At 42.5% G+C, this 66,631-nt stretch overlaps 2 long non-coding RNA genes across 2 annotated transcripts; one reads left to right on the forward strand and one right to left on the reverse strand.

Moving 5' to 3' along the window:
* Positions 1-5,388: 5,388 nt before the first annotated feature.
* On the reverse strand, positions 5,389-6,191 carry LOC127326991 (uncharacterized). The gene is made up of 3 exons (XR_007868310.2): positions 6,052-6,191; positions 5,644-5,725; positions 5,389-5,497 (listed from the first exon to the last, which is right to left on the reverse strand). It is a non-coding gene; the product is annotated as an uncharacterized lncRNA (long non-coding RNA).
* A 30,914-nt stretch (positions 6,192-37,105) lies between these two features.
* On the forward strand, positions 37,106-37,699 carry LOC127326987 (uncharacterized). Its single transcript, XR_007868303.2, has 2 exons — positions 37,106-37,388; positions 37,469-37,699. It is a non-coding gene; the product is annotated as an uncharacterized lncRNA (long non-coding RNA).
* The last annotated feature ends 28,932 nt before the right edge of the window (positions 37,700-66,631 follow it).

Below are 66,631 nucleotides of genomic sequence, written 5' to 3' on the forward strand. Positions count from 1 at the left end.
AAGAGCGGGCGGCGTGGAAAATGAGAGTCCACCATGAGCGCGGGTGCTTTGAGGTCCACCGTCGTGGATGCCTCCGTCATCAGCCCGGCCATCATCAACTCAACCAGCATCGGCTATGTCGTCGAGGAACCAACAGATCTAGCAGCGATTGACTCGGCTATAGTAGGAGGCGAAGGGGATGCGGGAGCATCCAACATCGCCAACATCTCCGTTGGCTTACATACCCATTTATTTGTTTTGGATTAGTCCGGCTTATTTTCTTCCCCTCCCCCACGATCTTACTCAAACCAAAACAAAAATGTCCCCGAAGATGTTCTCAAAACAGAAACAAAGATATGTTACTGAAGCCGTGCACATATTGTTGACAGTCACCATGGTGCATTCACTATATGATGCATAGCTTGTGCATTACACTCGACTTCAACTCTTCCATCTCGATATCCACTGCCTTCAAAGCATCACTCAAAGCTGCCATCTTTGCCTTAGGGACTTTCATCTCCTCCGCAGATGGTCCTTCTCGAGCTTGACCTCTTCGTACCCCTCACGTTCCACCGACGGTTTACCAGCAGTGATGCCATCAGATTCTACAATACCTAGATCTGGGGATCCCATGTCTTTGGTGGTAACTCATGTATCCTCCTTGGACCTGACATCATCTTCAGTGGTTGTGGACTCATTCTCCATCTTCAGTGTTTGTGGACTTGACATACACTAAGTTTTGGTGTTCCATCTTAGCCAAAACTGCAAAAAAGAAAAGGTAGAACTACACATTATTGGTTGTCAACATATTTGTATCGAGAAGGTAGCACCATTTTTTTTCATCAATGAAGGTTTAGTTTGCATAGCTACAGTTGTATCTACTTTTTTTAGTAAATGTAGTTTGCTAAGGTATGAAAATATGACATGCTTTGTGATCATGTGTTTAGTTGCCAAGGAATTAGTAGGTTAGACACACATTATCTTGTTTAATCAGTAAGATCGCATGATAAAATGCTGGAATCTCAACGCTGTAAACATATAGGAAAATGACTTAAAAGAGAAATTAGTGTGTGTTTTTGTTATTTATGGTTTCCAGCCTCGAATACTATGAGGATAAAAATGTTGTCCAATCGAAATATAAAATCGTCATAACACAATAGTACATAGTATAGTTCATAAAGATGGTGAAAACAGCTCGCAGTTGCATAAGCTGGTGCCACTAAGCCCAAAAGGAAATCAAAACACTTAGAAACATAGATCCAGCTGGTATCAAAGCTCGTAACATCTAAAGCTGCCTCAACGGTCCATGCTCTCAGTCTTGATTTCCCTTCAAGAAGTTTTTTTACTCCCCATGATAACTGACTTCATATCGCCTGCTTATATGATACGTTAGCAGCTGGGAAAAATTCAAGTAAACAACATACTTCTGCTGGAGAGGAGGCCACTGAGCCTGCTGTAAAAAGGGCTCTCCTCCCGTCTGTTTTGCACAGCGCATGGCGCTTATCATACATGGTCTTATACCATGGATAGTATAGAAACAGTGGCAGAAATTTTTTATTAAGAAGAACGAACTGCAGTTACTTTTAGGTAGAAACAAGAACTTAGTAGGCTGGTCACGTTCCCTCATTTTCAAAATGGAGCAAGTACATTTAAAACATTTGATGGATTGCATCAAATACACCAGTGCAAGCAACATATGGGAGAAGTGAAAACAAAAGGAGAAGATCACCCGAAAGGCCAATAGAGACCAAACGTAGGTAGTCCTGAGAGCCTACATATTACGCTTATCGCTGGGGCACCCCAGGGAGAGGAGAGGAAGTCAAATAGGCTAACTTTGCAAGTATATACTAAGTAAATCAACCAGATTATAAAAGAACAATTATGTACTTCGTCTATATTTCAAGCAACTGTTATAACCTATCTGCCTTAACAAATAATACATGTATAATGCAGCAACACCATGTAGTGCACCTAACATCAAGCATGACAGTCACAATGATCATTCCCAACTGCTAATCTTCAGCGCCCTGTTCTAAATAAACAATAGTTATTAAGATCAGTCGCGAGAGTCTGAGTATTGAGAAAAGAAAAGCATTCTCTTAGTAAAATTTTCACATTCTGAAAGAACAATTGACATAACATAGAGGATCAAATTAGCAAGCTCCTTAATGGCTTTCTTGACTGGTTCTTCATGAACACGTGCTGACAGAGCATCCTTCCCTGGGGAACATAACATCAAGAGGAGTTAAAGACTCCACCACAAGGAAAAATATGGATAGTACACAACTACATGACAAACCAAGAGCGGGGTACTGTAACTAAATAATTCAGTCAATGAGAAGTTGAGAATCCAAGTTTATCCATGAATGTATGCACTAAATAATGGTACTGTATTGGGATTGAGAATGTCTGCAATTAAGTGATGGATTGTCTTACCATAGAAGCAAAAGCTTCAAGTGTGGGAGATCGAAGGTGATAATCTGAAAATAATCTTCCAGAATTTATATATATGCATGCCTCCACGTAAAAGTTCAAGCCAGTTTTCAGAAGAACGACTTTCTATGATCAAAAAATTCCTCCTGCAAATGGTCATATAAAATAACAATAATTATGCCTAGTTAGAATAGATATCTAACAAAGTCACCAGAGAAAGTTTATGCTACCATTTTTAAATGGAGAGATAAACTAAAATATAAAATATAGATGGCGACAAAATAGGCTAGCAGTTTCCAATGCTGACATAAACAAAATGCAAAAAATAGAATGACAAATTCACTCAAAGTAGAAAATGAATCTTAGTCTGAGAAGGCAATACATATTGCAGACCAAGATTAATTTATCAATAGACATAAAGAGAGGTGAGATGGGGATAAGTGAGTAAACCTGTACTACTACACCCAGAATTAGCAAAGGAAATGACATCCTAAGAAAAAAAAAGAACAAAACCACAAAGCACGAGTATGAATCTGTAGTTCTTGACGAACAAAAAATCACGATATTTCACATGAAGGATAAAAATGGAAAGAGGAGCATCTGTACTATATATACTGTATATTCAAAACCGCACATATTCACATTAATAAGTTATGTTCACGCTTGACGGCTTGAGTAAAACTATGAAAGACAAGAGTCAAGAACCTCTGTATTATATGCTTACTTTTTGAAGATGTCCAGAAACTGAAATTCAGGGAAGAGAAAATGACTGAAGGTGGACCCTGTAGCTTTCGATGTATAAAGACATCATATGCACACATTTAACTTCCACTAAGGGTTACCTGACGAATCATGCAAACTATGTAGTTATTAAACAATCTTCTGTTTAATTGGATGGAGTCCCATTAAAACAAGTTTAGGTTAATATATAGTTAGAATCAACCACATTTTGATGGAGGAACAATTAGTTTTTTCATGGAGAGAACAAATCAAAGCTGGCAAAGAATTAAAAGAACGATAAAGTACCAGCCTATGCAAAAGTATGCATTTGCGTTTTGTATAAACATTAAGCAGGTATCATCCATTCTCTAAAATTGAAAAAAAAAACTTCCATGGTATAAAATGTATCATGCCACTATAAATTATAACAAAATGTATCTTATCTGGTCTGGAACATGCTCGAAAAATACAAAAAATAACTTAAATTCCAGCGAAACCTAAGAGTCACATTGTCAAGAAAACATACTTCAGACTACATTTTTCAGTGAATGGGAACTTTAGTACACCATCTGTCTATGATAATAAGTTTGAAGGATGCCATTAAAATGGTTTGTTTTTAAAATACCAATATCCCTTGTACGGAGAAAACATACTCAATGTGCAAGAATAGTATTAAGATAACAGTGCATCTTGACTCATAGAATCTTCGCGATGAAAAATACATTAATAATTTATATATGGAATATCCAATGTGACCAAAGGGAACATTCATAAAAGAACCTTGTAGTAACCAGAAAACAATGTGCAAGTAACCGATGTTGCACACAACATGTGTGACCTGACATATTTTCACTCTCAAACTTTGTAAATTCACTCCTTCGTTATTCAAATTCTCTACGGAAAGCAAGTTATTAACGTTTAGGTATACTACTGGACACCATAAAATAGAAAATAAACTGATTGTACAGGCAGTAGGCTGTAGGCATGAAGATCCGTCACAAGAAATGATAAAGAAATAGAACAATAGAGCACACTCATTGGAGATTCATTTGGCAGATAACGGAAATCAGTATAATAACAAATCGCAAACAAGAAAATGAACAACCTCTGACAGATTATGTGAGGAAATCAATGAAGTGGGCCAAAAAAGAATTAATTTCACCAGATGACGCAGGTTCTTAGAAAGGCATACTTGTTATAAATAAAAAATAGTGGCTAGACTTAATTTGGATGAACAACATGACTCACTGTTACCCATCTTCCCCCGGATAGGGGGCAACAAACAAAGTACAGAAGCAAACATGTCAACGGCTCTCCACGCGGTAATATTCGGTCATACCTATAATGCATAACAAATGCTTTGTTTACAAAAACTATCACCATAAACGCAACTCAATGTTCAAAGGCTAAGATAAGTCACGAAAGCATACATATACATGATTCGTTGTCATTTACCATCTCATTATGATAGTAACGGTTAGATGTAGAGAAAATCCTCACAGGAAACCCTTGTGGGAAGCATTATTATTTCAGAAAAGTGCATTGAAAACATGGAGGATGGTGTTTATCAAACCAACTGCATGTTATTTTTGGAGGGGAAAAATACATGACCGTAAATAGATGAACAAGATGAAAGTGCTTTTCCCTGGATCATTTGCCAAAATTGGAGTGAAGCTACAAGCTGTTTCCAACACAGAAATGATATAATCCAAGGATCCAAAATTTCTATAACAAGAAAACAAAGCTACTTCTTCAAACCACAGAGGGGTCACCATCCGTATTAGAAACACTATACACCCCTCTACTCATCCATTCAGCAAACACAAATGTATCCACATTTATATTGTCAAAACACTAAAAAAATCATTTTGTAAGAATGTATTTAAGAGAACTGTACATTCTTGGACATAATATCAACAAAACCCTCATCTATAGAAGAATTGCAATTCTGTTTCTAAACAGGGAGTGGAACATAATGTTTGAACCAGTTTAGAGATGCAATCAGTCATTATAGAGTTGCAAAAGCCCTGAATAAAATGTGTGGTGAAAGATAAGCACCAAACAAGACTTTTGGACAATCACACGAAACACATGTCATATATTAGTAAATATAAAACACATAAAAAGTTCCAGGACAAAAGTAAACTCCATCTTAACTCTCACCGCTGTGGGGTATCAATCCGCAAATGGTACTAACAAGAACTATCCATAAATTAAACGATTGTTAATTTTTTGTGCTACGGGTTCGCTGAATTACCTGGAAGAACACTGACGTTGTGGAGGTCCAAGGGTTGCATATGCTCTTGTCATTTTCTCAAGGGATTGGCAACCACTGCCACCAGCGATTGTATCGGTGCATGCTCCTCTGCCCATCGTACATGATACATAGATGCAGATTTCCAACTTAAAAGATTTATACACCAGTGCACCATTCGCTTCTTCAGGTATTCAATTATATTCAGAAAAAAAGCAAAGCATTTGTTCAAATAGTTATTGCAAAAAGGTTCTCACCTCATGGCAACGGAACATGTAGAGATCCTTATGTGATGGTGTTGCAAAAGCACCAATCTGCTTTTTCAGAACTATAGCTAACCTGTAATGGACCAAAAACGAACAAACTATCAGTAAACTTGCCACACTAACATGCAGGTACTCAGAAACAACAAGAAGAGAGTACTGGCCATGGCATGGTAATATATTTTTGACTCCATAGTAATATATTTTGGACTCCATGCATTAAATAAAACATATACGAGGAGTGATAAAATGAATTGCAATACAAAACCTAATGGATCTTGACAAGAAGCAAGGAATCAAAGGACTAGAAAATCTTTAGAATGATTACATAACAGGAGTGAACCATAATTTACGGCACACCAGGGAACATGTGTAATTATGAAGAACCAACAATTAGTGTACCATTTTTCAGTGCCGAACTAAAGTAAATACAAAATTATTATATGGATAATTCGCCCTCCTCCAACACAACAGTTTTGCCAAGTACTGGTAACCTCCTTCTTCCAAATCACCTTACTGAGACTCTTTTTCTCAAATCGATGACGAAGCTGCAAAAGCAAGGCAAATCATCTTAAACATCAACAGTTATAATGAGCTGAGTAATATTTACAACAACATTATTACGGCAGCGTTGGTAATCATTATTTAGTGGAACTTACGCCATTGCAGGCATCCTTTTCATGATGCCAGGACAAACTGGAGGCTCCAAATAAGCTTGCCTCAAGAACCAACGCCTTGCAAACCGACAAGCAACAAGCCCTGGAAGCTCTTCACCATTAGACCAACATACTCAACACAGAAGCAAAAGTTAAACCTCAAAATCATTAGTTGGTGGTTGCAAGATTTACATCTGGTAAGTTTTGGTATCATGGTATGCCTTATTAGCATGTAACCAAATCAAATAATTACAAAGAAATTCACATAAATAAAGGCCAAATGCATGTATGATGGTGATCTTTGCAGCAGGAAAAAAGGTGAACCTGGCCTTTCTCTTATAGGAACCTGTAAAAATATAGGCAAAGAGGGACATGAATGGCAAAAGTAAAACCCAAAAAATAATATGCAACATATAGTAAAACAATATCAACCTAGCAGTTATCGGTTTCTATGAAAAAGAATAAGAGATGAACCACTAACCTAGTAAGCAACCAAGCAAGAACTAAAGCGAATCTGATGGTACCGGTCTCTTGTCGTAAAGGCCAGTGTGCTCGACCTAGCGCTGCGTGCTACTGCATTCACGCTGCAAGGCTCGAGTAAGTCCTGACCACAACAAGTCTAGTGCATTCACAACATTTCTTTATCCAGTTTGCAAAAATATATAATAAATTAATTACATAAAAATGCAGGAACAAAGAGATCACCTTGTTCTCACAACATTCCCCTTGTGACAGAGAGATCACCTTGTTCTTCTTCCACTTAAGGTATGATCTCTCGCTTTCTCCTCATACTCATCATTCGCATCTACAACATTATCATCCTGAATCCTAACAAAGCACACACATCAATAAAGAAATTAAAATGTGACATTGGGGGAAAACATCCAAACAGTTACAACAAATTAAAACTCTATCCTCTGAAATTCCCTGGACCTAGAAGGATGCAAAAACTCCCACCTTGCTGTGTCTGTAAAATGGGTTTCCTACATATGGATAGGAAGAAAATCATAACATACTTGGCATGGCGATGAAACACAATATTGATTGACCATGGTATAACTCTTCCTAATACTTACAATAAAGGGGAGAGCATATTAACCTAACCAAGATAATATACCTTCCTAATCCTGGAGATCTTCCATCTGAACTAAAACCAGTAAACCTGCAAAGTAATAAACAACACAAAAGGTAGTTTATCAGCAAATCCAACAATAAAGAACATAAGAGGCTATTGAAATATATATAATCGCCACTTCGGTAAACATAGGACAACTTCGATTGTTGTTCAATCCTTTTGAAACTTTTATCGTTAAATACTAATACTAATAAATCAAAAATATACAGATCTGCAGAACAAAATAATTTCAGTTGATTCGTGCTTGCCACAAATACTAATAAACCAGCAACGCACAATGATACTAAAAACATGTCTAACCAGCAGCTCACACATCTAGCAGCACAGTACCAGCAATAAAATCCAGGGTCGAAGGATGCAGGAGTTCCACCTCGTCATTGCCATTCTTCAAGCAGATCCCTGGCCATGCCCATCACTGTCAGATCGAGAAATACATGAGCTAGTGTTAGGATTTTACCCGGTACATGTTGGGATGTGGCGCTTCTTGTCGAGGGAGCAGTGGCCGTGGTGGTGGGGGAAGGTTTGGATCCGCTCCCTCCTCCATGCGCGCTCTGCAGCCGCCTCCTCCGGCCGCCCCGTTGGAGGTGGAGTTCTCCTGCGCCCGCCCCTTGCCGGAGCCAGACCTCGCCGCGCCTGCCCCTTGCCGGAGCAGGAGCTCGCCGCGCCCACCCAGGCCAGCCCCCTGCCCAAGCTCACGTCGGCCTGCCCTTGCCGGAGCTGGCCGCGTCGTGGACATTGCTGGGGCCGGGCGGCCTTCGTCCGTGCATCGCTCGATCCGCCAGATCTCGAACCCCTGCCGGCAGTGGACGACCTTCTCGAGCTTGAGGCGCCGCGCCGCCACCACTCTCTGTGTTGAGGCCACCCTCCTCCTCCAGGCCACCACCGCTGCCGTCCCCATCCGGCGCCGCGCCCCCATGGTCATCCCCGCCGGTCCGCCGGCTCGCCGCCACCCTCCTCTGAGATGCCGTCCTCCAGCACCTGCTCGTGTTCTCCACAACAGCGACGCACGAAGAGGAGAAGCGGAGATTGGAGGGAAGAGGAGAGACGGGATTGGGGGAAAGAGAGGAGACGCGGGGATTGGGCGCCCCCGCTATCTAGGTTTTCACTGTCACACGCGTGTAGAAAAGGAAGGCGACCTAGGTGAGCTGTGGATTGCTGTGACCGCCGGATCCCGCACTCAGCCGGTCCCATGCGTCATGGACTCTTTCGGAAGCTGAACGAGTGAGAAAATTTTCACTAAATCCAACGGCTGAGGTAGAAAGTGGGATCCGAAATTTACTGTACAAGGTAAAACGTGGGGTGCAGATCGATTTGCCCCCTTCAGATGCCTCCAATGGACGGGTACTCTTGCAATATTTATAGGAGTAATTAAGATGGGCTCAGCAGTTTTGATGATGCACTCGCAAGAAATAGTATTTGAAGCAAAAGAGAGCATCAAGAGGCAAATCCAAAACTCATTTAAGTCTAACATGCTTCCTATGCATAGGAATCTTGTAAACAAATAAATTCATGAAGAACAAAGTGACAAGCATAAGAAGATAAAACAAGAGTATCCTCAAAATTTTCAGCGTATAGAGAGGTGTTTTAGTACCATGCAAATTTCTACCACCATGTTTTCCTCTCTCATAATAATTTTAAGTAGCTTCATGAACAAACTCAACAATATAACTATCACATGCAGCATACTTTTCATGACCCACAAACATATAATTTTTATCAAGCTCAAATATAGTAGGATCAAAACTTCCAAACTCACTTTTATCAATAATATAACAAGGTGATCGATCAATCTCAAGAGATATGGGACTCCTAAATAAAGTCAATACTTCTCCAATCCCACTTTCATTAGTAGTACAATTAATATTATCAAGTAACATAGGACCATCATCTAGAGCTTTATCATAAACATTTGCTAAGCAAAATTCTTTAGTACCATGCATTTCGACATCAGGCACAAACAAAGCATTATCATAAGATTTATCAAAGTAGCATGGATTATCATAAATAACAGTGGCATAATCATTCTCACAAGTATTACTCATAGGTACTATTTCAAGAGAATCCACAGGAACATAACACTCAACTTCTTCCGGTAAGCATGGAGGACAATCAAATAGTGTAAGAGATAAAGAGTTACTCTCATTAGAAGGTTGGCATGGGTAGCTAATCCATTCTTCCTCCTTTTGTTCGTCGCTCTCCTCTTCTTTTTCATCCAATGAGCTTTCAGGTTCATCAATTTCCTCCTCTTTTTCATCCAATGCACTTTCAGGTTCATCAATTTCTTCTTCCACCGGTTCCTGCAAATTGTGAGTGCATTCTTGTGCATTAATGTGTCTCTCTTTATAATCAAGGATATAAGGATTCCTACTGTAGCATTCTATGCAAGAATTAAGGATAGTAGAGACATAATCTTTAAGGTCCTTACAAATAGCGCAAGTTTCATAATTCTCAACCATGAAGGATTCTATCTCGGAGGCTCCCATAAATAAGACAAATTGTTCTACCTCTTCGAACCCATAATGAATATAGCAATTCCGATTATAGCTCTTAATAAAATATTCCTCACTAAAGCCACATTGAAATTTAAGATGTTTAGTATCCTGTTGAGAGCAACAGTTTATATCATGGCGTCTAAGCAAGATTCTAGCAATTGTATTCAATTTTTCTAACATAGCACTCATTATTTTACCAGTTCTTGATTCTCTATAACAATTATAACATTCCATAAGCTCCAAGTAGGTTGTAGGTTCTCCCATAACAGCAGTTTTTAATTTTTTGGTTTTTCAATTTTTTATGGATTTTTGGGTATATGAGACAAATAAAACAAGACAAAAAATAAACTAAGCAAAAGTAAACTACGCAAAATAATACTAGACAATAGTAAACTAAGAAAAACAAAATAAAATAAAACAGAGAGAGAGGTAGAGTGTACTCCCCAGGTGAACTTATGAGTAGAGCTATGCCTCCCCGGCAACGGCGCCAGAAAATAGTCTTGATGACCCACAAGTATAGGGGATCGCAACAGTCTTCGAGGGAAGTAAACCCAAATTTATTGATTCGACACAAGGGGAGGTAAAGAATACTTATAAGCCTTAACAACTGAGTTGTCAATTCAGCTGCACCTGGAAAAGCACTAGTAACAGGGGTGATGTGAAAGTAACAGTGATATGAGAGCAATAGTAACGAATACAAAGCAGCGGTAACAAGAATACGTAGGCAATGGCACCAGAAAATAGTTGATACTACTTCCAATGACATATAGAACGAGTATATGATGATGAGAGATGGACCGGGGTTCCCAGCGATCTACACTAGTGGTAACTCTCCAATAACAAGTGACAAGTGTTGGGTAAACAAATTACAGTTGGGCAATTGATAGGAATCAAAGCATTAAGCTAGAACATCCAGATTATTAATTATGTAGGCATGTTTTCCAATTATAGTCGTACGTGCTCGCAATGAGAAACTTGCACAACATCTTTTGTCCTACCGGTGGCGGCCGCCTCAAGGGAAACTACTGGATATTAAGGTACTCCTTTTAATAGAGCACCGGAGCAAAGCATTAACACTCCGTGAAAACATGTGTCCCTCACATCACTGCCATCCCCTCCGGTTGTCCCGATTTCTGTCACTTCGGGGCCTTTGGTTCCGGACAGTGACATGTGCATACAACTTGTAGATACAATCTAAGCAATTCATATAGAGCTTAAATCTAAGATCATGCCACTCGGGCCCTAGTGACAAGCATTAAGCATAACAAGATTGCAGCAACAATAACTTCACAAACTTTATAGATAGACTAATCATAATGTATCATCCATCGGATCCCAACAAACACAACACCGATTACATCAGATGGATCTCAATCATGTAAGGCAGCTCATGAGATCATTGTATTGAAGTACATGGAGGAGAGAATACCAACTAGCTACTGCTAGAACCCGTAGTCCATGGGGGAACTACTCACGGAGCATGATGGAGGCGGTGGCGTCGATGGAGATGGCTTCCGGGGGCACTTCCCCGTCCCGGCAGGGTGCCGGAACAGAGACTTCTGTCCCCCGAATTGGAGTTTCGCGATGGCGGCGGCGCCCCTGGAGTATTTTTGGAGTTTCGTCAATTGGTACGGTGTTTTTAGGTCGAAAGGGATTTTATAGGCGAAGAGGCGGCGCAGGGGGGCACCTGGGGGCGCCTCACCCTAGGCTGGCGCGGCCTGTGCTTGGCCGCGCCGCCATAGGGTGTGGTGGCCCTCTGGCCCCTCTCCGACTCTTCTTCGGTGTTCTGGAGCCTTCCGGGAGAAATAGGAGGTTTGGCGTTGATTTCGTCCAATTCCGAGAATATTGCCCGAACAGCCTTTCTGGAACCAAAAACAGCAGAAAACAGGAACTGGCACTGTGGCATCTCGTTAATAGGTTAGTTCCGGAAAATGCATGAAATCATCATAAAGTGCAAGCAAAACATGTAAGTATTGTCATAAAACAAGCATGGAACGACAGAAATTATGGATACGTCGGAGACGTATCACGCCTCTTCGCCTATATAAAGGTCCCAGACCTAAAACCTCGATACGGAAAAGCCACGGTACGAGAAACCTTCCAGAGCCGCCGCCATCGCGAAGCCAAGATCTGGGGGACAAGACTCTCTGTTCCGGCACGCCGCCGGGACGGGGAAGTGCCCCCGGAAGGCTTCTCCATCGACACCACCGCCATCTTCATCAACGCTGCTGTCTCCCATGAGGAGGGAGTAGTTCTCCATCGAGGCTCGAGGCTGTACCGGTAGCTATGTGGTTAATCTCTCTCCCTATGTACTTCAATACAATAATCTCATGAGCTGCTTTACATGATTGAGATTCATATGATGATGCTTGTAATCTAGATGTCATTATGCTAGTCAAGTGGATTTTACTTATGTGATCTCCAGAGACTCCTTGTCCCACGTGTGTAAAGGTGACAGTGTGTGCACCGTGTGGGTCTCTTAGGCTATATTTCACAGAATATTTATTCACTGTTATGAATGGCATAGTGAAGTGCTTATTTATATCTCTTTATGATTGCAATGTGTTTTGTATCACAATTTATCTGTGTGCTACTCTAGCGATGTTATTAAAGTAGTTTATTCCTCCTGCACGGTGTAATGGTGACAGTGTGTGCATCGTGTTAGTACTTGGCGTAGGCTATGATTGTGATCTCTTGTAGATTATGAAGTTAACTATTGCTATGATAGTATTGATGTGATCTATGCCTACTTTCGTAGCGTGAAGGTGACAGTGTGCATGCTATGTTAGTACTTGGTTTGGTTATGTTGATCTGTCATGCACTCTAAGGTAATTTAAATATGAACATTGAATATTGTGGAGCTTGTTAACTCCGGCATTGAGGGTTCGTGTAATCCTACACAGTTAGTGGTGTTCATCATCCAACAAGAGGGTGTAGAGTCTAGCATCTATCTATTCTGTTATGTGATCAATGGTGAGAGTGTCCACTAGTGAAAGTACGATCCCTAGGCCTTGTTCCTAAATACTGCTATCGCTGCTTGTTTACTGTTTTACTGCATCTCTACTGCCTGCAATATTACCACCATCAACCACACGCCAGCAAGCACTTTTCTGGCGCTGTTGCTACTGCTCATATATATTCATACCACCTGTATTTCACTATCTCTTCGCCGAACTAGTGCACCTATTAGGTGTGTTGGGGACACAAGAGACTTCTTGCTTTGTGGTTGCAGGGTTGCATGAGAGGGATATCTTTGACCTCTTCCTCCCTGAGATCGATAAACCTTGGGTGATCCACTTAAGGGAAACTTGCTGCTGTTCTACAAACCTCTGCTCTTGGAGGCCCAACACTGTCTACAAGAATAGAAGCTCCCGTAGACATCAAGCACTTTTCTGGCGCCGTTGCCGGGGAGGAAAGGTAAAAGGCACTCATAGTTTGGTTCCAGGTAACAGTACTTTTCTGGCGCCATTGTGTGTGTGCTCGAAGCTATTTCCTTTAGATCCTGCAATTGCATCTTTTTGTTTCTTGTTTACACTAGTTAGGCATAATGGAAAACAACAAAAATATGAGAGATCTTTATGAACTTTATCTTGAATTAGGACATGATGTGTTTGAAGAGAGAATTAAAAAACCCATGGAACTTTATATGCATGCTAATGGGAATGTTATTAATATGAATGCTTTGAACACTATTGTTGCTAATGCTATGGAAAATTCTAAGCTTGGGGAAGCTGGTTTTGATGAGCATGATCTTTTTAGTCCCCCAAGCATTAAGAAGGAAATTTTCTTTGATGATACTTTGCCTCCTATTTATGATGATTATAATGATAGTAGTCTTTTAGTGCCACCTGTTATGGAGGATAAATTTGATTATGATTACAATATGCCTCCTATATTTGATGATGAGAATAATAATGATAGCTACTTTGTTGAATTTGCTCCCACTACAACTAATAAAATTGACTTTGCTTATGTGGAGAGTAATAATTTTATGCATGAGACTCATGATAAGAATGCTTTATGTGATAGTTATATTGTTGAGTTTGCTCATGATACTACTGAAAGTTATTATGAGAGAGGAAAATATGGTTGTAGAAATTTTCATGTTACTAAAACACCTCTCTATATGCTTAAAATCTTGAAGTTGAGCTTGTCTAGTTTTCTTATGCTTATTGCATTATGCCTACATAACTTGTTTATTTACAAGATTCCTTTTCATAGGAAGCATGTTAGGCTTAAATATGTTTTGAATTTGCCTCTTGATGCTCTCTTTTGCTTCAAATACTATTTCTTGCGAGTGCATCATTAAAACTGCTGAGCCCATCTTAATGGCTATAAAGAAAGAACTCCTTGGGAGATAACCCATGTGTTATTTTGCTACAGTACTTTGTTTTATATTTGTGTCTTGGAAGTTGTTTACTACTGTAGCAACCTCTCCTTATCTTAGTTTTGTGTTTTGTTGTGTCAAGTAAAGTCTTTGATAGCAAGGTTGATACTAGATTTGGATTACTGCACAGAAACAGATTTCTTGCTGTCACGAATCTGGGTTGAATTCTCTGTAGGTAACTCAGAAAATTATGCCAATTTACGTGAGTGATCCTCAGATATGTACGCAACTTTCATTCAATTTGAGTATTTTCATTTGAGCAAGTCTGGTGCCTCAATAAAATTCGTCTTTACGGACTGTTCTGTTTTGACAGATTCTGCCTTTTATTTCGCATTGCTTCTTTTGCTATGTGGGATGGATTTCTTTGTTCCATTGACTTCCAGTAGCTTTGAGCAATGTCCAGAAGTGTTAAGAATGATTGTGTCACCTCTGAACATGTGAATTTTGATTATGCACTAACCCTCTAATGAGTTTGTTTTGAGTTTGGTGTGGAGGAAGTTTTCAAGGGTCAAGAGAGGAGGATGATACAATATGATCAAGAAGAGTGAAAGCTCTAAGCTTGGGGATGCACCGGTGGTTCATCCCTGCATATTTCAAGAAGACTCAAGCATCTAAGCTTGGGGATGCCCAAGGCATCCCCTTCTTCATCGACAACATTATCAGGTTCCTCCCCTGAAACTATATTTTTATTCCGTCACATCTTATGTGCTTTGCTTGGAGCGTCGGTTTGATTTTGTTTTTTGTTTTGTTTGAATAAAATGGATCCTAGCATTCTTTGTGTGGGAGAGAGACACGCTCCGCTGTAGCATATGGACAAGTATGTCCTTAGGCTTTACTCATAATATTCATGGCGAAGTTTCTTCTTCGTTAAATTGTTATATGGTTGGAATTGGAAAATGATACATGTAGTAATTGCTAAAATGTCTTGGATAATGTGATACTTGGCAATTGTTGTGCTCATGTTTAAGCTCTTGCATCATATACTTTGCACCCATTAATGAAGAAATACATAGAGCATGCTAAAATTTGGTTTGCATAATTGGTCTCTCTAAGGTCTAGATAATTTCTAGTAAAGAGTTTGAACAACAAGGAAGACGGTGTAGAGTCTTATAATGTTTACAATATGTCTTTTATGTGAGTTTTGCTGCACCGGTTCATCCTTGTGTTTGTTTCAAATAGCCTTGCTAGCCTAAACCTTGTATCGAGAGGGAATACTTCTCATGCATCCAAAACCCTTGAGCCAACCACTATGCCATTTGTGTCCACCATACCTACCTACTACATGGTATTTCTCCGCCATTCCAAAGTAAATTGCTTGAGTGCTACCTTTAAAATTTATATTCCTCTACCTTTACAATATATAGCTCATGGGAAAAATAGCCTAAAAACTATTGTGGTATTGAATATGTACTTATGCACTTTATCTCTTATTAAGTTGCTTGTTGTGCGATAACCATGTTCCTGGGGACGCCATCAACTACTCTTTGTTGAATATCATGTGAGTTGCTATGCATGTTCGTCTTGTCTGAAGTAAGGGAGATTTACCACCTTTAATGGTTAGAGCATGCATATTGTTAGAGAAGAACATTGGGCCGCTAACTAAAGCCATGAATCATGGTGGAAGTTTCAGTTTTGGACATATATCCTCAATCTCATATGAGAAAATTAATTGTTGCTACATGCTTATGCATAAAAGAGGAGTCCATTATCTGTTGTCTATGTTGTCCCGGTATGGATGTCTAAGTTGAGAATAATCAATAGCGAGAAATCCAATGCGAGCTTTCTCCTTAGACCTTTGTACAGGCGGCATAGAGGTACCCCTTTGTGACACTTGGTTAAAACATGTGCATTGCGATAATCCCGGTAATCCAAGCTAATTAGGACAAGGTGCGGGCACTATTAGTATACTATGCATGAGGCTTGCAACTTGTAGGATATAATTTACATAACACATATGCTTTATTACTACCGTTGACAAAATTGTTTCTTGTTTTCAAAATCAAAGCTCTAGCACAAATATAGCAATCGATGCTTTCCTCTTTGAAGGACCTTTCTTTTACTTTTATTGTTGAGTCAGTTCACCTATTTCTCTCCATCTCAAGAAGCAAACACTTGTGTGAACTGTGCATTGATTCCTACATACTTGCATATTGCACTTGTTATATTACTCTATGTTGACAACTATCCATGAGATATACATGTTATAAGTTGAAAGCAACCGCTGAAACTTAATCTTCCTTTGTGTTGCTTCAATGCCTTTACTTTGAATTATTGCTTTATGAGTTAACTCTTATGCAAGACTTATTGATGCTTGTCTTGAAGTAGTATTCATGAAAAGTCTTTGCTATATGATTCATTTGTTTACTCATGTCATTTACCATCGTTTGGATCGTTGCATTCATTACATATGTTTACAATAGTATGATCAAGGTTATGATGGCATGTCACTCCAGAAATTATCTTTGTTATCGTTTACCTGCTCGGGACGAGCAGAAACTAAGCTTGGGGATGCTGATACGTCTCCGACGTATCGATAATTTCTTATGTTCCATGCCACATTATTGATGATATCTACATGTTTTATGCACACTTTATGTCATATTTATGCGTTTTCCGGAACTAACCTATTGACGAGATGCCGAAGGCCAATTCCTATTTTCTGCTGTTTTTGGTTTCAGAAATCCTAGTAAGGAAATATTCTCGGAATCGGACGATCAACGCCCAGCATCCTATTTTTCCACGAAGCTTCCAGAACACCCGGGAAGGACCAGAGTTGGGCCACAGGGGCCCCAGGAGGGTGGCCGGCACGGCCTGGGGGTGGCCCGCGCCCCCCTATCTCCTCGCCGCCTCTTCGACCCTCCGACTCCGCCTCTTCGCCTATATAAAGGTCCCAGACCTAAAACCTCGATACGGAAAAGCCACGGTACGAGAAACCTTCCAGAGCCGCCGCCATCGCGAAGCCAAGATCTGGGGGACAGGACTCTCTGTTCCGGCACGCCGCCGGGACGGGGAAGTGCCCCCGGAAGGCTTCTCCATCGACACCACCGCCATCTTCATCAACGCTGCTGTCTCCCATGAGGAGGGAGTAGTTCTCCATCGAGGCTCGGGGCTGTACCGGTAGCTATGTGGTTAATCTCTCTCCCTATGTACTTCAATACAATAATCTCATGAGCTGCTTTACATGATTGAGATTCATATGATGATGCTTGTAATCTAGATGTCATTATGCTAGTCAAGTGGATTTTACTTATGTGATCTCCGGAGACTCCTTGTCCCACGTGTGTAAAGGTGACAGTGTGTGCACCGTGTGGGTCTCTTAGGCTATATTTCACAGAATACTTATTCACTGTTATGAATGGCATAGTGAAGTGCTTATTTATATCTCTTTATGATTGCAATGTGTTTTGTATCACAATTTATCTGTGTGCTACTCTAGCGATGTTATTAAAGTAGTTTATTCCTCCTGCACGGTGTAATGGTGACAGTGTGTGCATCGTGTTAGTACTTGATGTAGGCTATGATTGTGATCTCTTGTAGATTATGAAGTTAACTATTGCTATGATAGTATTGATGTGATCTATGCCTCCTTTCGTAGCGTGAAGGTGACAGTGTGCATGCTATGTTAGTACTTGGTTTGGTTATGTTGATCTGTCATGCACTCTAAGGTTATTTAAATATGAACATCGAATATTGTGGAGCTTGTTAACTCCGGCATTGAGGGTTCGTGTAATCCTACACAGTTAGTGGTGTTCATCATCCAACAAGAGGGTGTAGAGTCTAGCATCTATCTATTCTGTTATGTGATCAATGGTGAGAGTGTCCACTAGTGAAAGTACGATCCCTGGGCCTTGTTCCTAAATACTGCTATCGCTGCTTATTTACTGTTTTACTGCATCTCTACTGCCTGCAATATTACCACCATCAACCACACGCCAGCAAGTACTTTTCTGGCGCTGTTGCTACTGCTCATATATATTCATACCACCTGTATTTCACTATCTCTTCGCCGAACTAGTGCACCTATTAGGTGTGTTGGGGACACAAGAGACTTCTTGCTTTGTGGTTGCAGGGTTGCATGAGAGGGATATCTTTGACCTCTTCCTCCCTGAGATCGATAAACCTTGGGTGATCCACTTAAGGGAAACTTGCTGCTGTTCTACAAACCTCTGCTCTTGGAGGCCCAACACTGTCTACAAGAATAGAAGCTCCCGTAGACATCAATGATCAGTATGTATAGTAACTTTTGAATCAACAATATAAGATCTAAACTTATCACAAGCAAAGACTACAGCTAACAATTCTTTTTCAGTAGTAGCATAATTTCTTTGAGCAGCATCAAGGGTTTTACTAGCATAATGAATAACATTCAATTTTTTATTTACTCGCTGTCCAAGAACAGCGCCTACAGCAAAATCACCAGCATCACACATAATTTCAAAAGGTAAGTTCCAATCAGGAGGTTCAACTATAGGAGCAGTTGTTAAGGCTTTCTTTAGAGTTTCAAAAGCTTCCTTACAATCATCATCAAAAACAAAAGGTACATCTTTTTGAAGAAGATTAGTAAGAGGCTTTGAAATCTTGGAGAAGTCTTCAATAAACCTCCTATAAAACCCAGCATGACCAAGAACACTACGAATACCTTTAACATCCCTATGGTAGGGCATCTTCTCAATTGCTTCAACTTTAGCTCTATCAACTTCAATACCTCTCTCGGAAATTTTATGTCCCAATACAATTCCTTCATTAACCATAAAGTGGCATTTCTCCCAATTAAGAACAAGGTTAGTTTCTTCACATCTCTGCAAAACTTTATCAAGGTTCCGCAAGCAATTATCAAAAGAATTCCCATAGACAGAAAAATCATCCATGAATACCTCTACAATACTCTCGCAAAAACCATGAAAAATAGCAGACATGCATCTTTGAAAAGTAGCAGGGGCATTACATAAACCAAAAGGCATACGTCTATAAGCATAAGTTCCATAGGGGCAAGTGAAAGTGGTTTTATCTTGATCCTTAGTTTTAACAGCAATTTGTGAAAACCCAGAATAACCATCAAGAAAGCAAAAGTGAGTATTCTTAGACAACCTTTCTAACATTTGATCAATAAAAGGCAAAGGGTAATGATCTTTCTTAGTAACCTTATTAACTTTTCGATAATCAATGCACATTCTATACCCTACAACTACTCTTTGAGGTATGAGCTCATCATTATCATTAGGCACAACAGTCATTCCTCCTTTCTTAGGAACACAATGCACAGGACTAACCCATCTACTATCAGCAATAGGATATATAATACCAGCTTCAAGAAGTCTTAATACCTCATTTCTTACCACATCCTTCATCTTAGGAATTAGACGACGCTGAGGTTCAACAACAGGCTTCGCATCATCTTCCATATTAATGGCATTTTGGCAAATAGAGGGAGAAATCCCCTTCAAGTCATCAAGAGTGTAGCCAATAGCTCCTCGGTGTTTCTTCAATATTTCCAATAACCTTTCTTCTTAAAACTCTGTAAGCTTAGAACTAATAATAATAGGATATATTTTCTTATCATCAATATGAGCATATTTAAGATTATCAGGCAATGGTTTTAAATCAAAGACAGGATCTTCCTTTGGTGACGGTGTTGTACCCAGATCTTCTACCGGTAAATCATGCTTAAGAATAGGTTGACGAAGGAAAATTTCATCAAGCTCATCTCTTTCTTCCCTAAAAACTTCACTCTCACTATTCTCCAAATGTTGCTGCAAAGGGTTATTAGGAGCAAGAGCAATAGATGCACACTGTTCAACTCTAAAATCATTATTAGGCAAATCAGCTTTATAAGGAGTTTTGGTAAATTTAGAGAAGTTAAACTCATAAGATTCACCAGCAAATTTAGTCAAAATTTTCTCTTTCTTGCAATCTATAATAGCTCCACAAGTATTTAGAAAAGGTCTACCAAAAATGATAGGACAATATTTACTAGCAGCAGAACCAAGTACCAAAAAGTCAGTAGGATATTTAATCTTACCGCATAGAACTTCCACATCTCAAACAATACCAATTGGAGAGATAGTTTCTCTATTAGCCAGCCGAATAACCACATCAATATCTTCAAGTTCACAAGAACCAGTTTCGTGCATAATCTCCGTGTAAAGCTCATAAGGAATAGCACTAATACTTGCACCAATATCACATAAACCATAATAACAATGATCTCCAATTCTAACAGATAACATAGGAACACTAGCTTTCTTAGACTTATTAGGATGTGAAACAATATTAGAAGCATCTTCACAGAAAATAATATGACCATCCTCCACATTTTCAGTCACAAGATCTTTAACTATTGCAACAACAGGTTCAACTTTTATTTGTTCTTCAGGTTCTATAGGTTTCTTTTCACTTTTATGAACCGCACTATTTATAACAGAGTACTCCTTCATTTTAGCAGGGAAAGGAGTTTTTTCAATATAAGCTTCAGGAATAACATGATCAACAGTTTCAACTACAACACATTTATTAATAGATGAATCAATTTTATCTTTATACGGTTCATGATACTTATCAAAGTTCTTCTTAGGCAATTCATAATGAGAGGCAAAAGCTTTATAAAGATTTGCAGCAACTTGAGAATCAAGACCATAAGTAGCACTCATATTACAAAATTTATCAGTATCCATAAAAGCTTCAATGCATTTGTAATCATAATTTATACCTGATTCTCTATCTTTGTCGTTCTCCCATCCTTCAGTATTCTCCTGGATGCGATTAAGAAGGTCCCTTTTAAACTCTTCTTTGTTGCGTGTAAATGATCCAGAACAAGAAGTATCCAGCAAGGTCTTGTCTTAAAAAGAAAGTCTTGCATAGAAATTATCAATAATAACATTACCAGGAAGCTCATGAATGGGGCATTTGAGCATTAAAGACTTCAATCTCCCCCACGCTTGGGCAATACTCTCTCCATCATGAGGCCAAAAATTATATATGTGGTTCCGATCTTTGTGAATTTCACTTGGAGGATAGAACTTAGAATAAAACCGGGGCACAATATCATTCCATTCAAGAGAATCCCCATTATCCAGTAATTTATACCAATGCGCCGCTTTACCAGACAGCGATATAGAGAATAGTTTCTTCCTCACTTCATCCATAGCAATACCTGCACACTTGAATAAACCGCATAATTCATGTAAGAACAGTAAATGATCTCCAGGGTGGACAGTTCCATCCCCTGTATAACGGTTATCCACTACACGTTCAATAATTTTCATAGGTATTTTGTATGGTATCTCTTCCTCACCTGGCGCCTCATCCACTACCTTTGTAGTAGTAGTAGATTTTCCAAATAAAAACTCAAGAGAAGATCTCTCCATAATGAATTATGGCAGCAGGCAGAAATAAAATCAGCACAAACAGTAGAAATTTCCCTTACCAATTCCACTTACCAATAGCGCTTCACTCCCTGCAACGGCTCCGTAAAAATAGTCTTGATGACCCACAAGTATAGGGGGTGTATCGTAGTATCTTCGATAAGTAAGAATGTCGATCCCAACGAGGAGCAGAAGGTGTTGACAAGCAGTTTCGATGTAGGATTCACTGTAAATGCTCACAGACAAGTATTCAGGGGGGTTTTGATGTAGCAGATGAATTAAGTACGAGTAAGTAAAGTGCGAGAATAATAATTGCAGCGAGTGGCCCAATCCTTTTTAGCACAAAGGACAAGCCGGTTTGTTTACTTATAATGACCAAACGTTCTCGAGGACACACGGGATTTTAGTCTAGTGCTTTCGCTACATACGGCTAATTAATCTTCATTGTTTTGATAAGTGTTGTGTGGGTGAACCTATGCTAATGTACCGCCCTTCCTAGGACTAATACATACTTGTGATTATACCCCTTGCAAGCATCCGCAACTACAAGAAAGTAATTAAGATAAATCTAACCACAGCCTTAAACTCTGAGATCCTGCTATCCCTCCTGCATCGATATACCAACGGGGGTTCAGGTTTCTGTCACTCCGGCAACCCCGCAATTGGCAAACGAGTACAAGATGCATTCCCCTAGGCCCATAAAGGTGAAGTGTCGTGTAGTCGACGTTCACACGACACCACTAGAAGAATAACACCACAACTTAAATATCATAACATTGAATATTACTCAACCATACTTCACTACTAACATTTAGACTTCACCCATGTCCTCAAGAACTAAACGAACTACTCACGAGACATCATATGGAACATGATCAGAGGTGATATGATGATGAATAACAATCTGAACATAAACCTTGGTCCAACGGTTTCACTCATTAGCATCAATAACAAGTAGAAATCAACACCAGGAGAGTTTCCCCTATCAAACAATCAAGATCAAACCCAAATTGTTACAGCGGTGACGATGTGCAGCGGTGGAGACGGCGGTGATGATGATGGAGATGATGGTGATGGTGATGGTGATGGAGATGATGTCGAACTCGATAACGGTGACGATGGCGTCGATTTCCCCCTCCGGGACGTAATTTCCCCGGCGGATCTCAGCCTGCCGGAGAGCTCTTTTCTCTCTGGTGTTCTCCGCCCCGCAGAGGCGGCTGTGTCTCTTCGCGACCTATCCTCCAGAGCTTAGGTCCTCGGGACGAAGAAATACGCGAAGAAAAGGAGGCGAGAGGGGCTATGGGCCCCCTCCTCACAGGGCGGCGCGGCCAGGCCTTGGGCCGCGCCGGCCTATGAGGTGGGCCCACCTCGGGTCCCCTCGGCTCCCCCTTCTGGCTCCCTTCGTCTTCTGGAAAAATAGGATTTTTCATATAATTTCCGTCAACTGCTGATCTTCCGAAATATTGCATTCTGATGACGCTTTTTCCAGCAGAATCCTGACTCCGGTGCGCGATCCTCCAATAATCATGAAACACGCAAAATAGATGAAATAACATAAATATTATCTCCAAATATGAAATATATCAATGAATAACAGCAAATTATGATATAAAACAGTGATGCAAATTGGACGTATCAGCCGCGCGGCCCTAGCGTGTGGGCCCCTCGTGGCGCCCCCTGACCTACCCTTCCGCCTACATAAGGCTTCGTCGATAATAACTCCAGTACCGAGAGCCACGATACGGAAAACCTTCCAGAGACGCCGCCGCCGCCAATCCCATCTCGGGGGATTCAGTAGATCGCCTCCGGCACCCTGCCGGAGAGGGGAATCATCTCCCGGAGGACTCTTCACCACCATGGTTGCCTCCGGAGTGATGTGTGAGTAGTTCATCCCTGGACTATGGGTCCATAGCAGTAGCTAGATGGTCATCTTCTCCTAATTGTGCTATCATTTTTGGATCTTGTGAGCTGCCTAACATGATCAAGATCATCTATCTGTAATGCTACATGTTGCGTTTGTTGGGATCCGATGAATAATGAATGCTATGTTATGTTGATTATCAATCTATCATCTATGTGTTGTTTATGATCTTGCATGCTCTCCGTTGCTAGTAGAGGCTCTGGCCAAGTTTTTACTTGTAACTCCAAGAGGGAGTATTTATGCTCGATAGTGGGTTCATGCCTCCATTAAATCTGGGACAATGACAGAAAGTTCTAAGGTTGTGGATGTGCTGTTGCCACTAGGGATAAAACATCAATACTATGTCTAAGGATGTATTTGTTGATTACATTACGCACCATACTTAATGCAATTGTCTGTTGTTTGCAACTTAATACTGGAGGGGGTTCGGATGATAACCTGAAGGTGGACTTTTTAGGCATAGATGCATGCTGGACAGCGGTCTATGTACTTTGTCGTAATGCCCAATTAAATCTCACACTACTCATCATAACATGTATGTGCATTGTCATGCCATCTTTATTTGTCAATTGCCCAACTGTAATTTGTTCACCCAACATGCTATTTATCTTATGGGAGAGACACCACTAGTGAACTGTTGACCCCGGTCCATTCTTTACATCGAATACAATCTACTGCAATACTCGTTCTACTGTTCTCTGCAAACATCATCATCCACACTATACATCTAATCCTTTGTTACAGCAAGCCGGTGAGATTGACAACCTCACTGTCATGTTGGGGCAAAGTAATTTGGTTGTGTTGTGCAGGTTCCACGTTGGCACCGGAATCCCTGGTGTTGCGCCGCACTACACTCCGCTGCCATCAACCTTCAACGTGCTTCTTGGCTCCTACTGGTTCGATAAACCTTGGTTTCTTACTGAGGGAAACTTGTCGTTGTACGCATCACACCTTCCTCTTGGGGTTCCTAACGGACGCGTGCTGTACGCGTAACAAGCATCAAAATTTCGGGCGCCGTTGCCGGGGAGATCAAGACACGCTGCAAGGGGAGTCTCCACTTCCAATCTCTTTACTTTGTTTTTGTCTTGCTTTATTTTATTTACTACTTTGTTTGCTGCATTATATCAAAACACAAAAAATTAGTTGCTAGCTTTACTTTATTTACTGTCTTGTTTGCGTTCTCCATATTAAAAACACAAAAAAATTAGTTACTTGCATTTACTTTATCTAGTTTACTTTATTTACTATTACTAAAATGGGTACTCCTGAAAATACTAAGTTGTGTGACTTCACAAACACAAATAATAATGATTTCTTATGCACACCTATTGCTCCACCTGCTACTGCAGCAGAATTCTTTGAAATTAAACCTGCTTTACTAAATCTTGTTATGAGAGAGCAATTTTCTGGTGTTAGTTCTGATGATGCTGCTGCCCATCTTAATAATTTTGTTGAACTATGTGAACTGCCGGTGAGTGCACCCCGGCACTGCCAGCGATTCTGGCCCGGCACTGCCGGTCTTCCCGTCGACCTGAAGATTCAGAAAGAGGACGGCACTGCCGGCGTCTCAAGGCCGACACTGTCGGTGATTCTCCTCCAACGGGCAGAATAGTTGGTGGGGTATAAATACCCCCCTTCTCCTACCTTGGAAAGTTGCTCAAACCCTAAGATCTTCATCCACCATTGCTGAGCCACCAAGAACACCAAAATAGCAAGATCTCCTCCCTCAACCACCCAAATCCTTTGTGCTTTGGAGAATCGAAGGAGAAGACCCTGATCTACATCCTCACCGAAGCGTTTTTCATTTCCCCCTCATATGCTTGAGGGCCCTCTTGCTAGTGTTCCTCTTTGGATCCCTAGTTGTTTGTTGTTGATATATTGTTGTTGATTGTTGTGTTGTTACAGATTTGGGAGCCTCCAATTTGGTTGTGGATGTGTGCCCCAAGAACCTTGTAAAGGCCCGGTTTCCGCCTCGAGGAAATCCCTTAGTGGAAGTGGGCTAGGCCTTCGTGGCGTTGCTCATAGGAGATCTGAGTGAAGCCTTCGTGGCTGTTGGTTTGGCTTTTGTAGCAACCACACTCCTCCAAACGTAGACGTACCTTCTTGCAAAGGAAGGGAACTACGAGAATCATCTCCGTGTCATCGCGTGCTCCACTCTCGGTTACCTCTATCCTATTCTATCTCCTATATATTACGTAGCTATATCTTGCTTAGTTGGTAACCTTGTCATATAGGTAAATTCACTTAGTAGCATATCTAGAGAATTTACCTTTGTGTCAAGCTTAAATTGAAAAAGAACTAAAAATTGGTTAGCACCTATTCACCCCCCTCTAGGTGTGGCATACAATCCTTTCAATTGGTATCAGAGCCTCGGCTCTTATTTCGGGCTTAACCGCCTAAGAGTATGCCAGACAAAGAGCCTGCGGAAGGGGCCGCTAATATGGTCTCCATGGATGATTTCAATTCGTTGAGGTCCTCCATGGAAGCTCAAATGGAAAGCATGAGAAAAATGATTTCCGAGCTTTTGACTCCGGCCCCTCCCATGGCTCCCACCGTAGAGGTAAAGGACACGGGTGGGTTAGAAGAGGGAGATGGTTCGGCATTACCCTCCTCTACCAAACCCGTGGATGGTGATAACTTAAACACTATCAAATCTCCCATTGCATCTCCTAGGGGAACTAGTGGAGGTGAGAGCTACAATCGAGTGGCTCCGCCTTTCCTATCTCCCGATATACCGGTTCCCCATCCTCATATAAACATTCGGGGCGACCCTCCTAAGTTTTCCGTTAATGATTTCGATACTTGGCAATTTGAGTTCAGCTCTCATGTTCGCAGTGCCTCCAATGAACTTTGGAGAATCATCGTGCTTCAAGCCCTACAACCCCGACAAGTTGACTAGAAGAGAAGCGGTTGATAGTCAACTCAATAACACTACCTTGCACATGATTCAAACTAGTGTGGGGACAAAGGATTTGTCTCGTATTCGGAATTTCACCACCGCCAAGGAAGCTTGGGATGGTTTGGCCACTAGTTGCATTGGAAGTGATAGCATGAGAAGGAACAAGTATAATGCTCTTCGGAATAAAGCCGAATGTTTCTTGAGGCTACCGGATGAAGATCATGAAGCCATGTATGGAAGGCTTCTCACCGTTGCCGATGCTTTCCGGAATGTGGGTGCCACCCACATCAATGACTCTTGGATCAAGGATAAGTACATCGATTGCATGATGCTGTTTGAACCCATTGATGTCAAGACTCTTGTCGGGGAGAATGCTTTCCCTCTCTCACCTCTCAACAAGCTGTGCACGAGATGCAAGCTCTCAAGGTTCTTGAGCGAAACTCTCATGATTCTCGCAACCGTGCTCTTGGGATGATAAAAGGGACCAACCTTGCCTTGACGGTCAACTCCGTAGAAGAAGTGATCCCTCAAGATCAATATAGGGCTTCTTGGAGTATGTCCTATCCGGAAGACTTGGAACTCCACTACAATGATCACATGTCCTTCCATGCAAAATCTTTTTGGGTTGATCCTTCCAAGGCCAAGGAAGACAACATCAAGAGAAACCACAAAAGTGGGTTCACTAGCATGGGTCCAAGAACAAGATCATGCTACAACTGTGATGACAAAAAGTGAAATACGAAATGCTAGAGTTTGATGATTTCATTCTTAACTTACAAGGTAACACTAAAAAGCATGTTTCAAATCTCATGGTTCGTATAGCTCAACTAAATGATACTCTTGAGAAAAAATGTCAAATAGAGAGAGAAGACTCTCTTGAAATACATGCTCTTAAAAATGCTCTTGAGGAATGTCAAGAAACCACAGCGTCTCTTGAAGAGAGGCTAGAAAATCTTGAAGAGCCTCAAGATAAAATTAACAAGCTCACTAAAGCTAGAGATCTTGCTAGAGCTAAGACTAAAGTGCTTATAAAGGAAAAGGCCAAATTTGGTGTTGATCATGAGAAACTTGTGAAGGATCTAGATGAACTAGACAAGGCTCACAAAGCCTTGAAGAGTGAATACTCTCTCCTCTCCAAGTCTAATGAGAAACTTCAAATTAGGCTTGCTTCATATGACATACCTAGTACCTCTACTCCTTCATGTGATCATGTAAATATTATTGAGGAAAATGCTAGGTTGAAGGATGAACTTGCTAAGGCCTCCTCTCCCCAAAGTAAACTTTCCTTGGATGATCTTTTGAGTAAGCAAAGGTTAAACAATGGGAAGGAGGGACTTGGTTTTAATGCCAAGGCTAAAAAGGCAAACAAGAAAAAGGCCAAGCCCGCACAAGAGAAAAAGAAAGCCACCACTAATGGTGAAGCTCCTAAGGGCAAAACCATTAATGATGATAATGCAGGAATTGATAACCCTCACTATGTTCTATTTAAAGATTATTATGGTGATGTTTATGCTAAATATGTTGGCCCATATGATGGTTATGTTGCTTGGTCTATTTGGGTCCCAAAGACCCTTGTTGCTAACAAAAGAGGACCCATTGAGAAATGGGTACCTAAATCCAAGAATTGATCCCATGTAGGACTATGCCGTCGGAGGTTCAAAATGGGTACTTGACAGTGGATGTACAAGTCATATGACCGGCGGCAAGAACCTCGTCAAGGAGTTGAGGCCCAATATAAATAATATCACCGTCTCCTTTGGCGATAATTCTACATCCGAGGTATTGGGTTTTGGCAAGGTTGTGGTTGCACACAACATTACTCTTGTGGATGTCATGCTTGTCAAAACCCTTGGTTACAATTTGCTTTCCGTTTCCGCCCTTGGCAAGATGGGTTTCGCCGTCTTTATTGATAATGATATTGTGGTCCTCTTGTGGAGGAAGACTCTAAAAGTCGCTTTCATTGGGAATCGCGAACACAACTTGTATGTGGTGGACTTTTCGGGGACCACCACGACAAGTGCGATGTGCCTATTCGGAAAGGCGGATGTGGGTTGGTTGTGGCATCGCCGCTTAGCCCATGTCAACATGAGAACTTTGCAAAGTCTTCACAAGGGGAACCATGATACGTCTCAAACGTATCTATAATTTCTTATGTCACTACAAGAGATATGATATACTATGACGAAAATCCTCGTGACAGTGGTCTGTAATGTCATGGAATGTGGTAATATGTGACGTTTCGTACCTAGCGTCATGGATTCTCAATAATCCGTGACGTTGCACATTCACCGTCACTCAATGACATATTCCGTGACAGTTTGGATAGATTCCATGACAAACGGTGCCTCGTCACAGAAGAATTCAATAGTAGACTCGTATCCTGAATCAAACTTGCAACCTTGACAAACACATGCAATGTCTTAGAGTAGCAATTTTTTACTGATTTATACAACACTCAAATACTTTTGTAGCATTACACAGGAGACCTACTAACTTAGTATAATTATATTCAATATATTCCCTCCATCAATACAAATATACCGTAGATGTATCTTAATTTGCATGTATCTATACACTAAAAGGATTCTAGATATATCTTAATTTAAACAAACTCACGACATTCTTTTATGGACGGAGGTAGTATAACACATATGTCCCATAAATTTACCTCGAATCTTGAGAACTTTTGAGAGAATTATGGCTACATGGTACATATAAGTTTGCATGTCAACAGAAATTTATTGACATTTTAGTAATTTTTTTGTTTTGGTGTATTATCTCATAAAAACATTATTTGTAATTTCAACTTTTGAGATAACATTGAAACAATATGTACAGAAAAATTGAACTAGCTCTAAAATGTCCGGGGCAAGGATTACACGGTCCCATTTACAACCACACTGGCAACAAACTTTTTTTTTGAAACAAAAGCATTATATAAATAAGACAAGCAAGTCGCCTCATTAAAAACCTTCCAGTCCCCTTCGGTACCCTGGTAAGGAAAAGAGTGCGTAAGAAACTTGCTGTCTGAGTTACATGATCGTTACATCATTTGCCAGCACACTAAAAATAAAATCAGGGGGGTCATCGAGCCAAACAATAGACTCTGATCCCTCTGCTGATCTAGCTAACGTATGTGCTGCCATGTTGGCTTCTCTAGGACAATGAGAAAACACCACCTCTACAAAGCTATAGCAAATCATCGAACACTCCTCATAAATTGCTGCAGCTGGGCCAAAAGAATTCCCGCCTTGATTCATAACTTCGATCACATCCATGCAGTCAGAATTCACCTCAATCCTGTTGCACCCTATCTGACCAGCAAGAATTAAGCCATCCCGAAGAGCTCTAGCTTCGGCAGAGGATGGATCAGATATAAAGGGTATGCCACAACAGCTCGCCGCCAGAAAGCCCCCATTATCGTCGCGGAGGATTGCTCCAGTACTTCCGGTTCCAATATCAGCATTAAACCCTGCATCAACGTTTAGTTTCACAAAGTTTTCCCTTGGCTTTTCCCACCCATGTCTGTCAATTCCTGTCTTCCTCTTCTTTGCTCTAGAGAAATTCAGGGTGAGTGTAGATATTGACTGTGCAGTACGAGCCGGAGATTGAACAGCTTCACCGTGGGTGGCTTTTCTCCTCTCCCACCAAATATACCAAACCGCTACTGCTATCAAGTCATTCCGATCCACTTCCGGAGTCATCGGAGCCGCAGCCAGTTTATCCCGGAGCAAGGCTTCCAAAACAGCTCCGCCATTTGGTTCAGCACAGGTCACATGCAATATCAAGTCTCTCATACCGAGAAGGCTCCAAATTTCCAACACCCGCGGGCAGCAGAAAAAAGCATGGCGGATACTCTCACAATCAGTTTGGCAGAGTGAGCATTGCGAGCTCGTGATCATATGCCTATTGGCTAACACCCCATTACAGGGAATAGCCCCCAGGAGCGATCTCCATAAATGAATTTTCACCTTGGCTGGAACATTCAGGGACCATATTGTTTTCCAAACAGGCAGGTTTGAAGATGTACCATAGCCTGATGTTCGTCTTAATTTGACACCGTGTTGATGATCCCACTCTGCATGATAGCATGAACGAACCGAAAATATACCCGTCTTTGTAAAGTGCCAAGAAACAAAGTCCTGCATAAGCCCACTCGCTAGAGGAATGTTCAGAATCCGCTGTACATCAACAGGCCAAAAAATGTCGTTTAAAATTTCTTCATCCCACTTCTCAGTTTCAGGATCTATCAGATCAGAAACTCTAGACAGAACAATATTGCCTCTTCTGGTGGTGATCATACGATTTGGACTTCCAGGAACCCACGGATCCGTCCAAATATTTATTTTAGAACCATCCCCAACACGCCACATATGTCCTCTTTTGAAAGTGTTAATACTAGCCCAAATGCTTTGCCATGTATAAGAACTCCCTTTTTTCAACTGGCAATTCAGAATGTCCCCGGATGGATAATATTTCGCTCTCAGAACTGTAGCACAAAGAGACTCTGGTACAGAGATCAATCTCCAAACCTGCTTTGCCAACATAGATAGGTTAAAACAGTGAAGATCACGGAAACCCATACCTCCCTGTTTCTTCGGCACACACATTTTCCACCAAGCAAACCAGTGCATATGTTTTTGCTGATCATCATCTCCCCACCAGAATTGGGATATTACAGTTATTATCCCTTTAATAATCTGTTTGGGTAGTTTAAAAACAGACATCGCATATGCAGGTATGGCCTAAATAACGGCTTTAATGAGCGCCTCCTTCCCGCCAAAAGACATATTCTTCTCCTTCCATCCACTAAGGATTTTGCAGATTCTATCAATCAGGTGCTGGAAACAATCCGACCTATCCACCCCTACCAACGGAGGAAGGCCTAAATACTTATCAGTAATCGCTTCTGTTAATATATTCAGTATACTGCAAACTTCAGCTTTCATCTCAGTCTCAGTACAAGGGCTAAAGAAAATACTTGATTTTGCCTCGCTCACCAATTGACCCGAAGCCGCACAGTAATCATTCAAAACATTACGGAGACAAGTAGCATTGGCATGATCAGCCCTCATGAGTATAAGTGAATCATCCGCAAAGAGGAGATGCGACACTGCAGGTGCGTTTCTACAAACCTTGACTCCGATTAAATTCCCCTCATTCTCCTCAAATTTGAGCAGGCTAGATAGTCCTTCCGCACAGAGAAGAAACAGGTAAGGTGAAAGAGGATCCCCTTGGCGGAGTCCCCTTGACGGATAGATATAATCAGACAAATCATTGTTCAGGCGAACCTGGTACCTTACTGATGCAACGCACGCCATAATGAGCTCAACCCAAGTAGGATCAAACCCTAGACGTATCAGAATTCTCCTCAGAAAAGACCACTCCACTCTATCATAAGCTTTGTGCATGTCCAACTTCACAGCACAAATACCAAACTTACCCAGCTTCTTATTTTTGATAGTATGGTAGCTCTCATACGCCACCAGTACATTGTCAGTTATGAGTCTGCCCGGGACAAAGGCACTCTGCGTGGTAGAAATAATCTCTGGTAAAATATATTTGAGTCTATGAGCAATCAGTTTAGCAATCACCTTGTACACGACATTACATAGGCTAATAGGCCTGAATTGTGTTATCAGATCCGGGTTTTCCACCTTCGGAATGAGCACCACCGTGGTATTATTCCAGCCTTCTGGTATAACCCTGGAATTCGCTGCTTGTAGAACCTCGTCAGTAAGGTCCTCCCCAATAATATGCCAAAAACGTTTATAGAAAACAGCATGAAGCCCGTCAGGACCTGGGGCCTTTAGATCACCAATATTAAACAGAGCCTTTTTGACCTCATCTCTCGAATAAGGTGCAAGCAGTTTTTCATTCATCTCAGGAGTAACAGAGGGAAGGACTTTGTTTAAAACATTAGGATCAGGATCCTGTACCTCTGCAGTGAACAAAGTCTGGAAATAATCTCTAGCTATACCCATAACTTGATCATGATCTTCAATAATGTCACCATCTTCATTCTTCAAATATTTAATAAAGTTCCGTTTTCGACGCCCTGTTGCAAACCGGTGAAAGAAAGCCGTATTTTGGTCTCCATGCTTGAGCCAATTAACCCTTCCACGCTGGACCCAATACAGTTCTTCTTGTTCCAATAGATTTTCCATCTTGAGTTGTATATCTCTCTGTTTAGAAATTGCCTCATCCGAAAGAGGACCAGACATAACTTGGTTCAACTCCGATTGAAGCTCTCTCAGCCTTTTCCTTGGTCCTTTTAATACATGTTTGTCCCAACTATGGAGCGCCTCATGCACCTCTGCCGTGTGATCACTAAGGGAGGCCTCTGCATGGATCAGTTTGGCTCTGTCCCATGCCGTTTGGATGATAGATTCAACCGAATTCTCGCACAGCCAACGAGCCTCAAACCGGAGGGGTGATACCGCATGCTGCACCTAAATTCCATTTAGCCGTTCAGTGTCAACAAGGATAGGCCGATGGTCTGATTTGCCAAAATCCTCATTAACCACTCCTACATTAGGGAACATATCTGTCCATCTAGAATTACAAACCGCTCTGTCCAACCTTTCCCTGATCTTCCCTCTTCACCAGGTGAAAATATCCCCCTCAAAGCCCATATCTTCCAACTCACATTCATTAAGCACATCTCTGAATGCCTGCATACATCGGAGTGGTCTAGAAGAACCTCCTTCTTTTTCATTTGAATAAAGAATTTCATTAAAATCTCCCACCATAATCCAGGGAAGATCAAGCTCTGCATGAAGGGAACGGATATAATCCCAAGACAAATGCTTTCTATCGCTGCTAGGTTCACCATAAAAGCCAGTGAAGCGCCATCCCGCCTCACCATTTTCATTAATACGGATGTCAATAAAATTCTGCTCCACCTCCTTAGACGTTACAGTAATATCATTATTCTAGAACAAGACTAAGCCTCCACTTCTACCATCACTTTCAGCCACCAACATCTCGTCAAACAGTAATCTCCGCTTGAAAGATTCCGCCTTAACTTTACACAAATGTGCCTCAGACAGAAAAAGCACATCTGGTTTTATTCGCGCCTGGATAACCAGGAGCGCACGAACTGCCGAGGACTTACGCATTCCCCGGCAGTTCCAACATAGGAGTTTCATTGCGACCGGACACACCCCTTGCTGGAGTCTGCCGATCCTACAGAGTTGTTTGAAGAAGTCCCATCCTTCTTCGATCTCTTCTTTCTGTCCTTTTCAGCAATTACACCCACCGTCGGAGGAGGTACAGGTACAATATCCATAGCCATTGCATGCGGGTCACCTATTACATTGCCGACCGAAGGGTGCGTAAGATTATCTTTCTCTAGATTGAAAGCAAGTCCCCTCTTCGCCCCAGATATATTGTTATCACTAGCAGGTAGATCAGTACTGTTGTCTTTCACAGGGCTTGTAGCAGTATCTTGTAATTCAGATCCACCACCATCATCAGTAGTGTTCATAGCGTTAAACCTCCAACTTATATTCGCCTCGCGACCATACATGCCCCTCCCTCTACCAGATGAATCACGTCCACGGCTACCCCCAAAACCTCTGCCACCCGCCATGAACCTTCCTTTCCAAGTGTCAAAATCTGCTTTGATAAAATCTCCCCACTTTAGCTTCGATTCCTCATATTCCCCCGTGCCGCACTCTGTGTGGATATGACCCAGGAGGCCACAAAACCCACAAAATCTGGGTATCTTTTCATATTTCACTGCATAGAACTCCCGTTGTTTCTCCCGAGAAATAGTTACCACTCGAGCTAGAGGTAGGCGAACATCTAGACGGACCCTAACACGGACAAAGTTCCCAATCCCTTGCACATTAAGTTCGACAGAGATGCACTTGCCAACCTTCTTCTCCACCAAGTTCTTGATAAGAGATTCCTTCCTGTATCCTATTGGGAGTTTGTGAATTTGGATCCACACATTGATAAAATTCAGATCAACTGATTCCGTTGGAGCCAAACCATCATATGCCTCAATCGATACGGCGTTCTGTCGAAAAAGCCACGGACCCCCTTGTTCAACCTTAAGCCAATCACCTAGACAAGAGCATTGCACTGAAAATAACTTGTCTTCCAAAGGAGTGAATATGATCTCTTGGGCCGGACTCCAAGCTACACGCATGTGCTGTTCAAAGGTCTGGGGGCTAAAACTATTTGCCGTGTGAATTCTGGCTAAGGCTGTCCACTTCATACCTTGTTTCGGAACATCTTCTTCGTCCTCAAATACGAGATCATCAATCTCATCCTCGTCTATCCCGAGCCGCATCAGCATGTCATCCAGATTGTTGTCCATCTTCTTCGATCCCGACCCGCTGGCCGAGTCCGCAGCACTTGCCTGAGGAGACGCCATGTTCCTCCGCCAAGATCCCACCGGCCCCCAGAAGATCGCGCCAAGGTTGATGGAAGGAGGGAAGACTTCCCGCCGGCGGAAACCGACGTAGAAGGCGGAAACCCTAGTCGCCAGGCAATCGCCTGTCTCCTAGGTCAAAAGCCCGAACCGGTCTTCTTCCACTGGCAACAAACTTTACGCTAGGAAAAGTTCTCAAGTTGTCAAATTTGTTTTGTAAGGTATAAATGCGGGAGCTGAAAACTGAAAAGCTACTCGCGATAACTCAAAATCTGGACGGTGTGGCGGTCATATTTTCCTCCCCTCTGTTAAGAAAAGAAGAAAACTGCACTCCCCACGAACCCTAACCCACCTCCCCGCGTGCCCCCTTTCTCCAGTGGTGGCGCCTCCCACCAGGTTATTTCTCTCCCGTCGTCGATCTACCTCATCTGCGACCATGGACCTCTTTCCTAACGTGCTCTACGTTGCCTCCTCTGCTCCACTGGCGGGGTCAACAGCATCGATGGCGGCCACCGGATCTGTATGCGGGCACTGAGACGATTGCGGCGTTCACCATGCTGACAATCCGCCTCTCGTTCTAGTCTCCATCGACAAGACGGCGCCTCATCTCTGTCCTTCGCCGTGCCTGGGTCGTCGTCTAAGCGGTGGCTCCCTTGACGGGACTGTACAACGAGGTCGTCGTTGTCAAGGACCATGGTGGTGGTGCCTCGGTGTTGTCTCCTCGCGGTCAACGTGGCCTCTGGACTCCGCCCTCCTTGGCGCCGCCTCCTTGGCTTCCATCTCGCCTATAGTACAAGGTATTCCCCCTCTCATTCTCATCCCCATCTTCACAACACCTGATATATTCCTCTCGGTGCTTATTCTAGACAACATCAGCGGCCTGCAGGTGCTGATTGAACTAAGGAGGATAAGAAGTATCATCAAATGTTCACCTGATCTCCAATGTCCACATGCAGTTATGTTGTTTCATATGTTATGATGTTCACAATTCCTTTTTTAATCTTAACAGTTACCAATCTACACTTAATTATTCGAGGTTGGTTATATTAACCTGATGGGAATTTTTGGTAGCTTCTCTACTATCAGTAGTTTGACATATAGATTGTAGAGAACGAATGTGCATATTCTTGTATAAGCTATGACCAGGGAGCATGCATAAGTTTTCCATGGTGCAGAACATAGGCACAGTTTTAATCGGCCAAGTATGTGGTAGAAAGCAGCTTATCTAATTCATTGTAGTGCAAATCACGTGAATTCCTTTTTTTGTTCGTTGGATTTAAATAATTGATTCACGTGCATTTTAATTACAGCTGATTGTATATATTGTTTGCTTGATGATTAGCTCAGTGTGAGTATGAGTTATGCAGACGAAGGCCTAATTGTTTTGATGTATTAATTATTTGCCTAAATATGAACATGACTAATATTGGGTTACCTTCTGTGTGTTCTTGTACAAAGGGTAGGTCCTATTTTAACTGAAATTTCACCTATAGTTTGCCTGCTCAATTATTTTAAGTATTTTGGTTCAGCATTTTTATTCAAACCTACTCAGACACGAGCATTTTATTCAAACCTACTTAAAGATATCTCTGTTCTGTGTATGTTTGCTCAAGTATCTCTGAACTGTAACTAGTTTGAACTCTTCTCTGGCATGATCTACATGAACTATGATGCTACTGTTGTATACTTCTATGGATAATCATTCAAATACTTCTCCACCAAAAACCAAATTGTCTTTTGCTGTTGTAGCTTCTCATTTTTTCCAGCTCTTTTAGTATGAGAGGACCAGATTGGTGTTGTTGTATATTGTTGGTACTGACTTTTGATTGAATTGCCAGCTGCTTGGTGTTGTTGTATATTGTTGGTACTGACTTTTGATTGAATTGCCAGCTGCTTGGAAGTGATTTTTTTGACACTTTCTACTGATTACAAATTACAGCCAATTGAGAATATCAAGGAACCTTATTAGGCTGTATGATACTCTTTTTTCAATAATCATTTACTTGCTTGTAAAGATGCTTGCTCTCAAATGTCTGATGTGGCTTTTCCTGCCTCCTTGCATGCTCTTTATATACTCATGCCTAGCATATTTGAAAGAGGAGATTGAACACTAGTATAACAGTGCTTCATGTGTGTTGGCTTCACATGCCGCTGGTACTTTTATTTTGGGGGTGGGGGGGGGTGGGGGGGGGGGTGGGGAGCAAATCCTGATTGAACTGAGAGATTGCCGTGTAGTGTTTGATTGGTGCGTGCTGTACATGAACCATGCGTAATTGAATCAGTCACATGAAATTCCAAACTTCATTGGTCTATACATGTCACATCCGTGTGCTTCTCTAGCTCAGTCCGTTGGTTTTCTAATTGTTGACTATATGATCTTTGTATGTGATTGATCCGTGGAAGAACCCAACAAATACTAATACTCGTTTGCTTCATATAGGTACTTTGTACAAAGAACAAGGAGAACCGAGAAGCTGTCAAGCATCAACAAACTAGAAGATCTAGGTCTTACACTGCCCATTTCCACCGACTTGCCTGCTTTTTATCCATCCTAAGCATTGTTCTTTTTTGTTTTGAATCTGCAGCGGATTATCATTTACGAAGAATGGTTGATGCAGAAGAAAACAATAGTGCAGAATGCTGTAAATTTGTAGTTGATTATCACATATTGGTTTTTATTCTTTCTTGTAAGCAGGGAATAGGATTCGACATAATGTAATTTTTATTTTTTGTTGTAGTTTGTACTATTTGGTTGAATTTGTGGTGAAAAATGACGTGACTAATACTTCTATAACCTGTTTCCTATGAATAATTTAGCGTGGCTGAGTCTGAAGCAGCTTGGATCCACTAGTATTCTAACCGAATGAATTATATACTATTCAATAAAATTAAAGTGTCTAAGCGGTGAGAATGGTCCCAAATAAAAATTCGGAAGAATAAAAAATAAATGAAAATAAAAAATTGATATGACATCACATACATCCATGACGATAATCCATGACGTTTTTAACCCATGTGATGGCCTCCTAGGTGCTGACATCACACATGACATCATCGACACTCAGTGACGTTTTCTCGCGCGCCGCGTCACTAGGAATAATCTGTGACGGGGATTCCATGACGATGCTTGTGACGCTCTAAATTTGTCATGGAGGGGTATTCCATGACGTTTATTGCTATTGCGTGACGTCTTGAGCACGTCACAGTATATCAAATCCCTTGTAGTGTGTTCCATGCTACTTTTATGATGATACTCACATGTTTTATACACATTTTATGACGTTATTATGCATTTTCCGGCACTAACCTATTGACGAGATGCTGAAGAGCCAGTTGCTGTTTTCTGCTGTTTTTGGTTTCAGAAATCCTACAAAGGAAATATTCTCGGAATTGGACGAAATCAACGCCCAGGGTCTTATTTTTCCACGGAGCTTCCAGAAGACCGAAGGGGATACGAAGTGGGGAGACGAGGCGCCCAGACCACAGGGCCGCGGCCTGGGTGGGCCCCGCGCCGCCCTATGGTGTGGGGCCCCTGCGCCGCCTCCAACTCTGCCCTTCCGCCTATTTATTCCCTCCGTCGCGAAAACCCTATTACTGAGAGCCACGATACGGAAAACCTTCCAAAGACGCAGCCGCCGCCAATCCCATCTCGGGGGATTCAGGAGATCGCATCCGGCACCCTGTCGGAGAGGGGAACCATCTCCCGGAGGACTCTTCATCACCATGATCGCCTCCGGATTGATGTGTGAGTAGTTCATCCTTGGACTATGGGTCCATAGCAGTAGCTAGATGGTTGTCTTCTCCTCATTGTGCTATCATGTTAGATCTTGTGAGCTGCCTATCATGATCAAGATCATATATTTGTAATGCTACATGTTGTGTTTGTTGGGATCCGATGAATATGGAATACTATGTCAAGTTGATTATCAATCTATCATATATGTGTTGTTTATGTTCTTGCATGCTCTCCGTTCCTAGTAGAGGCTCTGGCCAAGTTGATACTTGTAACTCCAAGAGGGAGTATTTATGCTCGATAGTGGGTTCATGCCTCCATTGAATCTGGGGACTGATGTGAGAAAGTTCTAAGGTTGTGGATGTGCTGTTGCCACTAGGGATAAAATATCAATGCTTTGTCTAAGGATATTTATGTTGATTACATTACGCACCATACTTAATGCAATTGTCTGTTGTTTGCAACTTAATACTGGAAGGGGTGCGGATGCTAACCCGAAGGTGGACTTTTTAGGCATAGATGCATGCTGGATAGCGGTCTATGTACTTTGTCGTAATGCCCTGATTAAATCTCATAGTAGTCATCGTGATATGTATGTGCATTGTTATGCCCTCTCTATTTGTCGATTTCCCAACTGTAATTTGTTCACCCAACATGCTATTTCTTATTGGAGAGACACCACTAGTGAACTATGGACCCCGGTCCATTCTTTTACATCTGAATACAATCTACTGCAATCATTGTTCTCTACTGTTCTTCGCAAACAAACATCATCTTCCACACTATACATTTAATCCTTTGTTTACAGCAAGCCGGTGAGATTGACAACCTCACTGTTACGTTGGAGCAAAGTATTTTGATTGTGTTGTGCAGGTTCCACGTTGGCACCGGAATCCCTGGTGTTGCGCCGCACTACACTCCTCCACCAACAACATCACGTGGTCCTTGACTCCTACTAGTTCGATAACCTTGGTTTCTTACTGAGGGAAAACTTGCTGCTGTATGCATCACACCTTCCTCTTGGGGTTCCCAACGGACGTGTGCTTCACGCGTATCAAACCATATTGTGGGACTAATGGAAAATGTGTCTTTTGCCAAAGATCGTGTTTGTAGGGCTTGTGTTGAAGGCAAAATGCATGACGCTCCGCATCCAAGCAAGACTATCATCTCTTCCAAGAGGATCTTGGAGCTCCTTCATGTGGATCTCTTTGGTCCCGTTTCTCATGCAAGTCTTGGTGCGAAGAAACATTGCTTGGTGATTGTTGATGACTACTCAAGATACACTTGGGTCTACTTTCTCAAGACGAAAGATGAGACTCAACAAATATTCATTGACTTTGCTACCGAGGTGCAACGCCAACACAACCTCCTCATTATGGCAATAAGAAGTGACAACGGCTCCGAGTTCAAGAACTATACACTCAATGATTTTCTTAGTGATGAGGGGATTCGACATCAATATTCCGCTGCTTACACCCTTCAACAAAATGGTGTTGCGGAGAGGAAGAACCAGACTCTTATGGATATGGCAAGATCTATGATGGCGGAGTATAAATCCCGCTATAACTTTTGGGCCGAAGCCATCTCCACCGCTTGCCACTCCTCTAACCGGCTCTATCTCCGCAAGGGCTTGAACAAGACTCCATATGAAATACTCACCGGGAACAAGCCTAATTACTCATACTTCAAGGTGTTCGGGTGTAAGTGTTTCTACAAAATCAAAGGAGTTCATTTATCTAAATTTGCTCCTAAAGCTTTGGAGGGTATATTTGTTGGTTACGGTGCCGAATCTCACACTTATAGAGTCTTTGATGTATCCTCCGGGATTATCATCGAATCTTGTAGTGTGAAGTTCGAAGAAAATGATGGCTCCCAAGTGGGGCAAGTTGATGTATGTGCAGGTGATGAAATACCTCAAGATGCCATAGTAAGAATGGGTGTGGGATTTTTCCGCCCCATTGAGGGACACTGTGTGGCGTCTCGGGAAGGACTATGCTCTACCACGGTGGAGCCCTCATCTTCTCAACATCAACAAACCCCATCTAGTGAAGCAAATGATGCACCAACCCAAGAACAAGAACAAGACCCTCCCTCTTGTGTGCAAGATCAAGGACAAGATCAACCAAGCATTCATGATGGCTCCAATGAGGATCCATTCAATTTGTGTCATTCACCTCATAATGTCCAAGATCAAGTACTTGATGTTGAGCACTCTCAAGAAATTGAGGAAGCTCAAGTTGAAGGTCAAGACGGGGACCCAAATGATCAAGTTGATCAAGTGATACCTCCAAGGCCAAGAAGAACCAAGGAAGAGATCCATGCTCGTCGTCTAGCAAGAAGAGAAAGGAACCTTGAAATTCGTGAACACACACATGACAAGGTCCTTGGTGACGTGAGGGCAAGTGTTTCCACAAGAAGGCAATTGGCTAACTTTAGCAATCATCATGCTTATATCTCCTTAGTGGAACCCAAGAAAGTATTTGAAGCCCTTGAATATTCGGATTGGTTGGAAGCTATGCACGAGGAACTCAACAACTTCAAGCGCAACAAAGTATGGACCTTAGTAGAGAAGCCAAAGGGATGCCGCAATGTTATAGGCACTATATTGATTTTCAAGAACAAGCAAGATGAGTTTGGAAATGTTGTGAGGAACAAGGCAAGATTGGTGGCTCAAGGTTTCTCTCAAGTTGAAGGAATTGACTTTGGAGAGACCTATGCTCCCGTTGCTCGTCTTGAGTCCATACGTATCCTTCTTGCTTATGCATCGCATCATAACTTTAAGTTACGGCAAATGGATGTGAAAAGTGCATTTCTTAATGGTCCTTTGCATGAAGAGGTTTATGTTAAGCAACCCCCGGGGTTTGAGGATCTCAACTTCCCTAACCATGTCTATAAGCTTGATAAAGCACTTTATGGTCTCAAACAAGCTCCTAGAGCTTGGTACGAGCACCTTAAAGAATTATTGGTAGACCGTGGGTTTGATGTTGGGCTAATCGATCCCACTCTTTTTACTAAGAGGGTCAATGGGGAGCTTTTCGTTTGCCAATTATATGTTGATGATATTATCTTTGGCTCGACTAACAAAGCTTTCAATGATGAATTCTCAAAGCTTATGACCGATAGGTTTGAGATGTCTATGATGGGAGAGATGAAGTTCTTCATTGGTTTTGAGATCAAGCAATTGAGGGAAGGAACCTTCATCAATCAAGCAAAATATCTCCAAGACATGCTCAAGAGGTTCAAGATGACCGAGTTGAAGGGTATAGCCACTCCTATGGTTATTAAATGTCATCTTGCACTTGATATCCCAATGGTAAAGAGGTGGATCAAAAGGTATATCGCTCCATGATTGGATCCTTGCTTTACCTTTGTGCATCTAGACCGGACATAGTGTTGAGTGTTGGTGTGTGTGCAAGGTATCAAGCTTCTCCTAAGGAGAGCCACATGATGGCTCTCAAAAGAATCTTTCGGTATTTGGTTGATACCCCAAGATATGGCATTTGGTACCCCAAAGGCTCAAGTTTTATTCTCAATGGATACACCGATGCGGATTGGGCGGGAGATAAGGATGATAGGAAATCAACTTCCGGGGCTTGCCAATTCCTTGGTAGGTCCTTGGTGTGTTGGTCTTCTAAGAAGAAAAATTGTATATCTCTCTCTCCAACGCCGAAGCCGAATATGTTGCCACCGCAAGTGGATGCACTCAATTGTTATGGATGAGGCAAACTTTAAAGGAATACGGTGTCATTTGTGACAAAGTGCCTCTATTATGTGACAATGAAAGTGCCATCAAGATTGCCTATAATCCGGTGCAACATTCAAGAACAAAGCATATTGAGATCTGGAATCATTTCATTAGGGATCATGTTGCCCGTGGTGATATTGAGCTTATCTATGTTCCTACCAAAGATCAACTTGCCGATATATTCACGAAGCCTCTTGATGAAGCAAGGTTCTCTTATTTGAGGAATGAGCTAAATATCATTGATTCAAGGAGTATAGCTTGACCATCTTGCAAACACACCTTTGTCTCAAAATTTTATTTGGTTTAGATGTGGGCATGGAATTAGGGGGAGTGCGGTTTAAATTGTTGAGCTATCCCTCCCCCATAATTCCAATATTAAGAAATCATTCCCTTTATATCATATGTTGATATGTTAGCTTCAATGATGAGTAGTGGTTTGGGCCCAAGATATATCTTCGCGGTGCCATACCACAACACTCATATATGGTGGCCTAGGCCACCACACTCTTCTTTGTGAAGAGTTGGAGTTATATGGATTTTCATGGATTTCATTTGACTATCTTTTGTTCTTATGGGAAATCATCCATGTTTGGTATTTATTTGCAATGTTTTGCAAATATGGGTGATAACGTACCATCAACAGTGTGTTCTTCCTAACCTAAGCCCCACCTTTCCTAAAGAAACCATTCTTATCTTTATACACTAAAACCCTGAAAACTTTCGATGGATTTTTGGGTTTGGGATGGTTGGCAGCACTGCCGGCGCCCTTACCACGGCACTGCCGGTGGTGACACCCCGGCACTGCCGGTGGTTCAACCCCGGCACTGCCGGTGGGACCGGCACTGCCGGCCTCGGCTGAGTGGCACTGCCGCTGGTGTCGTGGGGTCAAGTGATGGGCCTGGTGGGGGAGTTAGGGCAACCGCCCCATTTCCCCCCTGCGTCCCTCTCCTCCCACACATCGCTCCAGCCGCCGCCGCTGCCGTCCCTGACCTCAGCCGCCGTCTCGAGCTCTTCCTCCTCCCCTGGACGGTTGAATCGGGCAGGCCCCTCCCTCCTCCATGGCTTCCTCCTCCGGTTAGCTTCCTCTCCTCTCTCTCTCCCTCTCTAGAATGGGTAGACCTTTCTAGAAGAAACAAGGCTGGATGAATCTCTCCGTAGTTTTTGCCATAGAGGTGGATGATCTTGTGCATTGTGTGGTGAAAATTTGAGAAACAATGGTGGAGTCTAAAGCAGATCTGGTCGAGTTTCAGGTTGACCGGCACTGCCGGCCTCATCTCAGCGGGATGCCGGCCGGGGGCCGGCTGCTTGCCGCTCAAGTATCACCAAACCTTTGCCGGATGGGCCGCTGCCGCCGCCCATTCCACCAAGCTTTGCCGGTTTTAGCTGTTGCCAGATCAACCTTAGCCTCCTCTCTTGTATCTTGATCACTTCACTCACCATGCTATGATTATCATGTTTTCTATGTTTTAGTGTACCTTACCATATGCTCCCTCTTCCCATTGCAGGTCCTCATCGCTCTAGCTCTGGCAAAAGGGTGATACCTAATGACTTTGAAGCTGATATCCTACCAGTCAAGAAAGCGTCTCGTCGGGAGAAAGGTGTGGCTGCTGCTGCTGAACCTCGCTGTAACATCATCCGAAGGCTGCGAGGCATGCCTGTTGGGAAGTGGCCGGATCATGAGTATGCTCGGCTGCGTCAAACTAACTCCTACACCACACCCCGGGCCACAAATTGCTCTGAGTTGTTCTGGACCAAGTATCAAGAGAAGACTTATGAAGATCTCTATGCGAACACCTATCGAGTTGCTCCTATGCATCACATCAACTTTTCTCACATGGATAAACACGCCCAATACTTTGCCGAAGCCCGAGAGATTTGTGAGCAATTTGGTCTCTTTCCGTTGATGAAGTTTCAACATCCTTACTGTGTTGATGTGATTGGACAATTCTTTGCCACAGTCTATGTTGATAATGATGATGCCAAGACTATGACTTGGATGACAGAAGGTCGCATGCTTCATGGCACTTGGGACCAATTTGCAGCTTGTCTTGGCTATCCTGTGCTCTCTGGCAATGAAGATGGGTATTTTAGAGCTCACAACACTCCCAAGCCCATTGAGAAGGCTCTCCTTGCTGATCTTTATCTTGAAGGAGATGTGGTATATGGATCACAGAAATTTCTTCGCCCGGTGTATGACATCCTTCTTCGCATTTACCGAGAGGTCCTAAATCCCAAGGTTGGCTGCGTTGATCAGATCTATGGGTATCTTGGCAATTTGTTGTTTCTCTCTCACCAGCACCGTGACACTGGCCGTCAGCTTGATGTGATGGACTTTCTGTGGAATGAGTTCTGGGCATGCATCATGTCTCGCAAGGCTCCTGTGTTTGCTCCTTACTTCATGTTCTTCATTTGCTCTCATTGGGACAGTGCTGGGTTTGGCATACTCACTGATGATGTTATTCTTCTACCTCACAAGCACAAGGATCTCAAGGTCAAGCCTCATCCCAATCCCCCTCGTCTCCCTAGTGATGAGGATTCTGCTAAAGAGGACTCTGATATGGAGTATGCTCCTCCTGCTGACAATGGCTGGGTTGCTCGCATAGAGGCCAAGTTGGCCAAGATGTTATGTCTTAAGACTGACATCAACAAGCGTCAGCATCAAGCTCATAGGGAAAGAAAAATGGAGAGGAGGAACACAAAGCTCATCATGCGCAAGCTGGATATTCCTGTTGAGAGTGGATCTGAGGATATTATTACTCCTGAAGAAGAATGGCTCTCTAAGCATGGAAATGTGGCTGAGTTTGAACAACTTGGCTTTCCCGGTCCTTCTCGCCGTCGACGCCCCTCTAGAGATGATGTTGAGCCTGCCGAGTCCGAAGACGATGAAGAGTCGGAGGAATCCTCCAAGGATGAGTGAGCCTTCATGGGACGATGTAGCATCGCTTCTTTTCTCCTTTTTGGTGTCTTGATGCCAAAGGGGGAGAAGAAGGTCTAGTAGGAATTGCATGGGATTTGCTAGGGTTTGAGGGCACAAGCATTTCCTTTTTATCATTCCGTTAAAGCTTGTGTCCTCCGTTTATTGTCTATGTTTATGTTGAACCTTATCTTGTGTTTTATGGTGTTCAAAACTTTGTTCTATGTGTGGTGGGAAAGACCTTGTAGTGAGTGACTTATTGCTATGGTTTTCGGTATTCTATATGGTTGAGAGTATTGTCATAAATTGGTATGATCATCTTATATATCTCAACTTGTCTATGGATTTATCTCTAGTTGATACTTGATATGATTATGGGACTCTTGTTCATGAAATTGAGATTTTGGTCATGAATTGATGAGGATGTCGCTATGAAAGGGTATGATCGTCTCATCTCACCTTTTAATATCTTCCCTACATTGTCTGTCATATTTGTCTCTTATGCATTGTGCTATATACCTTGAAAGTTAAAGTTGCTCTATATCTAATGTGTGCATATATATTCAAGCACTAAATTTCTTGTATGCACACATCTAGGGGGAGCCTCTCTCTTATGTCTAACACAATGCTATTCTTGCTCTATACTTTGCAAAATCCCGGTATTGTCATCAAACACCAAAAAGGGGGAGATTGAAAGAACAATTCATGATCTTTGAGGTTTTGTGTGTTTGTTAACAACACCGGTGACAATTTAACTATGTGCTAAGTGGATTTCAGATAGAGAAAAGATACCACGCGTAAATCTCGACCCACTCAAAAAGGAAGAAAAGAAGAAGAACAAGCAGAAGCCTGTCCATGGCCGGCACTGCCGGCGGTACTGGGCCGGCACTGCCGGTGTGTGCACGCCGGCACTGCCGGTGGTTCCAGGCCGGCACTGCCGGTGAGTGCACCCCGGCACCGCCGGCGATTCTGGCCCGGCACTGCCGGTCTGCCCGTCGACCTGAAGATTCAGAAAGAGGACGGCACTGCCGGCGTCTCAAGGCCGACACTGCCGGTGATTCTCCTCCAACGGGCAGAATAGTTGGTGGGGTATAAATACCCCCCTTCTCCTACCTTGGAAAGTTGCTCAAACCCTAAGATCTTGATCCACCATTGCTGAGCCACCAAGAACACCAAAATAGCAAGATCTCCTCCCTCAACCACCCAAATCCTTTGTGCTTTGGAGAATCGAAGGAGAAGACCCCGATCTACATCCTCACCGAAGCGTTTTTCATTTCCCCCTCATATGCTTGAGGGCCCTCTTACTAGTGTTCCTCTTTGGATCCCTAGTTGTTTGTTGTTGATATATTGTTGTTGATTGTTGTGTTGTTACAGATTTGGGAGCCTTCAATTTGGTTGTGGATGTGTGCCCCAAGAACCTTGTAAAGGCCCGGTTTCCGCCTCGAGGAAATCCCTTAGTGGAAGTGGGCTAGGCCTTCGTGGCGTTGCTCATAGGAGATCTGAGTGAAGCCTTCGTGGCTGTTGGTTTAGCTTTCGTAGCAACCACACTCCTCCAAACGTAGACGTACCTTCTTGCAAAGGAAGGGAACTACGGGAATCATCTCCGTGTCATCGCGTGCTCCACTCTCGGTTACCTCTATCCTATTTTATCTCCTATATATTGCGTAGCTATATCTTGCTTAGTTGGTAACCTTGTCATATAGGTAAATTAACTTAGTTGCATATCTAGAGAATTTACCTTTGTGTCAAGCTTAAATTGAAAAAGAACTAAAAATTGGTTAGCACCTATTCACCCCCCCTCTAGGTGCGGCATACGATCCTTTCAGCAAGCACCAGAGCAAACCCATAACGTCCGCCGATGCAGCGCCGTGTTTTCTAGACATGGCGCTAGAGCACACGGCGTCATGATTTCATACTTTCACAAGAATAGTTTGCAGCACTACAGTCAGCTCACTTTGACAACAATATTTTAACAGCACAGAAGGTAATGTTTTCACGATAATTTGATAAAAAATAAAATCAAATTCGTGACAGAGTTTAACATGGTACACGATAGAGTTCAACATTGTTCATGACAAATTGGACAACGCATCAAGGCGGTTCTCATTTATTTTTGGCCCTTAGCTGAGAGGCGCTCGTGATTGGCTTTCGAGCGTTGTTCATTCTTCCTCCTCCTTGCCGCCTGTTCCTGTTCCTCATCCTCTTCTACGACAGTTGGACGCCTAAGGCGTGGTCGGAGATGCTGATATCTTGTCTTCTGCTCCGGATTCCAACGATCATAAGACCTCCTCGGTTTGAGACCAAATTCGCGAGGCTGGGTAGGCCGAGTCGGCTCTGGAGCATCTTCTAGATGAGAAGTGCTTATATCATCAAGATCTTGTCCATCCACCTCCCTCTCCATCGCATATTTAGCCTAGAATTGAAATGGTTAGAAAAAACACATGTTGCAATTAAATGAGAGTTTGTGTTAACAAACACATACCCGTCCCAAGAAGTCATCCACCTCAGCCTTGAGTTCCTCCTCAGGCACATCCACTGGATCCTGATACGTCCAATTTGCATCGCTATTTATATCATAATTTAATGTTATTCATTGATATATTTCATATTTAGAGGTGATACTAATGTCATTCCATCTATTTTTTGCGTGTTTGATGATTATTGGAGAATTAACCGTCGGAGCTAGGATTCTGCTGGAAAAAGGATCATCAAGACACCATATTTTTCAAGAACAAAAATTTCTAGAAAATATACAGAAAATCCTATTTTCCCAGATGACGGAGGAAGCCAGAAGGGGAGACCGAGATGGGCCAGGAGGGTGCCAGACCGCCCCTAGGCGCGGGCCAGGCCTTAGCCGCGCCTAGGCATGGTCTGGGCGCCCTGGCCTACCTCTGACGTCGCTCCCTCGCATATTTCAACCCCCCGAGAAACCTAAGATCGGGGGAGGGACCATAGAAATATTCCGCCGCCGCTCAAGGCGGAGAACCACCGAGAGAAAAGCTCTCCGGCAGGCAGAATTCTGTCGGGGAAATTCCTTCCCGGAGAGGGAAAATCATCGCCATCATCACTGCCATCAAACTGGACTTCATCGAGATCATCATCATCATCTCCACCACCAGTACCATCACCGCCGTCTCCACGCCGTCCTGCTGTAACATCTTGGGTTTGATACTTGTCTAGCTCATAGGGGAAATTTTCCCGGTTTTGATTACTCCTTGTAGTTGATGCTATTGATTGAAACCATTGAATTAAGGTTTATGTCCAGATTATTATTCATCATTATATCACCTTTGATTATGATCCATATGATGTCTCGTGAGTAGTTCATTTAGTTCTTGAGTACATGGGAGAAGTCATGATGTTAGTAGTGGAACTATGTTGAGTAATATGCAATGATTTGATATTTAAGTTGTGGTGCTATTCTTCTAGTGGTATCATGTGAACATTGACTACATGATACTTCACCTTTATGGGCCTAGGGGAATGCATCATGTATTTGGCTACTAATTGTGGGTTTGCGGGAGCGACAGAAACCCAAACTCCCGTTAGGAAACCGGTGCACGAGGCAGTATAGGATCTCAAAGTTTAAGATTGTAGTTAGATTTATCTTAATTACTTTCTTGTAGTTATGGATGCTTGCAAGAGGTATAATCACAAGTATGTATTAGTCCAAGTATGTGGTAGTGCATTAGCATAGGTTCACTCACACAACACTTACCAAACTATTGAAGATTATTCAGCTATGTGAAGCGAAAGCACTTGACGAAATTCCCTTGTATCCTCAGGAACGTTTGGTCATCATAAGTACAACAACCGGCTTGTCCTTTGCTCTAAGAAGTATTGGGACACTCGCTGCAATTATTATTACTCATTTTATTTACTCGTACATTATTTATCTGCAATACCAAATACCCCTGCAAACCTGTTTGCTAGTGTTTAAAGTGAATCCTCGATCAAAACTGCTTGTCAACATCTTCTACTGCTCGTTAGGTTCGACACTCTTATTTATTGAAAGTAGTAAGATACACCCCCTATACTTGTTGTAGGATTGGGTAGCTCAAGTGTCTCTTGTTGTGTGAATGCTGATGCATTAACCTCCCAACAAGTATTTTTCTTCAGATAAGCAACATAATAGTCAAATGCAACACTATCGAACCTCCGAGTAGTATCATCTCGAGTTTTCTCGGCCTTGCGAAGCACTTCCCACCACTCCGTGATGTACTTGCTATGATGATCTGCCCAATTCGTGATAGTCTTTTGCTGCATTCTGTCGAGTCTACATATTCAAATTCATCAATATTAGTCAACTTGGAAAACTCACTAGTGGAGATCTATGCACGGAGATATATGAACATAACACTCACCTATGGAGATCTATGCTCGTGTCCTTCCACTTTGGCGGGGTCTCCTAGAATAAACCAAATTGGTTCATCACCTGTTGTGGAAGGTGATACTCAACATCATAGAGACAGATCAGAGGGCATTACATCCGCCAGAGATGTGCTTCAGCCGGGTTCAAGCCAAATTGGTAAATTTGAGCAAAGTTTTCAGCCTTTTCGTATGGCTCCTAGTTCACCTATGCAAAAGCGAGTTTATTTCAACTATAGTTGGAATCTTGGAAATACAGAATGTAATACGGAGGGAAAGAAAAAAATTACCTTTCCTGGTGTCACTGAGTAGAACTCGGGTACTTGTACATGGTTTTTGTTTTACCTACGTATGGTTCAACCTTATCACAGAAGTACGCCCATGTCAGACGACATTGCGGCATGCCGTACTCATCCCAATCGTCATACGGGAGAACATCGGGCCATCCATCAGGGAGACGCGTCCACATCCACACCAACAATAGAAGCAACGGACCACCAATACAAGCCCGGCGGTCTGAGCTGCACACAGAAGCATATACATAAGTACCAAATATAGAGTGGTGGAAAATGAATGACAAATAAACACATGCTCTAGAATTTATTACCTATCGGTACAAATAAGCAAGAGTCGCCGTACCCCAACTGATTTTGCTATCCCAACTAGTCAAAGCCTTTAGTCACATCCAATGAGCATTTCTACCACCGTTGTCCGCAAAGAGAGTCCGACTAATAACATACCACACATATGCATAGGCATACTGTTGCATCACCTCCTTTTCAGCAAGCTCGGGGCATCTCTTATACCTCAACACAATCCATGTGTATGGCACACATGCGAGCATGTCTTTTACCAACGGCGCACACCCAATGAGTGGCCTCATCGAATCACGCCATCCCTTCGAGTTTGTGCTAAAATAGAGAGGATCTCCACAGGTCGGAAGTGCAAGGATCATCAACACATCCTGCAAAGTGACGATCATCTCCACACCCAAGGTGAAAAGTATGGGTCTCGGGCCTCCAGCGGTGAACAAGTGCCGTGATCGCACAAGGATTCATCGCGGGCGTCAGGCGAGTGACTAGAGTGATAAAAGGGAGTAACTCAAGCCTCTCGATATAGTCAGTGTACCGATCATCGTACTCCATTTCTCTTCATCATGATCCTCATGTTACCTAAGTCGAAGTGGAGAGAAAACCTACAAAATAAATATGAGTTAGCACATCATAAGACTATGAAAAAAATTCAAGCTAGCACATCATATGTACTGATCCACTTGATGTACCTTCTTCTCCTCCTCCATGAGCCGAGAACGGTGATTTTGATCATAGTGCTTCAAGAAGTGCCATCCTACACATTTAGAAAAATTTATTCATGTTAGTTCCAAGCATATAATAGCTTCTTTCCAAACAAAAAAAAGAGACATACTCACTAGTAGCAATTTCATCATTTTATCTAGTACAACCAAACATCTGTGGAGACATCACATGGAACAACAACAAAATCCAGTGTCATGGGCATATCCTTTGGGTACCCATTATTAGTATACCTGGTTCGATCCAATATGAAGAAGGCCCAAGAAGGCAACCCGAAGAAGTAGTCGACTAGGACTCTTGTAAAACCCTAGACTGGTTGCATATATAAAGCTAGCGAGGGCACCCGAAAGAGAGGGACAACAAATAGACAACATAGCTCCGCCTACGGGCGACCCTTGTAAAGATACTTGTGATCATATACAAAACGGCTAGTATGGATCCTCCGCCGAGGGGACCCGAAGCTGGGTATATCGTGTGCCCAATCTCACTCCCGAAATCTCCATCGTCACTCTCTCCTGAAATTCAAGTCTACAATACGTAGGCATTGACAAATTAAACCCTCGTCAATTGGCGCCGATCGTGGAGAATCGCGGTGACTGGATTTTATTATCCGAGCGGGATCCGTCAAATTTATCATCAACATCATCAATGAGATATGAAGATCCAAGATCCAACCTTTCGAGTGGTACAGCCGCTGCGGTCAGTCGAAAAAAAAGTATGCATCGGCTGGAAGCAGATTTGGTACGGGAGTTACTAAAGTTTCAAGGAGAATCAACTCTAATTCCTGCATGACAAAGATACGGAATAGCTAGCAGCAGCGTAACAAAAAAAAGCGAAGCGAAGCGAGGATGGAGATCAAGTCATCGGGTGGAGGAGAGGCCAAATCTCATCCATGCACTACAAGGAAATAAAAAGTACATTACGAAATGTGAAGACCTGCCAGCACGGTACCCGCCCGTGGACTTACCTTCAAGATTTCGTCATCCGATAAAAAAGACTATCAGCTTTGACTATTTCACCATCGCACATTCGTTACACTTGGGGCTCATTCGTCGTGATCCGTCGGATCGACTGCATTTTCTTCATCGAATATGTCGACCACATTGGGCGCCACGTGACTACAGAATGCGTCCGCGGCTCGACCTGCGTCTACATCAGCTCCATCGCACCCGATAAAAAGCTAAGTTTTCCTCTTCCAAGATTCAATTATTACTTTCGCTAAACCCGAACACTCGAGGTTGCGCTATTACTTCATTATAACAAATACATTCGGTTACTCAGGTATTGCAAAGTAAAACTCATCGGTAACCTGTTTTTCTCTACATATTATTTTATTCGCATATGTAATGATCTAACTGATATAGCGTTCAAGTACCTGATTGTCAAATGCGTGAACACATCTTTTCCTCATTAGAATACGCCAACAATAATTTGTCTTGGAGGCTAATTTCTTAGTGTAATTTATCTTTGTAAATTTGGTTTCTATTATACGAGAATTTATTGGTTACGATAGGCAAGAACATTTACTTTGACTTCAATTATGATATGGGAAAACATGTGCACTTATGCGATAAGCCCAGCCACTACTATGCGTGAGGGCAAAAAAACATTACCATTGTTTGCATGGATTTTGTAGCAAGTTATATAATATTGACTTGATGCAGTTCCGAGTGAAATTATTTTCTTCGACTCAGTGGATATATCTTCCCCGGTTCAGTGGATTTATTTTCTTCGGCTTAGTGGATTTATCTTCTTCGGCTCTGGATATATCTTCCCCGACTCAGTGGATTTATCTTCTTCAGCTTACTGAATTTGTTTTCTTCGAATTCATCTTATAAGGTTACCATTGGTTTCCTCTAATATAATACTACCCAACGTATTTCTGGGTCAGTGGGTTTATCATCTATGATTATTACTGGATTTATTTTCTTCAGGACAGTGAATTTACTTTATTCGGATTCATCTATATGGATATTACTGGTTTACTCTTATACAATACTACCCGATACGTTTTTTGGTCAATGGCTTCATCTTCTATGGTTGACTGGATTTATTTTCTTCGGGTCAATAGATTCATCTTCTATGATATCAGCGGATTTCATCTTCAATATATGCTTCATATTTAATGGCGTAATCTTCAATGTGGATTCATCTCAAGTACTTCATCTTGGATTTATCTTCCATGCCTTATCTATCATGGCATAATCTTCAATGGCTTAATATTCAAATGGCTTCATCTTCAATGGGATCGACAATTTCATTGAATTCTCTAGCGGAAGTAAAAAAAATGAGTAGAAGATGTCGCAACTTCCGTCATGACCCAGATGTATGTGGTCATGATTCTCTAGGCGAAACAAAAAACAGGTCACATATCAATGGAGCAAACACTCAGGGGCTCGACAACAACTTCGCCCCCGAGCATAGCTACAACATAATATTCCAGATGACCACTACTTCGGCACAACGTTTTCAGCAACGCTCGGGGGCTCGACAACGACTTCTCCTCGGGTCACAACTGTGACACGACTGAAAGTGCATGGAGCCCCCATGTGTGGATTTGGTAATTAATGACAATCCCTATGGACTAATGTTTGCATTGAGTTATATTTGTAGGAGTTGTCCATAGGCAATGCTTGAACCATATGTTGGCTTCAAGGTTGCAATAAGAAGAAATTGATGAAGGATATCAAGTATCAAGTATGTCTTGAAGATGAAGATGAAGTGAGCCCTCAAGTTACTTCAAGACATCAACATGATGAAGAATGAAGAAATGAAGTGCAAGTTCAAGATGAGCCAACTCGAAGAGATCATATGCTTGAAGCTTTCCATCCATATGGTGATCATGGATATGTGAAGATGTGCCAAAGAAGTTGCTCTCCCATAGTGTAGTATGGGGGAGCATTTCGCATGACTTCATCAAGCAAGCAAAATCAAGAAAGGCGTTCCATCTTGTTGCGGTCAAGACCGTCATCATCAAGCTCAATTGGAATGCGCAAGGTTAAGGTTTGCTCTTGATAGGGTTTATTTCTCACCGGTCTCATGGTGTAGTTGGAGACCGGTTTATAGTTTAGTTGCCATACTATCAAGAGGGCTCTCAAGTGAGTAACTCGATCATATCCTTTGGAGAGCTCAAACCTTTGCATCCTTGCATCATATTTCTTGGTTTTTATTTGGATCTTATCCATATGGTGTTTTATAGCTTGTGCTTATTCTCATGACAAGCTCTAGTTCATCGAAAACGGATTCCGCATGAAGCACTTGTTGTGTTTTCGATATTGGAGTTTTTCTCGATTTCTCGTATTGAGAGGTTTCACTCTAAATTACATAGAAAAACCTACCCCACTTGTTCTTAAGCTTTTCACTCTTTGTGGGGTATATCTTCTCATCATCTTCACAACAAAATTGGTTTCACCTAAATCCGAGTTTCCTAACTCAAGTTGTTGCATTTTCCATATTGGAGGTTTTACCGGTTTTCCTTTTATAGATTGGTATAACCTTTATTCATTTGTTTCTATCCTACTTTGCTGGACTATGATGTTTCTATGCATATTTTTGTGGAGCTTGTTGTTGTGATTTCAACGATCCCAAGATCATCAAAATCGGAGTCCGGATGCAAAAGTTCTTACGGTTTTCGTATCAGGTGTTTGGGTAAAAACAGGGGGGCCGGAACTATCGCCGGGAGCACCCTGGCCCTGCCGGTTGCCAAGGCCAGCACTGCCACCCACCCCAGCACTGCCGGTGGCACAAGGCCGGCACTGCCGGCTTGACGCGATTTTGGCCCCAATGGGCAGAAATCTAAGACCCATATTTAAGGCCTTCTTCCTCCTCTTTCTCCCCACTTCTTCTTCCTCCTTTGGCTCTCCACCGTTGTTGACCTTGAGAGCTTGCCACATCCCTCTACTCCTCCAATGATTCTTGAATCCATTTGAGGGAAAAGGAAGAGGAGATCTAGATCTACATTTCTACCAATCAAATCCATCTCTATGTGAGTGGAACTCTCTAGATCTTGATCTTGGTGTTCTTTGTGAATTCCTTTGTTTTTCCTCTCTTATTCCCCCAATAGATTTTGTATCTTTGTTGGAATTTGAGAGAGAAGGAATTGAGCATCTTTGTGGTGTTCTTCCCATTGCATTTGGTGCATCGGTTTGAGTTCTCCATAGTGATTCGTGGAGGTGAAAGCAAGAAAATTGTTACTCTTGGGTTCTTGGAACCCTAGACGGATTCTAGGACTTTGTGGCGATTTGTTGGGAGCCTCCAATTAAGTTGTGGATGTGTGACCCAATCTTTGTGTAAGGACCGGTTTCCGCCTCAAAGGAAATCCCTTAGTGGAGCCTTTACCTAGGCCTTTGTGGCGAGGGTCACCGGAGAATAAGGTGAGGCGCCTTCATGGCGTTCGGTGTGTGGTGTGAGTACCGCATCTTGGGGTGAGGCCTTTGTGGCGCTGGTGTGCATCGAGTGTTGGAGATATGCCCAAGAGGCAATAATAAAGTGGTTATTATAATATCTTTGTGTTTATGATAAATGTTTGCATACCATGCTATAATTGTATTAACCGAAACATTGATACATGTGTGTTATGTAAACAACAAGGAGTCCCTAGTAAGCCTCTTGTATAACTAGCTTGTTGATTAATGGATGATCATGGTTTCGTGATCATGAACATTGGATGATATTAATAACAAGGTTATGTCATTAGTTGAATGATATAATGGACACACACCCAAATGATCGTAGCATAAGATCAAGTCATTAAGTTCAATTTGCTATAAGCTTTTGATACATAGTTGTCTTAATCCTTCGACCATGAGATCATGTAAATCACTTACACCGGAAGGGTACTTTGATTACATCAAACGCCATTGCGTAAATGGGTGGTTATAAAGATGGGATTAAGTATTTGGAAAGTGTGAGTTGAGGCATATGGATCAATAGTGGGATTTGTCCATCCTGATGACGGATAGATATACTCTGGGCCCTCTCGGTGGAATGTCGTCTGATTAGCTTGCAAGCATATGATTTGATCATAAGAGATGACATACCACGGTACGAGTAAAGAGTACTTGTCAGTAACGAGGTTGAACAAGGTATGGAGATACCGATGATCAAACCTCGGATAAGTAAAATATCGTGTGACAAAGGGAATTGACATCGTATGTAAATGGTTCAATCGATCACTAAGTCATCATTGAATATGTGGGAGCCATTATGGATCTCCAGATCCCGCTATTGGTTATTGCTCGGAGAGGAGTCTCGACCATGTCTGCATAGTTCGCGAACCGTAGGGTGACGCACTTAAGGTTCGATGTCGCATAAGTAGATTTGAATATGGTATGGAGACGAAGTTTGTTCGGAGTCTCGGATGTGATCCAGGATGTCACGAGGAGGTCCGGAATAGTCCGGAGAATAAGATTCATATAAGGGAAGTTGATTTCTGGGTTTCGGAAAAGTTCGGGATTTTTCCGGTGATTGACTAGAAGGTTCTAGAAGGTTCCGGAGGGGTCCATCATGGGGCCCACGACCTAGGAGGCCTAGCATGGGCCGAGGGGATGCTCCCTGGCCTAATGGGCCAGGGGCACATGCCCCCAAGGCCCAGGCCGGCCAACCCCCTAGGGTTTCCCTGGGGGGGATCAACTTGGGGGAGGAGAAAGCCCTCTCCCCCCTTTGGCCGCCGCCCCCCTAACCCTAGATGGGAAAGGGGGCCACCTTGGCCGGCTGGCCCCCTATATAAAGAGGGGAGGGGGTGGCCGGCCACCACCCCCCATCATTGCCTCCTCCTCTGGCCGCCTCTCCCTCCACCATACGCTGCTCCGGCTTAGGCGAAGCCCTGCAGCTTTTCTTCCTCCACTACCACCACCACGCCGTCGTGCTGCTGGAATTTGGAGGAGATCTACCACACCTCCGCTGCCCGCTGGAACGGGAAAGGAAGGAGCTTCATCGACACCGTACGCGTGACCGAGTACGGAAGTGCTACCGGATTGCAGCACCGGGGACGATCGTCTACACCAACAACGAGATTAATCTCGTAGGCTTTGGAATCTTCGAGGGTTAGTCTCATCTCCATCTCGTTGCTTTGATCTTGTAGATTAGATCTTGGGTGTTCCATAGATTAGATCTTGGATTTATTCGTCTTTGCGGTAGGAAAATTTTTGTTTTCTATGCTACGAACCCCATCAGTGGTACCAGAGCCATGTCTATGCATAGATCTGTTGCACGAGTAGAACACAATGGTTTTGTGGGTGGTGATGCTCTTGTTGCTTTAGTTTGTGTACTTTGCTTCTTGCGGGATGGTGGGATGAAGCGGCCCGGGCTAACTTTACATGACCGCGTCTCATGAGACTTGCTCCACGCTTGACATGCAACTTGTATTGCATAAGTGGCTTTGCGGGTGTCTGTCTCTCCCACCATAGTGAAGATTGTAATTTACACTTCTATTGTCAACACTAGTATCACCGTTGTGGTTCATGTTCGTAGGTAGATTGGATCTTACTCGAAAACCCTAAACCACGTAAAATATGCAAACCAAATTAGAGGCGTCTAACTTGTTTTTGAAGGGTTTGGTGATGTGATATGGCCATGATGTGATGATGATTATATTTGATGTATGAGATGTTCATTATTGTATTATGGCAACCGGCAGGAGCCTAATGGTTGTCTTTAATTTTTGTTAAAGACCTGCGTGTGTATTCATCATGTAATAGCTTTATTTCAAGTAGTTGTTATAGTAGCTATAAGTGATGGACAACCATGAAGCGGCGCCACTGACCTTGACGCCATGCTGGTGATGATGGAGATCATGTCCGTGCTTTGGAGATGGAGATCAAAAGCACAAAGAAGAAAGGCCATATCATATCACACATTATGAATTGCATGTGATGTTAATCCTTTTATGCATCTTATTTTGCTTAGATCGCGACGGTAGCATTATAAGATGATCCCTCTCACTAAATATCAAGATAATAAAGTGTTCATCCTTAGTATGCACCGTTGCTAAGACTTGTTGTTTCGAAGCATCTCGTGATGATCGGGTGTGATAGACTCTACATGTGCATACAACGGGTGCAAGCCAGATTTGCACACGCGGATACCAAGGTTGCCTTGACGAGCCTAGCATGTACAGACATGGTCTCGGAACACGGGATACCGAAAGGTAGAGCATGAGTCATATGAATGATATGATGAACACTTTGAGTGTTCGCCTTTGAAGCTACATCTTTTCTCGTGAAGATCGGACTTGGTGTAGTGGATTTGGTTCGTGTAATCACTAAGACAATGCGAGGGATGTTGTTTTAAGTGGGAGTTCACCTAGTTAATTTCAGAATTAAAATTGAACTCAATTTATCATAAACTTAGTCTAAACTCTTTGCAAATATGTTGTAGATCATGGCGCCCCCTCCATCAATTTTAACAGTTCCTAGAGAAAGAAAAGCTTAAGGGCAATGGTAGCAACTTCACTGACTGGTTCCGTCATGTGAGGATTTTCCTCACTGGTGGAAGCCTGCAATATGTGCTCGATGCACCGCTAGGTCCCCCACCACCTCCTGCAGTGTCCGAGGACATAAAGAATGTTTATGAGACTCGGGCAACTCGGTACTCCGAAGTTCAGTGTGCCATCTTGTGCAGCTTAGAGGCAGAGCTCCAAAAGTGTTTTGAGCACCACGACCCCTGTGAGATGATGCGTGAGCTCAAACTTATCTTTGAGACTCATGCGGCCGTGGAGAGCTATGAGGCCTCGAAGCAGTTCTTTACCTGCATGATGGAAGTGGGCAGCTCCGTTAGTGAGCACATGCTCGTCATGTCCGGGCATGCGAAGAAGCTCAATGACTTGGGGATGATGATCCCTAACCAGCTGGGTATTCATCGTGTCCTTCAATCACTGCCACCAAGTTACAAGAACTTCGTGATGAACTACAACATGCAGAACATGAATAAAGATTTACCTGAAATCTTTTCCATGCTGAAATCTGCTGAAGTAGAGATTAAGAAGGAGAACCAAGTGTTGATGGTCAACAAGACCACCAGTTTCAAAAAGCAGGGCAAGCCTAACAAGGGTAACTTCAAGAAGGGCGGCAAGAAAGTTGCACCGCATCCTGAGAAGCCTAAGGCTGCTCCTAAACCTGAGACTGTGTGCTATTACTGCCAGGGGAAGGGGCACTGGAAGCGCAATTGCTCCAAATACTTGGCCGATCTGAAGAGCGGCCACGTCAAAAAGAAAGGTATATTTGATATACATGTTATTTATGTCTATCTTACTGGTTCTCGTAGTAGTGCCTGGGTATTTGATACTGGTTCGGTTGCTCACATTTGTAACTCGAAACAGGAACTGCGGAATAGACGAAGCCTGGCAAGAGACGAGGTGACGATGCGCGTTGGAAATGGATCCAAAGTCGATGTGATCGCCGTCGGCACGCTCCCTCTACATCTACCTTCGGGATTAGTTTTAAGAATGTGGATTTGTTGCCACCGGGTGGTACTGCCCCCCCATTGACTGCCGTCGGATGGGTTGTTGGAGATTCGTGCTGCAGTTCCGGACGTACAGCGCGATGCAGTTAAGGCTCCACCACTCATGCTGCAAACTGGTTAATATCCTAATTAAACGCTAAAAGTGTCAGTGATATGCAGAACCATGCAGCGGATTACCCGCTTCTATGACCGGCCGTGTAGGTGCTGCTTCGGATACATGCATGCATGCATCATGCAGCATCTAGCACAGAAACCTCTTTATGACCAGCCAAACCTCTAATAAATTCATACCGATTCTACTCTCTCTATTGTGCTGCAGTGCTTTTTTGGAGAAGCCTACGATCGTCACATACAATGCATGCCCCGCGTCTGCTCCGACTCGTCCGTGGATATTTTTAGATAAACAAATAAACCTGATTGAAGTAGATGAGATGTAATTTAAAAAGCATAGTCGTCTGAGCTGTGTATAAAAGCTCAAACTTGGCTGCTGGGATTCGAAGAATAAAGGATGAGCTCTCATTCACTGTTCTCTCTACATAGCTACAGTCCGTTTTGGTTAGGTGGTGTGTCCAGCGGCTCGACCCAAAGTGCTCTCTCCGCTCGATGTCAACGATGACGCTCTTCCTCTAATAGCGATGGTATAATAATCATCGTTGCTGGCTTCGTTAGGACGACGCCATCGGGACGACCACCACAGGGAGAACCGTCGCCGGACCGTCGCCAGACAACGCCGCCAGGAAGAAGCCATATGGGCTGCACGAACGGCCTTGGACGGGGACGACGTCGGCGATGGGGAAGAGTAGACGTGTACGGCCAGCGTAGTAGCGGCCGTTTATTTTTAGTTTATGCGAGCCTTTTTGTAACTAGCTATCGGATCCCAATGAACAATTAGCTAGCATTATGTGACACTTACAAACCAATCCCAACGAAACCGATGGCTGACCACGAGCGTTGTCCGTGCAGGTCCGCGCCGATGCATCGAGTCCCCAAATTTAGTGAACAGATAGGTCACATATCGATCCGTTTGCGTCGTCCCGCTGAAACGTGTGGCGGCTCGTCTGTACGCGAACCATTTCAGATGAGCTCGAACCAGATGAATCACCCTGTTGGAGATACCCTTAGCGATCAGACAATAGATGAAAAACGCACATGCATTATATTACCACTCAGACGTGTGCAGTTCCTACAGGAAACAATAAATACTAATATCAGTGTGTGCTAGTGTGACGTTGATAGCTATTCTTCAGAGGTTGTATAGTGTGACTCTCGTCGTTTCCCTCATCAGCTTCGCAATTTGTTTTCTTGGACTTTACTAGACGTTGTGCTTTGCATGCCCGATCATATTTGACTTGTTTGACCACTATCTGGACACCCCCTGCCGCTAGGTGTTACTTTTCAGAACCTGACGCAACTCAACACTGCACTATGCTGCAGCTGGTCAGAAGATTTGAAGTGTTCCTTCTAATTAGAGTATGCCTTTGATTCAATCTCTTGCATGCAACACGAATCACTACGCTAGATCGGACGACAGCGGCAGGGGAGGCAGTGCCACCGGGTGGCAACACCATATTTTGCTTAGTTTTAAACCTTAATAATTGTTATTTGGTACCTGCGTTGAGCATGAACATTATATCTGGATCTTGTTTAATGCAAGACGGTTATTCGTTTAAGTCTGAGAATAATGGTTGTTCGATTTATATGAGTAATGTCTTTTATGGCCATGCACCTGAGATGAATGGTTTATTCTTGTTAAATCTCGATAGTAGTGATACACATGTTCATAACATTGATGCTAAGCGAATTAAATTGAATGATAATTCTACTTATATGTGGCACTGTCATCTTGGTCATATTGGAGTGAAGCGCATGAAGAAACTCCATTCTGATGGACTTCTTGAGTCACTTGACTTTGAGTCACTTGACAGATGCGAAGCATGTCTAATGGGAAAAATGACTAAGACTCCATTTTCTGGTACAATGGAGCGAGCTACAGACTTATTGGAAATCATACATACCGATGTATGCGGACCAATGAGTGTAGCATCGCACGGTGGTTATCGTTATGTTCTAACCTTCACGGATGATCTGAGTAGATATGGATATATTTACTTGATGAAACATAAGTCCGAGACTTTTGAGAAGTTCAAGGAATTCCAAAGTGAAGTAGAAAATCAACGTAACAAGAAGATTAAGTTTCTGCGTTCTGATCGCGGAGGCGAATATCTGAGTTATGAGTTTGGCATGCATTTAAAGAAATGCGGAATACTTTCACAGTTGACACCGCCGGGAACACCACAGCGTAATGGTGTGTCCGAACGTCGTAATCGAACTCTCTTAGATATGGTTCGGTCTATGATGTCTCTTACCGATTTGCCGTTATCGTTTTGGGGTTATGCATTAGAGACAGCCGCATTCACTTTAAATAGGGCACCATCTAAATCCGTTGAAACGACACCGTATGAACTATGGTTTGGGAAGAAACCTAAGTTGTCGTTCCTTAAAGTTTGGGGTTGCAAAGCTTATGTAAAGAAGTTACAGCCTGACAAGCTAGAACCCAAAGCGGAGAAATGCGTCTTCATAGGATACCCTAAAGAAACAATTGGGTACACTTTCTATCACAGATCCGAAGGCAAAATCTTTGTTGCCAAGAACGGATCCTTTCTTGAGAAGGAGTTTCTCACTAAAGAAGTGACTGGAAGGAAAGTAGAACTCGACGAGGTTAATGAACCTTCTCTCATAGATCAGAGTAGCGCAGTGCCGGAAGAAGTTCCTGCACAGCCTGCACCGATAGGAGAGGAAGCGAATGATGATGATCATGAAACTTCGAACGAGGAAGCTACTGAACCTCGCAGATCGACGAGGGAACGTGCCACTCCTGATTGGTATGATCCCTGTCTGAATGTCATGATTGTGGACAACAATGATGAGGACCCTGCGACGTATGAAGAAGCAATGATGAGCCCAGATTCCAACAAATGGCAAGAAGCCATGAAATCCGAAATGGGATCCATGTATGATAACAAAGTATGGACTTTGGTAGACTTACCAGATAGCCGCAAGGTTGTCGAGAATAAATTGATCTTCAAGAGAAAAACAGATGCTGATGGTAATATTACTGTCTATAAAACTCGACTTGTCGCAAAGGGTTTCCGACAAATTCAAGGAGTTGACTACGATGAGACTTTCTCACCTGTAGCGAAGCTAAAGTCTGTGAGGATTTTGTTAGCAATAGCTGCATTTTTCGATTATGAAATTTGGCAGATGGATGTCAAAACGGCGTTCCTAAATGGTGATATTGAGGAAGAGTTGTATATGGTACAATGACACGCGTACAACACGCGACCGTTGGGAACCCCAAGTGGAAGGTGTGATGCGTACAGCAGTAAGTTTCCCTCAGTTAGAAACCAAGGTTTATCGAACCAGTAGGAGTCAAGAAGCACGTTGAAGGTTGATGGCGGCGAAGTGTAGTGCGGCGCAACACCAGGGATTCCGGCGCCAACGTGGAACCTGCACAACACAACCAAATTACTTTGCCCCAATGTGACAGTGAGGTTGTCAATCTCACCGGCTTGCTGTAAGAAAGGATTAGATGTATAGTGTGGATGATGATTGTTTGCAGAAAACAGTAGAACAAGTATTGCAGTAGATTGTATTCGATTAAAAGAATGGACCGGGGTCCACAGTTCACTAGAGGCGTCTCTCCGATAAGAATAAGCATGTTGGGTGAACAAATTACAGTTGGGCAATTGACAAATAAAGAGGGCACGACCATGCACATACATGATATGATGAGTATAGTGAGATTTAATTGGGCATTACGACAAAGTACATAGACCGCTATCCAGCATGCATCTATGCCTAAAAAGTCCACCTTCAGGTTATCATCCGAACCCCTTCCAGTATTAAGTTGCAAACAACAGACAATTGCATTAAGTATGGTGCGTAATGTAATCAACAACTACATCCTTAGACATATCATCGATGTTTTATCCCTAGTGGCAACAGCACATCCACAACCTTAGAACTTTCTGTCACTGTCCCAGATTTAATGGAGGCATGAACCCACTATCGAGCATAAATACTCCATCTTGGAGTTACTAATAACGGAGAGCATGCAAGATCATAAACAACACATAGGTAATAGATTGATAATCAACATAGCATATTATTCTCTATTCATCGGATCCCAACAAACACAACATATAGAATTACAGATAGATGATCTTGATCATGTTAGGCAGCTCACAAGATCCAACAATGAAGCACAATTAGGAGAAGACGACCATCTTGCTACTGCTATGGACCCATAGTCCAGGGGTGAACTACTCACTCATCACTCCGGAGGCGACCATGGCGGTGAAGAGTCCTCCGAGAGATGATTCCCCTCTCCGGCAGGGTGCCGGAGGCGATCTCCTGAATCCCCCGAGATGGGATTGGCGGCGGGGCGTCTCTGGAAGGTTTTCCGTATCGTGGCTCTCGATACTGGGGGTTTCGCGACGAAGGCTTTAAGTAGGCGGAAGGGCAGGTCAAGAGGCGTCACGGGGGCCCCACACAGCAGGGCCGCGCGGGCCCCCTGTAGGCCACGCCGCCCTACTGTGGCGGCGCCCCGTGGCCCCACTTCGTGACTCCTTCGGTCTTCTGGAAGCTTCGTGTGAAAATAGGCCCCTGGGCGTTGATTTTGTCCAATTCCGAGAATATTTCCTTACTAGGATTTCTGAAACCAAAAACAGCAGAAACATCAACTGGCTCTTCGGCATCTCGTTAATAGGTTAGTGCCGGAAAATGCATAAATATGACATAAAGTATGCATAAAACATGTAGGTATCATCAATAAAGTGGCATGGAACATAAGAAATTATCGATACGTTCGAGACGTATCAGCATCCCCAAGATTAGTTCCTGCTCGTCCCGAGTAAGTAAACGATAACAAAGATAATTTCTGGAGTGACATGCCATCATAATCTTGATCATACTATTGTAAGCACATGTAATGAATGCAGCGATCCAAGCAATGTAAATGACATGAGTAAACAAATGAATCATATAGCAAAGACTTTTCATGAATAGTACTTTCAAGAAAAGCATCAATAAGTCTTGCATAAAAGTTAACTCATAAAGCAATAATTCAAAGTAAAGGCATTGAAGCAACACAAAGGAAGATTAAGTTTCAGCGGTTGCTTTCAACTTGTAACATGTATATCTCATGGATAGTTGTCAATGCAAAGTAATATAATAAGTGCAATATGCAAGTATGTAGGAATCAATGCACAGTTCACACAAGTGTTTGCTTCTTGAGATGGAGAGAAATAGGTGAACCGACTCAACATAAAAGTAAAAGAAAGGCCCTTCGCACAGGGAAGCATCGATTGCTATATTTGTGCTAGAGCTTTGGTTTTGAAAACAAGAAACAATTTTGTCAACGGTAGTAATAAAGCATATGCATCATGTAAATTATATCCTACAAGTTGCAAGCCTCATGCATAGTATACTAATAGTGCCCGCACCTTGTCCTAATTAGCTTGGATTACCTGGATTATCACCGCAATACATATGTTTTAACCAAGTGTCACAAAGGGGTACCTCTATGCCGCCTGTACAAAGGTCTAAGGAGAAAGCTCGCATTGGATTTCTCGCTTTTGATTATTCTCAACTTAGACATCCATACCGGGACAACATAGATAACAGATAATGGACTCCTCTTTAATGCTTAAGCATTCAACAATTATTAATTTTCTCATATGAGATTGAGGATATTTGTCCAAAACTGAAACTTCCACCATGGATCATGGCTTTAGTTAGCGGCCCAATGTTCTTCTCTAACAGTATGCATGCTCAAACCATTCAACTCATGGTAAATCGCCCTTACTTCAGACAAGACGGACATGCATAGCAACTCACATGATATTCAACAAAGAGTAGTTGATGGCGTCCCCAGGAACATGGTTATCGCTCAACAAGCAACTTATAAGAAATAAAATGCATAAGTACATATTCAATACCACAATAGTTTTTAGGCTATTTGTCCCATGAGCTATATATTGCAAAGATAGAGAATAGAAATTTAAAGGTAGCACTCAAGCAATTTACTTTGGAATGGCATAGAAATACCATGTAGTAGGTAGGTATGGTGGACACAAATGGCATAGTGTTTGGCTCAAGGATTTTGGATGCATGAGAAGTATTCCCTCTCGATACAAGGCTTAGGCTAGCAAGGTTATTTGAAACAAACACAAGTATGAAGCGGTGCAGCAAAACTCACATAAAAGACATATTGTAAACATTATAAGACTCTACACCGTCTTCCTTGTTGTTCAAACTCTTACTAGAAATTATCTAGACCTTAGAGAGACCAATTATGCAAACCAAATTTTAACAAGCTCTATGTATTTCTTCATTAATAGGTGCAAAGTATATGATGCAAGAGCTTAAACATGAGCACAACAATTGCCAAGTATCAAATTATCCAAGACATTTTACCAATTACTACATGTAGCATTTCCCGTTTCCAACCACATAACAATTTAACGAAGAAGATTCAACCTTCGCCATGAATATTATGAGTAAAGCCTAAGGACATATTTGTCCATATGCAACAGCGGAGCGTGTCTCTCTCCCACACAATGAATGCTAGGATCCATTTTATTCAAACAAAACAAAAACAAAAACAAACCGACGCTCCAAGCAAAGTACATAAGATGTGATGGAATAAAAATATAGTTTCACTAGAGGAACCTGATAATGTTGTCGATGAAGAAGGGGATGCCTTGGGCATCCCCAAGCTTAGACGCTTGAGTCTTCTTGAAATATGCAGGGGTGAACCACCGGGGCATCCCCAAGCTTAGAGCTTTCACTCTCCTTGATCATATTGTATCATCTCCCTCTCTTGATCCTTGAAAACTTCCTCCACACCAAACTCAAAACAACTCATTAGAGGGTTAGTGCATAATCAAAATTCACGTGTTCAGAGGTGACATAATCATTCTTAACACTTCTGGAAATTGCAAAAAGCTACTGAAAGTTAATGGAATCGAAAAATCCATCAAGCATAGCAAAACAGGCAATGCGAAATAAAAGGCAGAATCTGTCAAAACAGAATAGTCCGTAAAGACAAATTTCTAAGAGGCACCAGACTTGCTCAAATGAAAATGCTCAAATTTAATGAAAGTTGCGTACATATCTGAGGATCACTCACGTAAATTGGCATAATTTTCTGAG

The sequence above is a fragment of the Lolium perenne genome, chromosome 3, assembly GCF_019359855.2.
Source record: "Lolium perenne isolate Kyuss_39 chromosome 3, Kyuss_2.0, whole genome shotgun sequence".
Classification (NCBI taxonomy): Eukaryota; Viridiplantae; Streptophyta; class Magnoliopsida; order Poales; family Poaceae; genus Lolium; species Lolium perenne.